General features: G+C 40.7%; 3 protein-coding genes across 6 annotated transcripts in view; 1 reads left to right on the forward strand and 2 right to left on the reverse strand.

Annotated features, from left to right (window-relative positions):
- Positions 1–10,093: 10,093 nt before the first annotated feature.
- shisal1b (shisa like 1b) lies at positions 10,094–40,194 on the forward strand. 2 transcript variants are annotated; one of them, XM_029434655.1, is made up of 5 exons: positions 10,094–10,653; positions 25,482–25,697; positions 28,740–28,956; positions 31,136–31,438; positions 36,975–40,194. In XM_029434655.1, coding segments are annotated over exons 2-5 (588 nt in total). In that variant the 5' UTR covers positions 10,094–10,653; positions 25,482–25,630; the 3' UTR covers positions 36,976–40,194. The 2 variants fall into 2 exon arrangements, with proteins under 2 accessions (XP_029290515.1, XP_029290514.1); XM_029434654.1 differs by lacking the exon at positions 36,975–40,194 and having other exon boundaries at positions 31,136–31,442.
- A 7,373-nt stretch (positions 40,195–47,567) lies between these two features.
- On the reverse strand, positions 47,568–57,917 carry parvg (parvin, gamma). Its single transcript, XM_029432901.1, is given in 14 exon segments — positions 47,568–49,344; positions 51,230–51,302; positions 52,319–52,420; positions 52,562–52,630; positions 53,275–53,336; positions 53,449–53,483; positions 53,559–53,614; positions 53,699–53,814; positions 54,871–54,886; positions 54,888–55,015; positions 55,225–55,327; positions 55,964–56,028; positions 56,804–56,875; positions 57,700–57,917. Coding segments are annotated over 13 exon segments (963 nt in total). The 5' UTR covers positions 56,868–56,875; positions 57,700–57,917; the 3' UTR covers positions 47,568–49,270.
- Positions 57,918–58,535: 618 nt separating this feature from the next.
- Positions 58,536–72,089, reverse strand: part of parvb (parvin, beta) — a 14,746-nt gene continuing 1,192 nt past the window's right edge. The window contains exons 1-13 of one of the 3 annotated variants that reach the window (XM_029434444.1): positions 70,438–70,575; positions 67,147–67,236; positions 66,593–66,663; positions 66,367–66,469; positions 64,672–64,812; positions 64,274–64,389; positions 63,679–63,737; positions 63,570–63,589; positions 62,902–62,963; positions 62,741–62,809; positions 62,541–62,642; positions 62,369–62,441; positions 58,536–60,065 (exon numbers count right to left, since the gene is read on the reverse strand). In XM_029434444.1, coding sequence (XP_029290304.1) covers positions 59,989–60,065; positions 62,369–62,441; positions 62,541–62,642; positions 62,741–62,809; positions 62,902–62,963; positions 63,570–63,589; positions 63,679–63,737; positions 64,274–64,389; positions 64,672–64,812; positions 66,367–66,469; positions 66,593–66,663; positions 67,147–67,236; positions 70,438–70,453 — 999 coding nt within the window. In that variant the 5' untranslated portion in view covers positions 70,454–70,575 and the 3' untranslated portion in view covers positions 58,536–59,988. Of the gene's footprint in view, positions 60,066–62,368; positions 62,442–62,540; positions 62,643–62,740; positions 62,810–62,901; positions 62,964–63,569; positions 63,590–63,678; positions 63,738–64,273; positions 64,390–64,671; positions 64,813–66,366; positions 66,470–66,592; positions 66,664–67,146; positions 67,237–68,791; positions 68,925–70,437; positions 70,576–72,089 lie in introns of those variants that run through there. The other 2 variants (XM_029434443.1, XM_029434442.1) reach the window with 2 other exon arrangements.

The raw sequence follows: 72,089 nt of genomic DNA on the forward strand, positions 1-72,089 counted from the left end.
TTATATGTACCTGTAAAGCATCTTTGAGTTACGGTTGTTACGTGTTACGGTTGCTAGGCTTTGATTGGATAATCACTGTTCAGTGGTGATGCTATTATATTAATGATACATGACCCAACCCTGACAGAGGATAAGGCTTCAAGGACGTTGGTGACAGTGTTGTGTTTCACCACGTTATTGTTATCTATAAATCTGGCCAGGAAATACCGCAATGTGGTGGGAGTGTTTTAGTTACAGATATCTGAGAGACCTGGTCCCTACAGCAACTGTGTGTCATTTGGCTGTGTCCCTGTGCTATTACATACTGACTCATGTTAAGCTCCTCTGGATAAGTATGTCTCTAAAAGCCTCGAATGTAAACATTACATAAATAGTCCTTTGCAGTGCTGACAGTCTTTTGTGCCCTTCCTGGAGAAGGCTTTGTGGAAGACTTCCTTTAAAGCCTTAATGGACATTAATGTGTGTGTCATTGGACTGAATACCATCTAACACCTCACACCAAAAGCCTCAATGTTCACAGAAACAGGAGTGCAGACGATGCTGTATAATTTATTAAGCCCTTCAGTAAATACGACCTGAAGTAAGCAACTTTAGAGTTAGGTGCAGTCTAAGCATCTTTAGTAGTGGTAGTATCTGTATCCTTGTTTCACAAGTTTCTTTGGACAACTATATGATTTTTCTTTTAATAAAAAGAATATGGTAGACCTCCTGTTGTATGAGGAGAGCTTGTCTGTTGTTAACTTCAGGGCTAACCCTCTTCACTTTAATCAGCAGGTGGCTTGCAAGACACAGGAGCTTAGCTTGGGTCTTGAGGAGTTGTAGCGTTTATTCACTGACAAATAAACTGTACACTCGCTGCACTGCTACACACAGGTATAGCTGCTCGCTAATGGCGCAAACACTGCTTGCTAAATGCGTAATATATTGTTTTAATAAAGTTTTGCGCCAATGAAATTGGATCATTGCTCATTGAATCGATGTATTAATCCAGATCGATTGGTCGTTGCACCACTTTGGTCGAGACTGAAATATCCCAACAACTACTAAATTAGAAGTGTGGTACTTTTCATTTAGTATAAGCATCAACGTTTCACTCCGTACAATACTTTGGTTTATAAATATAAAAGTAATTGAACCACATCTTTTTTTTGCATCACATGTTTGTTGAGAATATATACATTAAAGTATTGATTTCTTTCCATGTATACTGAAGTCTATGTGGAACATCTGAAAAGCACTGAGGCTAAGAGCAGATAAACAGAAACTGGAGATGAGACGTTGCAAGGTTGGAAAAGCCTTAATTGGATTTCTTGGAAGTGGACAGAAATGTCCAGGTCAGGAGGTCAGTTCGTGTCTTACACCTCCACACTCCTTTGTAAAGCCCTCTTCAGACAAGGAATACATAACATTTCTGCCTTCATCTATCTGTTAAAGTGATGGCATTCAGACATAAGTGATTTTTACATTGAATTCTGCTTCCTATTTTATAATATCTGAGCCATAACAGGATGTTAAGTTTAATTCCTATTTGTATGTAAAACGTTCTTTTCTGGATATTCATTTATTCATCCATGCAGTTGGCATGAGTGAACAAACACTGGAAATACCTGAAGAGACTGTCGGTCAGATTATTAATGTTTGAGGTTTTTCCTTCGCACCACAAGTGGAAAAAAATAGACTTATCTAATATGTGAAGAACAATCTCCTTAATGCCTTAAAGGTGGCTCTTTTAAAGTGTTTCCTATTTTATTAAACTGATTTTGTGCATAAGAGACAATTAATTACTGTGATCTTAGAAGGTGGAACAAGACGTGCATTTCATCTCTCTCCGCTGCATCCTTTGCGTTGCAGACGAGGTCCGACTTAGTAAGATTGCCGCTGTTACTTTTAATGTAAGTGACCAGAGTGCTTTTTCAGATATGAGATTAACAGATAAACGTAGAGGGGTGTGTGTTAATAAAGTAATATGTTTTCACTCAACAAAAAGCAGACTATCCAGGCAGAGGCCATTTTCATTTTCAAGAATGAATCACCGTCTGAGACGCAAGGAACAAGACTTCCAGGTGCGTTAGATTTAAATTGGGCCGACATAACAAGAGCCTCTCGCCTCAAATATTTGCGTCACATTTTTGCGTTAGCGCCAGAAGGAGTTGTATTTCAACTTACGGTCTTGGATGGTCTCTAACACGCTCTTTATCTGGTTTGAAGCTATTAACAGGGTTGGCATGGTACTGAAGCCTGAGCTATAAAATGCTTCATTAGAGGTGAAGAAAAAAAGTTCTGTAAGTACTACTTGGTGTAAAAAAATGGCAACTAAATGAGTTTGTTTATTTTAGATTTAAAAAAACACAGTCTATTTAATATGTCAGTGAAGCATTGAAGCGTTAATCTTTGCTTCCATGAGTTCATGCTGCTCCTGCTCTTGAGGAGATATCATCACTTCTGAAGAACATCCCTGAACTTAAGAAACATTTTTACGTTTACACAGGGACCTTAAACGCCACTGATTTACAACCATGCTGCTCATCAGCTATTCTACAGTCCCTGCCATTTTCACTGCCTGCTGTCCTGAAGCTCTGTTTTCTTTATTATCAATACTGTAAATAAAACAGATCCTTTGCAGACAATGTGTCTGACAAAAAGTGGAATTGATCTCAGTGCTGATACTTCCTGCATTATTTTCTCACTCAATGAAAAGCTTTGCACAATAAAACCATCTCAGGGGAGGATTGTTCTAATAATGTATAATCTTTATTCACACAACACAAAAGTAAGTCCACTGCTTTATGACGGCAATAACAAGGTCTCGGCTGTGATATTATGTCCCCAAAACCTCATACAACATTTACGTGGATCTACAATTTGTGTCTGTATCAGTTTCTCTCCCCACTGAGGCTTCAGAGTGAAGTATCCGGAGAGGTGAGGGTGCTCCGAGGATGAAAAGAGCAGATATGCTATTGACAGTTCGTAAATATTTTATGAAGCTGTTCTGTGTCGTTTGACATTTCTCTCTGCCTCGTCATCTTTTGAGTATGTTGTACAAAAAACGATTTTAAGAGCTTTTTCCAGAATGATTTATCCATCATTTAAAAAAAAAAAAGAGGACACCTACTGCTGGCACACACAATATGATTAAGGAGCAATCATTTAATAAATTACGAGTACTTGCCTATAAAAGCGGTAGTTTTTAAGGGAAAAGTCATTTGGGTTATGTTAGTTTTGTAGCATTTCGTCTATAAAAAATGATATATATGCCTCTTTTAATTAAATCCCCCCCCATTTAGCGGTTGGCTGCACAATTTGGTTTCCGAGTTTGTGTCACCTATATAACTCTGGAACATTACAGACCAAACTTTCCCCTAATATGTAATGTTCAAGATCCATAAAGTTAATACTTTATACCACATTTGAAAAAACTGTACTTGAAACTTATTTTATTTCACTTAATCGAAGGTGAAGTCTGTAAAAGTCTAAAAATGAGTGTATTTAGTTTTAATATTCTTTGCAATAATTTCATGAATCAAAAAGTATTTAATTTTGTCATTTTAAATTCCATAATTTGTCTATCAAGCCTTTTGTTCAAATAAAAAGTAGTAGTACTATGGCTAACTAACAATTATTTCCATCATGGATTAAATTCTTTCTTTTTTACAATTAATTAATTGAATAATAATTAAAAATATCAGACATTTGCGAAAAAGGCAAAAGTTACATTTTTAAATAGCTTGTTTTGTCCTTAATCCAAAGATATTACATTTAAAATGATATAAAGCAGAGAAAGGAAACATATCTTAACATTTAAGAGGCTGAAACCAGTATTTGGCATTAGATGACTGAAAAATAGTTCTTTTTTTTATGTGTTTTTGACTTAATAATCAGTTAAACTTGTTTCATTCCTATCAAGTATCTTTTCTTCCCCAATGATCAACATGTCAATTGTTGAGAAAACAATGCACACATGGCGCAGATGGAAGAAGAACAGTAGTGTGTTTTTGCTGTGTTGTGTGTTGACAGTAGAAATGTTAGTGATTATATGATGATGGTGAAATGCTGTCAGAACAGAATCAGCAACCCGACAGCTGACCTCAGTCTTTTGGCAATATGATGACGGACACAAAAGTTCCAAGGTTGGACAGAGTGACTCTTGAGAGAGCCAAGTTTATTTCTGTGTGAGGCCAGGACGCATGTGTCACGTCACATGTGGTAGGAGATGACATCGATTAGACCTACGACTGATTCACAGAAAACATTACACAGCGGAGGGAGACTTCTTCTGCAGCGCAAAGTCGATAAAGCTCAACGTAGGAAAAGTTGGAGGTTAAACTCTAATAAAATCCATCCACCAAACAATAATTTGATCAAAAAATGCCATTTAAAGTTATATTCTGCAACAATAAAAGCTCATTTCTCCGTGTGTAAGTATGCATATAATCACACTTTGTAATTCCCTCCAGACGTTGATTTTGGGGAGAAATGCAGCTGCTCAATTCAAATAGGGTCATAAAAACTATCGCCTGTTAAGCAGCACATTAATGTGTTCACTGGGTTTGTTTGTTTTTTTGGAGGAGGAGGAGGAAAGAAAAAATATTATCCTAGTGTTTTTCAGACGGCTGAGCAGTTTATGATTTAAGTCTTGTAATTGCTGATGTTAAGTGACACCCCGTTGCCTTCAACATGGGGGTTAAGGCTTTGCAACACGCAACACTACCTCCGAGGCAATTAGGAGGACACACTTCCCTGAGTGAGGGGAAGCACGCGGAGAGCCGCTCGTCAGGGGACTTTCTAACAGAGAGCTGATGTTGTGTCTGATTATTTATTTTTCTTAAGGCTGTGTCAGCACCAGCATGTCACCATCACATATAAGGGGGGGGGGGGGGCTGTCTTTTCAAGCCTCCCCCTAGTGGAGGCCCACTTTTCAAACTTATACTTGAAGAACAACAATCAAACCTGTAACTCATAAGCAAGAGTAAGAGCTCATATGGGTAATTAAATGACCACATTCACTTTTCTTCTTCCCTTCTGACCTTTTGAATTCAACAAAAGCAAAAGCAAAAACTGCACCCTCATGTCCAAAAGGGACATCTGATGATTGGTCGAGTCATTAGAAAAGCAGCAAATGCAAGTTTCTATTAGCAGCATCCATCTAAAGAGCGGAGGACATGGAATTACTTGCAGGGATTTGCCCAATTCCCTATGCTTCCTCTGACCTCCATCTAGTGCGCTTAAGCAGAGCCCCTGAGAAAAGCTGGACAGCCACATTCACTCACTTTATTACCATGGGACAACACAGCATCAGCTGCAGGACACTAATTCATAGCTGGGCTACATTTTGAATATGCATCCTACAATAAGAGGTAGCAGCTCCATAAGGCCTGTGCTGCAGAAGGGAGAGGGATCTTAAGAGGTAGCAGCTCCATAAGGCCTGTGTTGTAGAAGGGAGAGGGATCTTAAGAGGTAGCAGCTCCATAAGGCCTGTGTTGTAGAAGGAAGAGGGATCTTAAGAGGTAGCAGCTCCATAAGGCCGGTGCTGTAGAAGGGAGAGGGATCTTAAGATGGTAGCAGCTCCATAAGGCCGGTGCTACAGAAGGGAGAGGGATCTTAAGAGGTAACAGCTCCATAAGGCCGGTGCTGGCAGAAGGGAGAGGGATCTTAAGAGGTAGCAGCTCCATAAGGCCTGAGCTACAGAAGGGAGAGGGATCTTAAGAGGTAGCAGCTCCATAAGGCCTGAGCTACAGAAGGGAGAGGGATCTTAAGAGGTAGCAGCTCCATAAGGCCTGAGCTACAGAAGGGAGAGGGGTCTTAAGAGGTAGCAGCTCCATAAGGCCTGAGCTACAGAAGGGAGAGGGATCTTAAGAGGTAGCAGCTCCATAAGGCCTGAGCTACAGAAGGGAGAGGGATCTTAAGAAGTAGCAGCTCCATAAGGCCGGTGCTGCAGAAGGGAGAGGGATCTTAAGAGGTAGCAGCTCCATAAGGCCTGAGCTACAGAAGGGAGAGGGATCTTAAGAAGTAGCAGCTCCATAAGGCCTGAGCTACAGAAGGGAGAGGGATCTTAAGAGGTAGCAGCTCCATAAGGCCGGTGCTACAGAAGGGAGAGGGATCTTAAGAGGTAGCAGCTCCATAAGGCCTGTGCTGCAGAAGGGAGAGGGATCTTAAGAGGTAGCAGCTCCATAAGGCCTGTGCTGCAGAAGGGAGAGGGATCTTAAGAGGTAGCAGCTCCATAAGGCCTGAGCTACAGAAGGGAGAGGGATCTTAAGAGGTAGCAGCTCCATAAGGCCTGAGCTACAGAAGGAAGAGGGATCTTAAGAGGAAAGAGTGGGAGAAAGAAAACCGGACAAGTCATTTCCTTGCACTTGGACCATATAATACAAAGCTAAGCTGAAATCTCTTTTTTCTTTTGTAGATTGAAAGTCACATCTGTATGAAATACCCTGCAGGTTTAATGGTGGACTGTGTAAGCTGATCCTCTACATTTATGGAGCCTCCTAAAAAGATTCAAAGAAATCTCCCGGAGCTTGGCATAAAGGAAGAAAAGGCCACGCGAGACAGAATAACTTCTATCATCTGAATCTATGAGAGGCGGGACAGACATTGAACAGAAACAGAACTGGAGAAGATCATTTTCATGTGTAAGGAGGTAAAGGTATGATACACAGCCTCTTGTATTATTAATGAGCCTAGCTGCGTGGAAGACAATTCAACTCGAGTCATGAATACAAACCCTGCAGCACAGACACAGAAAGGGTCACACACCTGCAGCTGAAACTCTAACCTTTCTCCAGCCACTGCACAAGAAGTGACTCATCTATTTACAGTGAGTGTACTTTGTGTCTGATGTACATTCATCAGAGGCGTTTTCATGTGACTAAGTGCCGCCAGCCAGCAATCCACACAGCTTCCCTTCTTTGCATTCATTTAACATGACCTCGTTTTCCGAGAACATTTCAAGCCACTCAATATTTCATAAGAGTTGTTAAGAGAAATGTGTAATATTTACTATCTGGCGCTGTAGGGGAACGTTCCATATAAAAACAGCAATCCTGGCAAGAGTTTCATCATAGCTCTTCTCTGTGACAAGTGCAATCATCTTTTACGGTTTTATGATGCATTCATGTTTATTTTCACATTTGTAATTTTTGGTTCACATGCAATATGATTTCATGAAAACGGATTTCAGCCAGCTTTTCACTTGCTCAGTGTTTGTTTTTGCACTGAATGTTGCTCACAAAGAGAGAACGGCACAAAAGAAGCCTGTGACTGATTGTGCTGACCAGCTATGAGTTGTTAGTTATTTCCTCCAAACACTTACTATGTCCACATCGCTGCTGTGCATACTTCCTCCTGGCTAATCATCATACAGCCCGATCCCCACACAACCTGCCTCAGGCCTCCCTCTTGCCTCACGCTCCCTTTGACAGAAACAGGCCCTAATCAGAGCTCCTGCTGCATGTGGCCATGTGTGCCAGAGCAACGCTCCCCAGCCGAGACAGCACAAAATACCCACAGAGATAATCCACGGGAGCACCTATTGTGTGTCCGGTCAGCAGCCGAACGTGCAGCGGCAAGATGATATGGCCATATGCTCATACGCTTCACTTCCCCGCTCTGTGGTGTGAACTGTCCGTTTGCCCGAGGTGTGTGCGTGTCTGTCCGCATACTTCAGGACATTTTGACACTTTATCAACATAATTGAGGAAGTTGTCAGGTTAGCCTCTGAATCACCTCTCAGTGATGTGTGTGACCCGATTGATCCAACACTTCATGTGCATATTGACTCAAGTATGCACTGTACTCAGGGGAGACACTTAAGCTTTCTGGCTGCCATGTAACATCAGGAATCGGCAGAGCAGAGAGGAAAGGCAGAGTATCACAGTTACAGCCCGTCCTATACACACAAGCTGTGCTGAGCAAGGGCAAGTCACCAATACTGTTACAATGTTACAAAAGCAACAGTTACCACTAGTTTACTGTTCAGTGACATAAAGACAGGCTTTTAGAAAACGTCACTGTAGTTTTAACAATCATTTCGACAGTTTTAATATAATTCTGATCTACGATAAATACTGAAAGTGTTGATGAACACAGCTGGGTGGTGGCCATAAAGTGCCACAAATCCACATAGTGACCTGCAGCAAGCCGATCTGCTCTTTGTTGGCACACTTAACCAGCACCTGTCCTGTGCACACATTTTCTAAGGGCAAATGCAAAGGAGCATCACATTATGATGATTTTTGTTTATCAATTAATCTACCCCCCCCCCCCCAATTAATTCATATAAATGGTCAGAAAATACTTAAAAATGCAGATCACAGCTTTCCGTAGACCAAAGTGATGTCTGAACAGAGATAGAGTTAAACAGAAAAGCAGCTAATTGTCCCATTTGAAGCTGGATGCAGCATGTTTACATGATAAATGACTTGAATTAATCACATTTCTGGAATAGATTAACTGATTGTGTAGATTAGGTTTTTAAATTAAAATTAAAACTAAAACTTCCTCTCTGTCATTGCGTTGATGGTACTGTTCCTACTCATAGTATTCTGTTTATTTTCTGTTTCATTTTGCTTCTTTTGACCAAATAAAAGGCAGTAACAGATGATGCATGTGTCTGTCGTATACGAAGCCACGCAGTTTTCTCTTCAGTGTATCAGTTCAGTTATGCGCTTGACACGATGGTGATTCTGTTTGTCTGTTTGTACAGTGTGTTTCCTAAATGAAGTTGCATCACATTCGTTGTCGGTGGAACAACCTCTGGACAGCCGGTGTTTTGAAAAAGGAGATTACATTAACTGTCACAAGGATGCTAATAATAAAGAGACAGGAACAAGGAGTGAGGTTGTGTTTGCAAGAGAGAGGGGGGGGGGAGGGGAGGGGGGAGAGCGAGAGAACGAAGTAAAGAGACAGAGAGAGAGGTAGAGAGAAAGAAGTAGAGAGAGAGAGAGGTAGAGAGAGGAGAAGAGAGAGATACGAGGTAGAGAGAGGAGAGAGAGAGCTACATATATAGAGAGAGACATGAGGATGAGAGAGAGAGAGGAGTTAGAGAGAGAGGAGAGAGAGAGAGAGATAATATATATTATATATATAGAGAGAGAGAGAGCAGAGAGAGAGAGATAGGTAGAGAGAGAGGACATAGGAGAGAGGAAGAGAGAGAGCCGCGATCCCGCGAGATGCGCGGCTCGCGCTATCCTCTCTCCCGCGCGCGAGCTCGCCTCGCGCGCGAGAGCGCGCGAGCGGCGAAGTAGCGGAGAGGAGCCCGAGAGCGGAGATAGCGAGAGCGAGAAGAGAGAGCGAGAGCGATAGAGAGACGAGAGAATAGAGAGAGAGAGAGAAGAGAGACAGAGACAAGACAGAGACAGAGAGCGGTAGAGAGAAAGCAAGTAGATCTATCGAGAGAGAGAGCTAGATAGCGAGAGATAGATATAGAGATACTATATTAGAGCTATAGGGAGCTAGCGAGAGAGAGAGTTAGAAGAGAGCGATTTCGGAGCAGAGGATTCGATAGTTCGCTATCTAGTTTAGAGTCGATCGAGAGATCTTATCTCGCTATCTCTATGAGATCTCCACCTATATATATCTAGAGATAGATAGAGAGAGATATAATCGGTAGAGAGAGAGACATAGTTAGAGAGCGGAGAGACAATAATGGAGAGAGAGAGAGATATTTAGCTATAGAGAGAGAGAGAGCGATAGAGAGTGAGAGAGAGACAGAGAGAGAGGAGAGAGAGAGATAGACATATATATATATATATATATATATATATATATATGTCTATCTCTCTCTCTCCTCTCTCTCTCTCTCTCTCTATATATATATATAGAGAGAGAGAGAGACAGAGACAGAGAGAGACAGAGAGAGAGGAGAGAGAGAGATAGACATATATATATATATATAGAGAGAGAGAGAGAGAGAGGTAGAGAGAGAGAGAGAGAGAGAGGTAGAGAGAGAGAGAGAGAGAGGAGAGAGAGAGAGAGAGAGAGAGAGAGAGAGAGATTGAGAGACAGAGACACAGAGAGAGAGAGAGAGAGAGAGAGAGAGAGAGAGAGAGAGACAGAGAGATTGAGAGACAGAGGTTTTTAAAAGGCATTAAAATGAGATTTCACTTATGAGGGAAGTTGAGCTGAGAACTAACAGGAAGTCTTTTCCCTCAAGAGGAAATCAAGTCTTGTTACTGTAAAAGCAACTGACCTTGTGGCTTGTCTGGGAGGAATGCATGCAGAGGAGACAGACAGGGAGATAAACAGGAGCTCATGTACAGAGGATCTCCCTCCACTGCATACACACAAGCTCGCTCTCCCTCCCTCTCTCACTAACTCTCTCACTCGCCCACTTACTCAGTATCGTTTCATCTGTCTCTCTCTGCCTCTCTCTCTCTCTCTCTCTCACACTCTCAGTCGCTGTTCTCTGACGGATGGGGATACACTGCCAAGGAGGACTTAGGGGCGAGAGGAGAAGTGTTTCTTTTCTTCTCTGGTGTGTTTTCTTTCTCTTCCGCCTGGCTTCCCTCATGAGCCGTTAATTCCAGCCCCGGTACCGAGGATGAGGAGGATCTATTTGTGAGGAAGGCGCAACAAAGGAAGAGGAAGCAACAGGGTGGGAAATTCTGCCAGCGGGAGTGAGCGAGAAGACCTTTTCCTTTTCTACAGGCTCGAGCAAAGGTTAGTGAGGAAAACGTGCTTATCGTTAGAACAAACACTGCCTGCTGTTATTGTTTTATTCTCTGTATTTATCTCTAACAGGACATTTCCTATTCAAAGCTTTTCATATTCATGTGCTTTCCATCCCTTAGTAGTCTATTAAGGATTCAATTAAATGTCCTCACAGAGCAGTTTTCTTAAGTGCGAACAGTTCTGAAAATGAAAAGTCCCTTTAGTTACATTTCTTTTTCCTGCAGTCCCCACGTCGGTTACTGAAGTTTCTCTCTAGGTCAACACGACTGTATAATTCCCCAAAGGTATCCTGTACAGTTCTCAGGTAGCAGCGAGCGAGCTGCAGGAAAACGCGAGGACAGCTCGATCTCCTCAGCCTTCACTTTACACTGGAGGCAATTAAGCGGGACTGGCAGCCGACGCTGCCGGTGACTTGGAAACAGGCGTGTTGGAGACGCATAGTGACACATGATAGGATTCAGGAGGAGAGAGGAGCAAGGAGATTCCCATTGTTCATTCACACAAAAGCCTGCTCCTCTGTGAAAAATCCTGCTTTCGCCTGCGTGTCCGTGTGAAAACTGGCCCAGGGGCCGCAGTTGTGAGCTTTTATGATTTTGCATGACAGTGAACATTATTCTGAGTGTGTGTACTGCAAGCACATGTGCACAGAAAGTGTGTGAGTGTGTGTGTGTGCGCTCACGCATGCACATGGATAAAATGTCTCTTGGGTGTGCATTGGAGTGGAGTGATGTCTCTTAGGTGAGCCCTCACGTTTAATTAACACAAGTGGAAGAAATGTTTTAAACTAGCCAGACAAAGAGAGAATAGGAGAACATTTTTATTAAAAAAGAAAACATTATGGCTCATATTGTGATTCTATATTGTGATTCCTGGATGAACCATTGTGTACTATCTGTAATGAATGGATGAACAGTTGTGTATGCGATGAATGAGCTCCCTGAGGACTCTGCCTTTGTTCAGGCGGTATTTATTTACAATATGCGATTGAAACAATTCTCCTTGAAGCCAATGAAGACCCACCCTGCTCACCATTTGTCACAAAGCCTTGTCGCAGGTTTGGGTGGAGGGCAGTTTGATTAAATGTGTATTAAAAGGGGAAAAAAAAGAGTATTGTGCTCTCAGTATAAACACAGGTGGAGACACGTAGGGCTATTATTCTGAACCGTGTGTGTTTTGACACAAAAGGAGAGATATTACAAAAGCCTAAGCCTTGCTGTCAATTAATTTCAGTGGCAGGAAAGTGTTGGTCTACATTCAGCAGGCTGTGTTTATACCAAAACATCTAAAGTGAAGAATTAGCTTTTTTTTTTATCACTAACATTAAGCAGCAGATTCGTGTGGTCACCGTCCCCACTTTTTGTTTAGTCAGTCACCTCCATAGCACTAACCAAACATAAGCGAGGTCAGGACAGCTGGGCCTGGCCATCAGTCATCAGCAGAGGGTTGTTTCCTGTGTCACCTTGTCTCTCACACACACACACACACACACACACACACACACACACACACACACACACACACACACACACACACACACACACACACACACACACACAACACACACACACGGAAAACTGCCACACAGGGCAAGTTATAGTGAGTCCATCAGACTTTCCATATTAGGAGGAGTCTTTGACATTGAGAGGGTGTTAATGTCTGCTTGGTGCACACATTAACTCGCACGTAAAGTATACACACTCACATTTCTCCGCCGGGCATATTTATGCACCAATAACACACACACACACACACACACACTCACACCAGGGGAGGCGGAGCAGGGAGAGGCGTCGTGACCGGTGGCTTGGCAGAAGCCCTCAAGGTGAAAATTTGGAGTGAGGAGCATTTCAAATTTAGAACAGATGATCAAACTGGTGGAACTGCAGAGTAGCTGGCGGCACCAGATGCAGCCAATCTTTTGGCAGAGGAAGAGTTTTCGGTGCCTAAATCTCAGACATAAAAGTCGGAGGCAAGGAGCTGAAATTAATACAACCGCGCTATCGTCATCTCACGGATGGTGGTTCCTATCACCGTTCAGATGAGGCAAAAATGAAAGAAACACCCTCTTGGATTTACAGAGCAGCATTCTCTGTCACTGCGCACACATCACAACCCATCTAACCATCTCTCTAGAAGTATCAGAGTGAAGGCAGAGCAAGCTATTTGGGAGCGAGCACAAACTGAAACTGTATTTTGGAGTCTATTTTTTGGTCATGGTGAGATGGAAGTGTGTCCCCAGTTTATCACATACAAACAGAAGACAATTTCTTGGCTGGAAATTAAACATGTTCTCAGCCAAGTAACTATATATTCCCAAATGTCTCCAATGTTAAAGAGTAATATACTAAAAGATGTGTTACCTACCACCCTACTAAATCTGCATATGAGTCATAAGACACTACTGGAAATGATCTACCAGCTTCTTTTATCGTCTATGTACAGCTACACACTAGTTTCACTTACAATCTATTATTATTAACTCCTAATAAGTCTTATATAAACATTTTCTTTGTGCCTTCCACCCACTTCAATCTCAAATAGATACACATTTTCTGAATTTGCAAAGTAAAATAAAAACAAGAAATCTGCACTCTAAGAAGAGAACAACACAGAGGGGCAGAAAGTTAGTGCGTGTCACCTTTGCTATGCCTCCTAATGGATACAAGGGGCAGACGAATTAATGAATGAACAACGAAGTCTGTTCACACTCGATTAGTTTTACTCAGTTTGGTTGTTTTTCTGCTAACAATACAGTTCAAACTTCACCATATACAAATGTATATCGGTTTACACATCAAGGTTTTCATCACTGGATCCTCTCATCCCCCACTCACCAAAAATCATATTGAACACTTTCCAACCGTGAGTATAACTTATTTATAACACCAAAAGCATCAGTGGCAGCCAAATAATAACATCTCTAACCCAAAATAAACACAGCATGTAGTCACTCAGTGTGCACAGAAGTGTCTTGTTTTCCGATCTGCGGTGCAGAAAACTCTGCATTAATTTGGTTTATCTAGTCTGTCACCGTGACATCTCTCTCCCCAGGGTTCACACCGCGTTTCCCTGCCTTGGGCTTGGCTCTGCATGAGTGTGTGGGTGGTTGTACAGTAAGTGTGTCTTTTTATATCTGTTCTTTAATTTGTGTTGATCTCTGTTTGTGTGCTTGTTAGAAAGAAAGACTTAGAAAGAGAGCAAGAATGTGTGTACAGTATGCATGTGCAGGTGTTTACAGCTGTGTGCGGGTTAGAAGAATATAAGTGTGTGTGTGTGTGTGTGTGTGTGTGTATATGTGTGAGAGAGAGGTTGACAGAAGCAGATGAAACGTTAACGCTGCTTTCGACTCCGGCTTCTCCTCCGTATCAGATTCCACCAGACAGATGATAATCTAGCAGCCACACACACACACACAAACACACACACACACACACACACACACACACACACACACACACACACGCACACGCACACGCACACAGTCCCTACTTGCTCTCTCTCCATGAGGCCCCCGTGTACTCTTCAAGGCTGTAACCATTAGACGCCAGAGGCAGAGAGCCAACTAGCACTTTGTGTCAATATGCTGTCAATGTTAAAATCAGTAGCCCGCTCCACGTGCATGTATACGTCCTGACCTCTTTGGGCGTACTGCAACACTTCTGCAACAGCCACACAACTCGAACATCTCTGCTTGTTTGCAGCTGATAAAACAGCCCTTTAAATGTTTTCACAAAATCTAAACGTCAATATGTCCTCCTTCGTGGCTGTGTTGTTGTTTTTAGAGGGGGGAGGTTATTGTCGTCAGGAAGGCATTGTGTGTGTGTGTGTGTGTGTGTGTGTGTGTGTGTGTGTGTGTGTGTGTGTATGCGTGTGTGTGTGCGTGTGTGTGTGCGTGTGGTCAACACAAGATCGATTCAGAGTCCCTTGAGACGTTTGTAGCAGAAAATGTTCAATCACACATGGATGATTATTCACGAGAGGAACATTTTGTAATTGGGGAAATCAGGTTGGATCTATTATGCAAATGAGTATTTATGTATTTGTATTAGTATTTATACTCGTTCTTGTTCGTTCCCATGCATACATAATAAGCTCCATCTGTACATCATTAAGAACCCTTATTGAGGGAGGAAGGTCAGGAGTCTTTACTCATGAGTGATTGTGAAAGAGAAAACACTGAGAAGAACCCGACTATTGACATATTGACATTTAAATCTTTATGCATGACTCCACTCTGTCAATTTTCATTGTTTGGTGTCTGTGACCAGAGCAGCGATTCAATGTGGCCTCCTCTCCGACTTGTGTTTAACCTCCAGTTGATGAGAGTTACATGTGACTCGTGATAATGAGCGGACAACATCATCTCTTTTTTCTGGTACTGTTACAGTGTAAGTAGTAAAACCACAATGTTAATATACTCACAGACAAAACTTTAGACCATTATCAAGATGTACCAAAAGTGTCAAAACTAAACATACTCTCCTTTCAAGTGTGAACATGTTACATATGATTATTAATTCTGGTGCATTAACATAAGTAAGTAGCTAGTTTAAAAGTGTAGCATCTTGAGGTGGAGCCAACTTAACAACTGGTCTCATGTATTGTAATGTGCAATATCTCACAACCTGATGTTTTGTTTGTAAAATCTGATAGCTACAGTACTGTGTGGGCTGTATGTGCAGCTCCAAACGTCCATATAAAGGCGATTGTCTGGCTGACCTTCTTCACTGAGGTGTTGCAGGGAGAGAGCAGATGCGAGTGACAGCAGAAACTCACGGGGAGGGAGCGAAGGGTTAAACGTCGGTTGGTGTCAGACAATGGCTGTTGATTACAGAGCCAGAGGTGCAGCAGAGCCTCTGTCACTTTGGCTCATCCGTGCAACATAGAGGAAAAGCTTTTATCAGCAGATAAAAGAAGCACGTGTCAAGGTAGGTCTACATCTACAGCGTCAACAAGAAATGGCAAGTGAGAGGAATGAAGGAACAGCTGTGCATGCAACCTCTGGATGAGCAATAAAGATGCTTACTTCATTCTTGTTTTAGATTACATTTGTGCATACAAATGTAATCTAAAACAAGAATAGAATAATATGGGTAGTTTTTCCTGGATAGATCAACGATGAAGTTTATTCTTGATCTTAAAGAAAAGTTTATATATAACAAAATAACCACATCGTCTAGTATTCGCACTTTTGTTTCCTCTCCTGAGGGATATATCTGTCTCTGCTCAGCAGGTATTTTCACTGAAAACGGCCGCCTGCTGAGGTAAGAAAACGATGAAAGTGAACTTAAACAGCTAAACAATGAGCAGAAACTTGTTACGAAGCTCCGTACAGTGATACATCTCTGCAGGTTCATCACTATCACTAAACTCATTGTTATTATATAATGTGGAAGTCAATTTCTGACACCTAAGCCTACTCCATTTGCTGTTGACCCTTGTACTTTTAGGCATATTCGCATTATGTTCTCACTGATTTGACTTTAGATATAAAGGAGAAACAACAAACTTTTACAGCTTTAAAGTGCACATAAAACTTCTGTTCATTCAACATTACTTCTACCAAAAAAACAACACGTCTTCCTTTGAAAGGGTCTAATAAACTACCGTAGTATAAATACAGATTGGGCCTCTGAGTCAGTAGTTGTCGTGAACAAATCTCTGGGGTTTGTCGTCCTCGCTCCAAACAATGCGTTATTTCAGTTTGTTTTCTTTCCACTGCCGGTGGTCCTCGTCATTAAAACAGAAGACACAGCGATGCTGCTGTTGGTACGAGGCAGGAAATGTATTAACGTGGATAAAAGCTTTGTGTGTGTGTGTGTGTGTGTGTGTGTGTGTGTGTGTGTGTGTGTGCGCCGGTGACAGATAGGGCTTTTTTCTCTTCAGTCAGCTAGCACTGAGCCTTCAGCTTCACACACTGTCACACATCAGAAAATCCTCATTACATGGGGTGTAAACTCAACTGTTGTGTATTTGTCTATATTGTAGCGTCGATGTATGTGCTCACCACGCTGTGTTACTCACTATAATCCATGAGTCATTATGGGCTCATATTTTTTTGATTCACTATGTAATATAATGTCTCGCAGTAATCCTTCTCACCAATAATGACTTATAATTTAAATAGACGCAATAATCACATCCACGTATTATCAGTGCAACACCAGCAGGTAACTCTGCTATTGTTAATAAGAAAAAATCCACATTCACAGAAATCAGCTCAATTGAGCCTTTTTAGTGGAGACTTCAGAGCATTTAGCACACGTTTATAATATTAGAGCTTAGAGTTGAACTCACTGGCATTCAGGGAGCATTCGAGGACATTGTAGGAAACGATTATTCACCGGAGATCCGCCAAACTTATGAGTGGAGTTCACTCTCCGTGGGTCAAAATCAGGACAGCCTCATTAATGAGGTGCAATCCCACTACGAGGGCCAGTCAACCAACACTTTCAGTAATGATTGCTGGAAGGGCTCCTTGCATTTTAAGGTTTTTCTAACAGGCCACATAAACACGCTGCCAAAATACCATTAGGGTTTGGATGTGGAGCAGCGTGGAGCGTTATATGCGTTCACAGCTGAGGTATTCTTGGTAGTACAGTGTGACCGCTGACCTCGCTGACCTCTGGGACCTCGAGGTGTTCGAGCGCCCTCCAGATCTCCACAGTGTATCTGTCACGGCTATTTCTAGGCTTTCACTTGCATGGGGTCTAGTCTCGGGTGTTAAACCTCTTAAGACAGACTTTAGTTTAGGAGGGTTATCTGAGGGTGAACTCACACCCTACTCTGTGTGCAGGGAGGTATTGGATCTGAAACACTCGTAAAAGTCACTGTGAATATTATTTGAAGTGATATTTTCATTGACATTGGCGACATGATAGACTTAAAGGAACACGGTCTTCTGATGACACATGTAGTAATAGGTTACATGTTATAGGTGCATAGATATATGATCGTATTGTAGTCTTAAGGTAAATGCCGGTTTCTCTATACAGTTGCAGTGTCAGTCTTTTTGTCCTTTGTTGGAGAGTTTGCCTGCAGCCATTCCTCTGTGTATTGTCTTATACTTTAGTAATCCCTCAAGGGGAAATTCAGTTTTCAGTTTTAACAGAGATATTCCTGCTGTGCCATACCGTTATCCAGGATTGTTCCAAATTAAAAAATCGCAGAAGAGTTTAGCAATCTCTTGCCAATATTAAGAAAAAGTCTAAAAACCCCTTTTGTATACATTTCAATCACAAAGAGTAGAATCTTTTAGGATTCTGTGGGTGCAAAAGTGTGTAAGCTACACCAAACTAAACACAAACTAAACCTATTTCAGGCTTGTTCATTGTTGGTTTATTAGTATTAAATACCGTGAGATAGCTGTTGGATCAGAACATTATATTTTCTGGTGTAGAGTTGCTTCACAAGCATGGTGGTCTGTAGAAACCTTCAATATTAATGCACGCCACAGGGGAGACAACACAGATTCTCAAACTGCTGTGTTTTAGCTGCAGTTTTGTCATGCATTACAGTCCCATGTCATGATTTCTCTCTTTCTTCACTTGTGATTTTCCCCACAAGGCTATTTGTCTGCTATTTCAAACCCAGGGTCAGGCGGATGATGACGGGGAACGTTTTCAAGAGAAACCAACTGAGCCCAGAGTGGGGTGTTAAAGCAAATCCAAACAAACAATGCTGGCTTGTGTCTGGGAGATACTGTCCTGTCTGTCTGCATCACAGACACCAAACAGTCGACGGGATATGTCTCACAAACCCCAGAGCCAAAACACGTCCAGTTATTCTGTATGAGTCACAGTCCCACTACCAAAGAAAACTGAATTTGAGGGCCAAAGCACTGATGCGTTGACAGATGAGGTCTTTGTGTAGCCTGCAGGCAGCTCAAACCTTCATGGACCTGTGAGTGTTGGGAGCTGCTGTGGAACAATTCCTGGAAGGCTTTCTTGGGCCTTGAAAGTGACTTAACTGCGACAGCTAGTGTATCTCTGTGACATTTAGCAGTCAAACTCAACAACGCCCAATCCTAGTAGACTAGTAGAGATGCTGCTCAAAGCTCGGCTTGCAACTAAAGCTTTTTTTTCCACAATCAGTTCATCCAAATGCTACTTTTTTTAATTAATCGATTATCGCCAGCTGCAGTGTATGAGCAAAACAGGCAACCGAGTCCCCGGTTCACACTTCCGGGAGAGTTTGCAACCACATGCAGCCACATTCTAAGTAAGTCTTCGATCGCATCAATTCGTTTAGCTGCGAGGTTGTCAGCTGTGTGTCTGCTGGCATAACGTTGCTCTGTGTGGGTTGTCATGTGTCTGACTGTAAGTATGAAGTTAGCAGTACAATTCTAGCTGTGAACGTAGCAGTGAACAGTTTATTTGTCGTCGAAACAATACTACAACTCATCAAGACCCGAGCAAATTGAACGGGGTCAGCCCCGATGTTAGCAAGAACTCGGGATCAGGCTCACTTAAGGTGGACTGAGATTTAAGGTGGACTGAGATTTAAGGTGGACCAGCTATTCTCACTTTTAGTGACAAGCCGCTCCTCTGAGTAAACGGTTTATTATTAATATCCCTATTTGAAGTAGTATATATTATATTATCATTATTATATATTAGTTATGATTTTCTCTATTCTGTTTTATTTGAACATTTCTGAGGTGGCTAAGGAGGCCAAACTATAAAGTAGGGTACAGTTTGTTAAATCTTTTTTTTTTCTCTGGAACTTCATGTGCTGAGAAAAACCAATGGACATTGTGATGACATTGTTTCGTTGACTAAAGATATTCAATTTACAACAATATTAAACCATGAAAAGCATCAAATCTTGACATTTGAAAAGAGAAATTGTCGACAACTAATTCAACTAATAGTGTCGGTGCTAGTAAAAGACACAGAAACTAAAGTACTCCAGCTTCTTTTCCTGTTGTCTAACAGCCACTAACAACCTTAAATATTTAGTCTCACATGCAGTAATAAGTGAGCTGGATTAATTCATACTGCATCACATGGAAACAAGACCTTTGTAGATCTGCTTTTTATTAAATGGGGCTCCAAAAAGTTTCATTCCCCAGCTGACTTTGAGACCTGGATTGTATAATGAATTCAACTTATTAGACTCCAGTAGATGTCTCATTAGCGGTCTTTCCTTCACTGCATGCATATATTTACTGACAAGCAAAAAATACTGATTTCACCCTGTTCAATTCTGATTCTGCCAAGAATAAACTCTCTGCTATCAGCTGCTGGATGACACTAATCACTGGGGTGTTCTGGCGTCTTATAATTACTCTTTTCAATCTTTCTTTTCCTATCACCATTTCCCATCCAAAGTTTTTATGTTTTATTGCTTATTTAAGCTGAAATGAGGCTGGAGCAGTGAAGCCGGTGGAGGTTTATTTCCAGATGCTGATATTGACCACTGCAGAAATATTCAACTTAAAGGCTTTACTAAGGTACATTGTCCCAAACAATGTGATGCTGTTTTCCCATTACTACCAGGTATTACAGAAGCTGCATATACAAAATTAATCCATCAGAGTTATTATTCTGGTTAAATCTGGGGAGATTCTCACACAAATACCTTTTATTATTTTCCATTCTGCCTTTATGATCCAAATTGATGATGAAGTAAGAATGGTTTCCATCAACATGACAGCTCTCAGCAGGTAGAAACACAGCAAGCCTGCAGCAGATGTAACTTTGATTGCAGCTCTTCTCTTGTCTTGTGTTAAGCTAACAAACCATTACCAAGTCAAAAACAGAAACAGACCACCCATGTGCTGCACAATGGCCGAGCCTATTATGTTGCCAAACTCTCCACAACAGGCTGTATGGCAACCGTGTGTGTTATTCTCCTTTGTACACTTCCCTTTGGGTGTTCATTACTCGACGTAACATCTTCTGTGACGTAAACGTCTCCCAAGCAACATCAAGCAACCAGACCAAAACACGTTGATGCCTCTGGGCTTTATTTAGAATATTTGATCTGGGATATTTATTCAGGTGACTGATTATATAAACCGAAGAAGAACCTCTGTTCATCAGTCAAATTTATGTGTTGCTCTGCAGCTCTGAGCTATCAGCGATACAGCGCAAATGCATAAGCTGTTATTCCCCTGACAGGGCTTCATCAGGTTGTAATGGAAAGATACCTGGGCCGTGCCGGTTTGTAGCAAATAGTAGAACAATTAATAAATACTGGAGACATTTGGCAGTGGTATTATGGGTAGTTGTGTAAACCTGAATGATGAATTGTCATTTAAATATACACCATAAAATCTATTCAAGTTAACGAAGAAAGTAAGACCTACGAATCAACTTTGTCTGTTTTGTTATAAAATCAGAGTAATTGGGAGCTTTTATTAAAGCTCTAAGGGAAATAAAACTAAATGTAATGTTCATGGGATTGCATTTCCTTCTTACAGACTGTCCTAAATTAAATACAACAAATGTAATTTAAATCAACATCATGCAGCTTGAGGTTATTATAGCTGGCACAGAAGGCCAATAACGGCATGTTCTTTACAAGAAGGAATAAACTGTGAACAGTGAACGAATAACAGTAAATAATCTGAACAGGAAAGGTCTTAATAGTTATATATTTTAATTCCAAACAGTTCAGCATTGCTTTTATTTCGCGATGAAAGCCATTGGCGGTGTCCCCTCTGACGACGTGGCCCGTGTTTACAGCCATGCCAAACTGTTTAACGTGACTTGGGCTCTGGCTGCCTCTCTTAACTCTTGACAATTGTTCTGCACACGATTCAGCTGTATGCCAACGATGATCATAAGCTCATAACTCAAAATCTCCCAACACGGGCTCATATCCTAATGGAGCACTATGGGGCTTCTGAGTGAAGCTCTAATTTCATCAAAAGTGAATGAAACCCAATTTATTATGATGACAGTCAAAGGGAGCATCAATTAGGCACAGAGCAGAAAACTGATCGGCACTTGGATGCGAGCCCATCAGCAAACCCAGATATGAGATGCAACCAGTCACTTAGCTAACGCGCACTCACTCCCCGAGTGAAGTGGGAGTCTCATCTCTAAACTGCACTTCAGTCCCGATGCTCACAAACCCGTGTGTTTTAGGGTGATTTATAATGCACATTAACACGGATTAACACGCGGCGTAGCAACACAGAGAGTATTTGTGCGCTCTGAGGAAAACACAAACTTAATAATGAGGCAGAGCGGCTGCATAAATATCCAACTGCTATCATCCTCAGGAGAAAAACAAGGTTCTGGGAATACTCGAAATGACAGGCTTAAATGTTTCACCTTAAAAATAAAGTTAAGCTGTAACGAGAGCGAGAGAGAGAGAGAGAATTGTAACGTTGAGATCGTGCCTTTACAAACTTGAAAGCGCCTCAGATAAAAGACACAGCAGGCCAAAATGAATAAATAATACTTTTTTTTTTAGAAAGCATAATAACGTGTCACCGACTTTAAAGTTAATGTGTGAACAAAGATCAGACTTGGACAAGAATCATGAGATGACGAGGCGCAGCGTATCACTGTGTGTAATCTTCAAATAGCCCAAAATCTTCCACTGCACTCTCCCTCATCAAACCTCTGACAGATTTGGGTCTCAAGCTGCGTGCTGATGGAGAAAATGCCGTTAGATTCACTGTGGTTACTGCAGTAATTGGTCACCTAATATTTCCTTCTTTCTCAGGCAACAAACGTGAGTAATATGTAGACAAATAAACAAGTTCTGTGTGCTTTTGGTTTCCCCGGGAGAGTGTTCATTTTTAAAATATTTCCTCTGACGCAGTAACCGTCTTTACATTTACTCAGAGTGGTTAAAACTGGGTTTTCGTGCTCTTTATGTATATTTTAGTTTGATCTCAGATATAAACAGCAAGCAGCTCCATCTGCGTTGCACGCCTGTTCAGCTGCTCAGTGGGTTTCAGTCCCAGAGAGCTATGCACTGTGTACTATGTTGTGTATTTACATATTCTGCTTCACTACCATCGGGCTCATTACACAAACCATTCACTTCTTCTTTGCAAACACACGGCCAGCACTTTGATGAAGTGAACCTTGCCCTTGCGCAGCCTTGTACAGCACAGAGAGTAATGTCACAATGGTGAAACGTGAAACTCTTGTAAAAGACAACAGCTGGAGAAAGGAATCGGAGTCGGTTTGTAGGGAGACTTGATAGGATGGGAATCCCTCGTCGTACTGCACATTGTCATCTGACAGTAGGCAACACTGAAGCTCTCACCAGAAGTAAAAACATAAAAAAATGCCACTTTAACAAGCCTCCTGGGACCTCAGCTGCCTGGCTTTCTGAAGAAACAACAGCTTGTCTGATCAAAAAGCTTTAAAAGGCTCCAACAGAGGCAGCCTGCAGTGCTCCACATATCTGTCCATAGTATTGCTTTGTATATTGGTTTTGGACATGTGCAACCATCAGCCTGCGCTGTTTGGATTACGTAAGAAAACGTGGCAACAAGTACAGTAGGAGCTGGAACAAGTAGAACAACAGTAACCGACAGGGAACGGGATTCTCCAAGGTGTTTACACAACTCTAGTTCCCCCCCCCCCCACCCCCAATACATTTGTTTATCCACGGAGGCTCAATTAAACAGGCACATCTTCTTTCAGTAACGCTTGATTTCACATTCATGCTGCTACACAACTTATTTATAAGCAGCTCGAGGCTGCATCTCACCCTGAGGAAACACAAGTATATATTGTCTTAGGGGTGTAGTTCAGGCAGTCTGAAAAGGGAACGCAGTTCTTCACGGGTCCTCTGGGATCCTAGAAACCAGGTCCAAATTAGATTCAGTCCAATCGGGTCAGGTAGGATACCATAGTGTTGCTGCAGCTCTCGGCTCTGTGTGTCAAAATGTGTAATACCTAAGTTTGCTTACAGTACTCAGATCAGTCTGTGTGTCCCTTTCAGGCGTGTTTTTAAAGATAAAAGTCTTTATGCACATTGGACTTTAGGTTTCTCACCTTTTTGGATTTCTAATTTGGAAGTCTGCATCACCTTACTTTTGGTGAAACCGACAAGCCGTCAGCCTACCCCCGCTTTCTGCATGGATCAGCCAGGTGTGCAAAGATGTGAAAGCTCTGCTTCTTCTTTCTTCACATTCTTCACAGCCTACGTGAACCTCACCGATCAACTTTGTATCGGCAGCAATAAGCAGAAATAAAAGGTGGTGTACTTTCAATAGGGCTGCAACCAATGATTGTGCTCATTAAGGATAATCACAGTATCCTAGGGCACCAGGTGAAGTCATTAAATAGATTATGTCATCAAAAAAAAACAGTCTCACGTTTAAGAATCTGGAATTTCTTTCAGTTGATCAACTAATCGATGCAGCTCCACATCAAAGATATGAGTGCAGCAGGAATCAATTCTGAGCTACACATTGAGTATGTGCTTTCTGCTGTCAGCTGCTGTCGGCTTCTCAATAATTCAGGACTCGAGTTTTGTTACACAGCTTCTGCAGAGAGGATGTTTAACTTTCTTTGCACAAACTTGCAGCTCAAGCCCTCGGGGGTCTTGAGGTCATTGTCAAAGGCAGATTCTGGTACTTAAATTGCAATTGAATTTATGCCATAAATATGGGACATTTTATGGTTTTGATGAGCAAATACAAGTTTTGTCCAAACCATTTTGACGCTACATGGTATAAAACGTGTGCAGATAGCTTATTGTTTCTGTTCTTGCTGGGTTCCTCCATCACGTGTAGCTGCCACTGATATGAGCTTCAACGTCACATTCAACCACAAGGTGTTCCTCACTTTAACTGTTATAAAACCGCTGCTAAAGGTTCAGTGACAGAGTTTGTAATACATTACCATAAACATCACCCTTAACTAATGCATGGGCAGGGACCGTTTATGTGCAATTTCCTCCCGTACTGTTAAAGGAATAAATTTGCCAAAGAACAGGGATAAGAGTGGCTAAGCACTATGTGCCGCCACCCCATTAATCTCACTTAGCATCCGCGGACGGACGGCTATGACGCATCGGTGAATGGTAACCGCACGGTGATAGATGAAGAAGAGTTTATGAACTCCGACGATGCATCGCAAACTGCTCTTCAGCATTTCTGCAATGAAAACACAGCGCCGAAGGAGCAAGATCTGTGTAGTTCATTAAATATTTGTTAAAACAACACTTTCTTTAAGAACACTGTCACTTTAGTGCACTTGTAACGTTTTTTCTTTCGTGCCAAGCAAAGTTATATAATCAAATATCTGCTGGCTATTATATGTTTTTTTAATCTCAGTTTTCAACAGGATGAACTGATGAATTAATAACATTTCAGTTGAATATTCATAAGAGAAATGTATTTATTATTTATTCTTAGTTCTGTCTTTAATGTTTTGGAGTGCTGGTATAAAGCACCAGTAGGCATTATGTGTGGAAACTGTTGCATAATTAGTGCTGCCACTAACCGTAATGCTTTTATGGTTCAGAACATTTAAAGTAAATACTATTAAATACTGTATTTATTATTGGAAACGTACCTCTCCATATGTTCATATATGTAAGCGTACTTCCCTATAATTAATACCAAATTGTACTCGTAAATTACAGACTAAGTGAAAACATTTCTCCTGTCAAAAGCAGAAAGAAATGTCCCTATAGGGATTTTTGGCCAGATTGCCAATTTCAATTAAAATGAATGCCCAAGCCATCCTATTCTGTAATCCTAAAGACAAATTTCGGAAGGCATCATGGGAGCTCCCTGCCAGACAAGCTGTCCACACAGTAGGGTGGAACTTCCAGAAATCCAAATCAAATCTCTTAATCTTTCCTCTCTCCGCTTGTCTTGTTCCCATCAGGAGTCCCGACTCCCAGCAGCAGCCATGTGAGAGGAGCTGTCAACAAGCAGAGGATGCCCACGCCCAGCTAAAGCAGAGCAGCCCCCCCCCCTCCCTCCATCCCTCCATCCCTCCTGCTCCCTCCCTTCTTCCCACATGAGGACGAGAAGATGACTATCACCAGCCGGCAGTCCTTCAATGTCCTGACGGTCATCTTCCTCCTGCTGTCCACTGCAGGTCTGTGAAGTTTAGCGCGTGCTTATCAGGCAGGTTTGTGTGGCCTTCAAAAGTTCATATTTCTTTCATTATAGAGGCTTACAGACACTCATATCAAAGTTTCAGTTTTCTTATATGCTATACAGTAGGCGTGCTCAAAGCAGTTTCTACACACTTTGCACCAATATGTGGGTCTTAGTCTCTGATCGAAGAAGTAAAGTCAGACACTTCACTTAGACTTAGAAACATGTATTGCCCCAAAAATAAATATGTACTTGGCAGGAAAAGCTCTGAACCTCAAGGTACTCTTCAAAACGAGGCCATGCTGCATGAAAAGTGTAAAGAGAGCACATTGTAACCCCAAAACACACAAAGAGAAGAACCAAGCCATCACATATTTCTGAGATATGGAATATACATTATGCACGAGGGAAAAGATGCCAACTCCAGTTTAAAAATGACAAAATAGGGCAAGAGGAGGATGGAGGGAGAAGCCAGCCCATAAACCCATAATAATAATCATCACGGTGAGAGTGTGGATGATGTCAATGACCTCATTCAAAAGCAACTTAACAATGTTTTCACTTCATCGCATATACTTGAAATGCATTCAATGCCTGACAGAGAGCTGATCCCGATACCTGGACCCTTTCCACAGCGCAGATACGCAAAAAATGATCATTAAAGTGAAATTATTAAGGTTTGTTTGGACTAACAGTGCAAAACTCAAAGCTATTCAATTTATAATAATATAAAGCTGAGGAAAATAGCAAATACTCACACCTGAAAAGCTAGCACCAGCGAATGTTTGGCATTAATGCTGGATAAATGATTGATTGACACAATCGTTGGCAGTGTGTTCCAGAAGAAAAACAACAAACTGTAGGTCTGAGCATGTAGCCATAAATAAATAAATATCATGCGTGTTCAGCGACTGATGTACAGATGTTGCTTGTTTTCGGGGAGTGGGGAGAGGGAGCCACAGGCCAAGCTAAGTTGAGAGCCAAGCTGTTAACTGTATCCTAAATTTCAAGAGGTGATAATGAAATTAATCAGGTGTGTTTACAACTGTATGGTTTCCAGAACCAGCTGTTGTTCATGTGAGAAGCCAGAGACTTCTCCTGAACTCTTCTCTTTCCACGTCCGAGGACTTTATGGTCCACCTCTTTTAATATGACTGTGTCCTTCAGCGCCGCTTCATTTCAGCCCCACTTAGTCTTCAGGTTGTCGAAGGGAAGATGGCCGACTACACCGAGCTCATTATAACCTGAAAGAGCTCTCTACTTTTATATGCTGATCGCTCCCTGCCTGAGATTACTGAAAGACTTCTATCACCCCGCAGCATAAGTGGACCTTGAACTAAATCACACGGACAACATTTTTACTGCCAGATTTTTCTTTTAGGCTGTACCGATGAAAGGAAACACACGCACGATAAAGAAAGATCTGTTAAAGTAAAAGTAATCTGGATGCACTTCACACAAAATTGCGTAATTTAATTTACGCTTAGACTGAAATGGATCAAAGCAAAAAAGAAATCAGAGACGTTTATTGTAGAATCAGCAAATGACGCACTTTAAGTAGAGCCACATTGATCCGCATGGCCGATATCATAGTCACATTTGAGCTTTCGGCACACAAAAGAATCGAATCAGCGTATCGCATCTCTCGCAGTTAAGTCATTTCCAAACAGTGTCACTATTACATTGTGTCATCCGTGTAAAAGAGCAGAATAGACTGTAAAACGTCTACTTAAGTACATGTATTGGTCACAAATATGGCTGCCAATATTTAAGAGTATTTGTAGGATCTTGATGTGTTGGTCTTATGAAGTTACTGTTTTAGATTGGTCTTTATTTTGTATTATTTTAGACGACTCTAGGATCGTTTTGATTTGTGGCATATTTTGCGTGTATGTGTATTGTATGTTATTCCTCTGTCACTCACCGTTATTGTTTGCCATCTTGACCAGGACACTAATGAAAACGAAGGAAGAAATAAAATAAAATAACAAACACATATTTTGGCCAGCTTCTATATCACTACTATGCCGGTTACGCTGGAGCATTCGTTCTTTGGTCTTTGTGCTAAAATACTGATCCTGATTAGTTTTGAAGGCGTTTAGCTTGTGGGTACGTCCTGCTCCATTGTGATTGTGCATTAACTATCACCAGCCGCTAAACTGACACTAATCATGTCTGGTTCATTTCTCTGATGGATTGGTAATTTATTGTTATTATCAGATGGCGTCTCAGCTGCTGCTGAAGTGGATCCTGTGATTTCATTTTAAGCAAAGGTTTATTGGTTGCCAGATTTTTTAAAACAAAAACAATTGTTATTGTCCCGTTGTGGCAGCAAGGATGCACAGATTGATCTTCTTCTAAAGCTGCAGGGACTTGAATGCACTGCTACACATGAATGCAAATGAGCCACAGTTACTCAATAATAAACTCGGCACTCTGTTATCTCGTATCACTCCAGCTGCTGTTCAGAGTAAAGTTTCTTTCATTTGAGTTTCTTTCATGTAGTAAAGAAATAATATACTGACATTCTGCAACCAGTCTGAGGAGAGCGTCTGGTGTTTCCATCCAGAGGCGCTGACACTATGTTTGAATAATGGCCTCGTAGATAAGATGTACTCAATGTTTCTTTGACTTGTCGTGCTCCTTCAAGAATAAAGGTGACGGAGCTTTGGCCATCAGGGCCTGTACGCTTCTGGTTACGCCTCCTATCTGATTGTTTTTGCAACTACACTGTGTTTGTTTTCTGTTGCAAGTCCTGCACCATTATTGTTATCAATCTCCAATCATGTGTTTTCTGAGGCTTCCAAAGAAAAAAAAGCATTCAATAGATTGTTTTGTGGTTTGGCTGCAGAAGTGTGAAAGGTGTTTCCTGTTTTCCATCAATAAGTAGGAAGACAAACACAAACTCTGCCTCAAAGGTCATGAGTCACATTTCACTGAGTGTTTTTGTTTCTGTTTCCTGTTGTACTAAAATACCTCCTGTCTGACCTTTTCTGAGTCAATCCTTACAGCAGAATCTTTCTCATCCACATAACTGCAGCGCTCTCAGCTCATTACCGAGTGTGTGAACCCTACTCCGACCACAAGGGGCGTTACCACTTCGGCTTCCACTGCCCACGCCTCTCCGACAACAACAAGACCTACATGTTCTGCTGCTACCACAACAACACCGCCTTCAAATACTGCTGCAACGAGACCGAGTTCCAGTTGGTCATGCAGATCAACCTCACCACCACCTCAGACGGTTATGCACACAAGTAAGTACAAAAATAGAATTAATACCAATAATCACACTGTCATTTGACACTAGTTGACCTCTTTACACACCTGCATCTGCACCAGTACCATGTCCATGAATAAGACAGGATATCTACTTCTATACCTCTCGGTTCAGGATCAATGAGCCAAAAATATTAAGGGCTTTATTAATGGCCACATTGTGGGCGCTATCCACACCAAAAGCTAAACCGTTCGTCTTTTGTCCATGATGGGACTTCCCACCAAATGACATTGAAATCTGTTTTTGAGTTATCCTGCGAAACACAAACAAAGTCATGTCTTCATGGAGGTAATTAGGGAAAAAATAGGTTGTGCTGAATCTTGAGTAGAGTGTTACGGGAACAGCCTATGGTGGAACAGACAGTTTCAGAGATGACATTTCCTCAGATCAGATGAAAACAGCCTGCTTGCTCACAAACGCTTCGCTCCCTCGACGGTATCGCACTCATTGACACTGTTTATTGACATTGATCCACACCTACAGAGACATTCAAAACCACCACAGAGAAGAGCAGATGCTGAAAGCAGTTGTTGTGTTGTGAGTGGGACGCCTCCACAAGATCGCTCACAACGGCAGGTGTTAAGTGTTAATATTGGTGCTATATAGTGCTGGCTATTATTTCAAGCATCACTACGGTATTCTATCACACTGTAGTACGGACATCTGCATGAATTATTAATAGTACACACTTATTCGTACAGATTCAAGTGTGAAGGACACAGAAAAATTATTCTCTTGTTCTGTGGAAGCTCTCAGTTCTTTGTACTAATGCCTTCCCAGCATGCATCTGTCTCGGGTGGTTCACACTGCCCTGCAGCAGGTCGTGATATTTCATTTGTGTGTCAGATGGCCTGTTGGGACACTCTTTCATCCTGGTTCACTGGGCGATACGACTGCGGGTTTGATATTTACCACCGGCCAAGCGAGTTAAACCGCCCATAATTCTGCTCGCTGCTCACACTGCGTGGAGAATATAATATTATAGCTTTAGATTTACTGTAGATTAAGGTGACACTAAAGGCGTGTGTCCTCTGAGGGTTTCACAAGTCAGAGCCAAGTAGCATATATAGCTCTCCATTTTGTTACAGAGTAAATGAAATGACGCAGGATCGGAAAAGATTCTTCAGAGTGTACGAGTCAGCTGAGAATGAAATTGATGTGAAGCAACAGGAACCGCTAGAAAACCTTTGACAAGTAATCAATTGCATCTGCTTACCTTCTCTGAGGAAACTGTGTTAAATATTGAATAACATTTGTTTTAGTTGTGTGGTCATGATCCATCCATCCAAGGACTGTGCACATATTCTTGTTTGCTTACCTGCACTCAATTATAGCCTGGTGCCTCCACAAATTACCCGAGTAGACATACAGACTAAATTATAGGTAAACGTCTCAGACACAAAAGGTGAAGAAAGGCAAATCCAGTTAAGGATACATTTGCTGTAGAGATAGCCTTAGTGCTCCTTCGAGCAGCGACGATGTTCGTTTTAAAGCCTTGTATTTAGATAAATATCCCAAGGCCACACACCATTTTTTTTTAGAGAGGAGTGGATACACTTGATTAACTGAACTAAAAGCACTTGAACGCCACTTTTCTTGTTTAGGGCTTCATTCAATGCAGTCAAACAAATTGCTGGGTCCTTGCAAATAAATCTCTATTTATAAGTAATATCCTGTGTCATCTCCGTCTCGCAGAGTCAGAATATTAATGTCTCATTCTGTAAAATAGAATTACTTTCAATTTGTGTGCTATTCGCCAAATTAATGTCGTCAGCGTCATAGAAAAGCTGGATCATGTAATACATGACGAAAATTTATGAGCGGTAAAAAGTGCTGTAGGAGCACAGATTACCAGAGCCAATAGGAGATGGATTAAAAAAAAAGTGTCTTGTGCTAATGAGATTCTTTTTCCAATTTAAGACGCAGAATCTGGAACAGATGGAGGACATTTCTTAAAAATGTATTTAACTGGTTTTTATCAGGGGAGGATTTGATGAACGTCTTGGTCCTGCCACACCTGGCAGCTCTGTCGTAGCTCTTGGGATTTAAGAGCCCAGCTTAAGGGTATCTGGATGGTAGCTCTGAGCGTGTGAGTGTTTGTCATCTTCTTTCCCTGATTGCACTTTGCTAATACTCTCAGTCCGTGTCTCCCGCAGTAATTATACAGCCCTGGTTGGTGTGTGGATCTACGGCTTCTTCGTCATGGTGCTGCTGGCGCTGGACTTTCTCTACTACTCAGCCATAAACTACGAGCTGTGCCGGGTCTACCTGGAGAAATGGGGTCTGGGAGGACGCTGGCTGAAGAAGGCTCGCAGTCAGTGGCACAGGTCCATGCCAGAGGAGAGCGAGGCCCAGGCTCAAGCCCAGCCCATGGTCGCCAGCCACTACCAGCCCAGAAACAGCCTCAGAGGGGAGAGCCACACCCCCACACTCCTGCCCTACAACACATCCACCGCATGGTGAGTCACTGTCTGTCGCATGACGACCGCCAACCTGCAGTTTGGCCCGCATGTCTCCTGTAAAGCTGCGAGAATCAGCAAATCGGGAAGAATGATATTTACGTCACTAATCACCTGGGTAACCACAGCTGGTGTCTTCATGGAAATATCTCCATGGGAGCGCTGGCAGTGTGCAAATAATAATGTAAACATAGCAGACAGGTAGCTGGAACAGACTGCTGGGGTTGTAGATCATCAGTTCATTAGACAATCAGACAATGTGGAGAGTCTCGCTGTTGTTTGGAAAATAAATTCAAATGGCCCTTTAAGAAATGTTCTTTTACTGCATTTCTTGTGTCTCATTTTCTTGTCTGTCTGTTTTTCTTTGTACTCGGTGTTTTGTTACGTCGAGAGAGCAACTTGGCAGGGAGACAGTGTGTCTAGCAAGACAAATTAGAGCATTTCAAGCATACTTTTCCCAAGCCAACAGGGAGGAAGCTCAAACATCAGGCTCCACGTTTACTTGAATTCCTTATTAAAGATACACAAAGGACATACACACACATGATTACAGACCACCAAAGATATGTTAACTCTGTTCCTGTCAGAATAATAGCAACTCACTGGGAAAGAATTCAGGCATTTTAATAGTTTCCCTCTGACTAAGGGATTAAAAATATTCTCCTCTTACGCCCGCTAATGGGTAATTTTCTGCAAAGCATCTGATCTGTATTGTCTTTCATCTCAAAATAGCTGCTCTCTGTCTCAACATCAACCTCTTTTTACCAGAGAAATGTGGGTTTAAAGTCTGACCAGCTCATTAAGGAGCTGTCACTATCAATGACTGTAAAAGAAGAGAATTACGTGAAAGCTGCACTGCCCGCCAGAGGCCTCTAACTCTTATTTAACCTGAATGATTCGACTTTGAGTCACATTAGAGACCTTTCACACAGTTTCAGTTTCAAAGCACCACCTGCTGTTCTTTCAGTTTATCTTTGTATTACCGTTGAGAGAGTCTCAATGTGTTTTGGGCTGTTGTTCAAACATACACGATGATTTACGATGCCAGGAGTGAACTGTAACACGTAACAGCCTCAGGGAACCTTTTCTTCTTTTGGCAGACATTGCTCAGACTTTCATATTATAGCTACACAATCATAGAGCACAGTCTGAACCAACCAACACTTTTTTTTGCAGTCAATTTTCATGCAGTTCTCCATCTCCGACACTATCTGTTTGACTGGAGCTCAGAGTCTCTTGCTGGAGGTATATATCTCTCTCGGGTCATGATAATTTAATGTGGGCAGAGGTTTGACAAATGGCTCTGAGAAGCAGTGCGGACTGTGCGAGACATAGATAGGAGAGCTGGGATGCTGCAGAAGGGATCCTGGGATCTGCTTTGCAGGTGGAAACATGGTTACCTAACACTGGACATACCCATGGAGCCTTCTCATTAGATATGTTAAGTCAGTTCAATGTGATAGGACTCATCCATCCTAGATTTATCAGGTGGACTTGTGCTGGTAACTCTCCAGCTTTAACCAGAAGACGCTTATAAAAGGGCGTTTGAAAACACAGCACAATCCTCATTGACAAAGTGGGACTAGAAAATTAGAGCGTGCTTAGTCCGTGGTAACTCATGCTGACAAGGACTGATGGGAAATGCCTCCAAATGAAGACCGGTGTGGGATTTTTAATAAAACAGGACAGCTTTTACAAAGTGCTACGAAAAATATTAGATAATCACTCTCAAAAAACAAGTGACAGATGCTGGGAGCTAAATGAAGTCACAAGCAGTTTCTGGGACAAGAATAGCCTACACTAGCCTATTTGCAGTTTCACACAGTGAAGCACTTCTCACAATCACGATGATGCTTACATGTTTTGTCGAATGTGTTAAGTAACGGCGGCTGAGTCTGCATGTGCACCGCAACTGATGTTGCCCACACAGTGCGTCATCAGATGGCCCCTTGGTTTATTTGCGGGGGTGGAGATCTTTATCCCCAGAGAAGATGCAGGGTAATGGCTCAGAAAACTGGGTCCACTTCTAGTTGAACATCTGTTGGCCAAATGTAAACAAAAGAAAGATGGGGTCAAGTCCCACAACTGGTACATCAGCATCTAAAAACAACCCGGCCGCACAGCAACTGAGGAATCAGCGGAGCGATCGTCACTGCAAGTCAAAGTAGCAAACTAATTTTCCACATGCAGAGATCTATTTATTCATGAAACAATGCAGCTCGGCATTCAGCGTGTGGGAATATTGTTAACCATACGTGCTACGTGAGCGAGCCGGTATATACTGCTGCAGCACTGCCTGGGGTTCAGAGTGGGCAGCCTGCGAAAGCGTTATTACTTTCTCTCCGTGGATACCCTTCAATGAAATCTCCTATTCATTTATTCACACCAGGTTGAACAAATAAAGCAAAGTTAACTGGTGTCATTCCTCACTAAGTGATATGAGATCCAGGTGAGAGAAAAACAACAGGTCTGCCAAGCCACACATTATGGTTTATCGTCATTTGATCGGAGGAATGCATTTTGTTTTTTTTATGAGCAGGGAATTGACAGCAGATGGGAGTTTACTTACAGGGTAACGTGGCACTTAAAGGCAGCAACGGCCCACTCAATGATTGATAAGAGGTTGTTGTACCACAGAAATATTGATTTGGTAAAAAACTAAATAATCATATTTCCCGTAATGTTGAACTATTCCTTTAAATAACATTTAGTTTAAAATGCATTGAAATAAACACATGCCGGGCGGTGTCAATAAAGAGGTACTTGAGCTCATCTGACAGGGCTGTGGGGGTACAACAGATAAAACTACTGGGAACCACTGCACTAAGCTGTGACATAGCCACAAAAAAAACATTTTGGAATCACGAATCCTAGCAGGGCTATCATGTAACCCTTAAAATGGTGATAAACTCAGCTGCTCCTGCTTATCGCCATGAAGTGCTCTGCAGCATTAAAGCCCTGATTGGTTGTCCACTCGTGGCTATTAGGACATTCAACGTTTGGCCAGGATCCCAGTCTGTGTCAACCCTCTTTGCCCAGTAGTCCACCTCTAGCAGTAAGTGGTAATGATGAGCAGCAGCAGCAGCATCTGGATATCGTGTTAGCAGGAGAACATTTTTAAAGCAGCTGGCTGTGAGAATCTCTTATATTATCACTATTTTACATTCCTTGTGTGGTGTTCCCACTCTGACACTCTCCGCTTTCAGAACGTCCTGCTGCCGTCATTTCAGTCTGGCTTCACTGCATATCTGTATATGAATGTAGTTTGTCTTTAGACAGTGCTGATCAAGACTTGCTGTGCAATCAAGATAAAACAAACTGCGGTGTGACCCGCTTCTCGTCCAGTGTCAGCTCGGATGGGTTTCCCAAGTAGCCTCCCTACGACCCTCAAGGATAAGTGGGTTTAGCTAACAGATTGTTCAACCTTGGTTTTATGTATGCAGAGCATCAGCCAGAAGTGGGAGAAATGAGATGTTGGGCAACATTAAGTGGCACCACTGCACATCAACCAGAACAGAGACTCTCGAAGGTTCATAAATAACTTAGCATCAAGTTACAGCATCACCTTGTGGCAGTGACCTCCCACTTATTCATGCATTGGTATCTTACTGGGCCAGCTGAGCTTAGCCATGGTTCATGTGAGGTGGCATCTGTCACCACATTCAGCACACATCTGACTCACCAACAACCGTAACACTGCCTCTTACCGTCAGACCTCCGTGACTCAGCGTTATCAACCAGTCTAGTAAACGGAGTCTCCATCACTTACATCACTTTGGTCGTAGGTAACCATCCCTAACACTAACACTCAAACACCTGCCGGTCTGCATGCCGAGGAAATGACACATTCCACTCGGGAAGCTAAAACAGCATTTCCCATCTTTCTCCCCCCCCGAGTTCTTTCTGTCAGAGTGATCAAAGCCTAGTTGGGTATCCTGCATATTCACATTCAGCTTTGAACTCACTGGTTCTGTGGTAATAATAGAATTGTACATTATGAAATTATTCCTGGCCTGTCTGTCCACAGAGCAGCATGCCAAGACCTTGTCCAATTAAAGCAACACTCTCCATGTGGTGTGAGTTAATTAACATCACAGATGATACAAAGGCAGCCAGGCACAGAGCTCTGCTACAGGCTATAAGGAAAGAGCAGGAGAATAGGTTTAGCTCCTTGAAAGTTGTAAAATGACTTGTGGCATTGCCAAGAGCAAGTCAGGTAGCAACCATTTATATTTATTTATTATTATTAGATCTGTTGGCGTACATTCACTTTGCTTTGTAGTCATATTCCCTCAAATGCATTAGAATGACCTTCAAATGGAAACTTGTATTTTCCCATCATTAAGTTTCATTATTTTGGGGCAGAATTGGGTGAGATGTGGGATGTGATTCATAGAGGTGGGGTGGGCTGAAAGTATTTACAAGATTTACAGACTTGTAAAATATTCCTGTAAATCTGATTGTTTTTTGAGAAGCGAAGCTGACTCGGTTTTATGAGGCTTTGTGTTTTCGGGCTTTGAGCTGATTTTCAAGCCAATATGTTGTTATATAAAAGACCAATGTGGATTATTAAGCACACGCATCCGGATCTGAGACAATTTCATCCGTGCAGCTGAAAGCCGTGTTGTTGAAAAGGATCCAGGAGACTCCTGTGGCAACTTAAGGGAACTTGATGACACAGACGTGCAGTCGGGGCTTTAAATTGTCCGTTTGGAGAGGATAAAGCAATGATACGCCCTCCGTTTCTTTTCTTCCATTTATTAAATAGTTCTCACTCTTTGATCCATTTTTTATGAGATCTTTGAAATGTATATGTATGCATGTAATCCCAAAACACTTTTCTTCTCGATATTCTTGGTCTTCTAGCCAGTTAACCACATTTTACGGTCACAAATGGTAGCATATGGAGGTGGGAGGGGGGGGGGGGGGGGCGGGTGGGTCATAACTCTCGTCTCTGTTCAAAAATGGTCCCCGGGGTCAGATGTGAGTGGTGTCCTTGATCGTTCTCCAGATGTCCACTGACTCTCAATCGATGAACATGGACCTCTTTCCCACTTTCCCACACATTCAGTGTCTTGTCCACTTAACGGATTTAATGACAACGTAAACCAGATCAGAGACAGAACCAGAACCGGTCACAGCATCCAACGCCAAACAACATCCTTTATAATGTTCAACCTCTCAAAAATGGAGATTTTCTGCTTTTCTCTGCTTTATATCATATTAAAATGTATATCTCTGGGTTTTGGACCGACAAACCAAGACATGTAAAGACCTCACCTTGAACTTTAAGAAGCTAGGATGGACATTCTTCACTTTCTATAGACCAAAACGATTAATCGAGAAAATAATAGGCAGATTAATTGATAATAAAGAGACAGAAGTTACACATAATAACATCCCAACCACCTTCATGACAACTCAATGACAAGTGTTGTTACAAGCTGCAGAAAAACTAAGCTGTTGAACCTTGTGATAAGATTTCTTTGTCAATAATGAACTTTAATGCTCAATTTGTGTATTTCTCTCTGAACAGAGTGATGCTGCGAGTGGAGTGGACAAACTGAAGAGTAGCAACACCTTGTTTCGTTACGTGGTACAGAGGAGATGCCCCACAGATGCCCCCTGCCCCCCCTCCCTCTGGACCAGAGACACAAACACCAGTGGAGGGCTAGCCATACTGTAGTAGTAAGAAGTGACTACTGCCCCTTTCTAATGAGCACAAAACACCCTTGGACTGACAGCAACAGACTGATATGGCATTTAGAAACCCAGTTGAACAAAAGGCTGCCAGGAGACACAGAGGATCTGCTGCTGCCATAGCAGAGGAGCGACACATTCAACTGCTCGCAGGTGTTCAGCGATCCCCTGAAAAGTCTGCCAAGGCCTGGAGTGTCTCAAACAGATCCGAGCTGAACTGGATAAACTGTACTCACAAGCTCATAGCGCTTTCTAAATATAACATGTTTATTACACTGCTGTGTCAGTTTGTGTTCAGTAGCAGTTAGACACAGTTGTGGGTTATCTATTTGGTGATTTATTTATGTGAACTAGTCAGAGAAGTATTTGAGTGGTTAACATTCGGGAACATGTAACAGCTTAGGTTGATGCTGAGCATCTCACGTAGAGTAGAGTGTTTTTGTTACTTACTGAAAGCAGACACAAAATGTCTCTGCAGCCATGTTGAAAAACAATATCTTGTATGAAATGTTTTAGTCTCCTTTCTGCAAAACAAGTCATTTCTCTATCTTGTAACGTGTCTGACAAGGACACGACGCCATACAGATGAACTGCTGTAGATCTAAAGGTTTTACATTAGGTCATCAAGATTTCTCTTTTGGTTTAGTGATGCTGAGGAAAAGGGATCTTGACGCTCAATGAGTTATTCACCCAAAGCATTAATAAGGATCAGGGATGCCTTGACAACAGCAAAGAGCTTCATGCTAGGTCGAACATTAATCCTTAGCTATGAGCCGACAAACCCATCTGAGACCATCCCTTATAAGGTTAGTGTGAGACGGTTGCCTCGGTAAACTCATCCATTGACTTGCTTGCCCTTCCTCATTACCGGAGCACAGCTCCATTAGCAATATGATGCAAATGAATATCCATTTGGTTCCTTTATGAAGGAGCGCTCTATATCCCACACTGGTAATAGACAGTAAGCGATTAGCCATAATAGAAAATGTAAAAAAAAACACATTAAAACCCCTTTCACTGGCAGCAATAATGTACAGTAGCTCAATCAGAAGGATGACATGGTGTGTGACAGTCAGAAGCGCCCGTCCAAATGAGCACTGGTTATTCATTGAGGTGTATCGCAGAGATTTCAGGTCAATGAAATGAACAAACAGTATTTCTGGATAATGAACTCGCATCGAAAAAGGTTTCCAATCAATTTTGTGTCGGCTTTGTGAGGAGAAAAGTGAAAGACTTTTAGTTTAGAGCTGCAACTAATGATATCTTTCGTTAGCGATTATCGACAGCACAAGGTCGCTTGCTTTATTTAACCAACGGTCTAAAACCCAAGGATCTTCAGTTATACACTATCATTTATGGTATTGTACAAATAACAATTATTGCATTTGTGAAATCAGTGAAATCTACTATAACCATTAATTCATTATCCAATCATCTAGGGCTGCAACTAAATATGAATTAATAATCAGCTAATTGTTTTTTTTAATGAATCAATAAGTCGTTTGGTCTAAGAAGTGTCAGATAATAGTTAAAAATGCTTTATAAAAATCTTTAAATTACTTGTTTTGTCCAACCAACAGAACAAAAAGTACAAAAATGTTCAATTAGCATTAATTGAGAAGCTGATATTAAGGAATTGTTTGGCATTTTTGCTTGTAAATAACAAATTGATCAACCAAATGGTTCGTTTGTTGGACTAAAAGATACATTGACTGATCGTTTCAGCTCTACAATCATCACATTTTAGGATAAAGTAATTACTTCATGCCCAAATCTGAATTAACTACAGAGATACATTCGCTGTAATCCATAAAATGCTAAAGGACAAAGCAGCTGTCGGTGCCAGAGTGTATATGAGCGGCAGCATGTGAAGCCCATGTGCACAGACAGTAGGTCGAGGGGAGGTGTCGGCCCCAATCTTGCATCTGCAACTGGTACCCTGTCAGCTGCCGAGCCTGTACGTGTACAGAATCTCCGGTCTGTGCAAATATCCTCGCTGAACGCTTACAGGAGATACCGGTAATCGTTCAGAATTGGCTATAAGCCAGCCGTGAGACTTGGGGTCTTGCCATCATATTTCTGTTTCATGAAGTTTAAGTGCACCTCTCTGAACAGAACTCTGGTCATGTGCTGCCGGCTTCATCCTCGGTTATCAGCAATAATATTCACATTTGCTGAGTCGTTAAAGCAAGCTCATTCCCATTTCAATGGCTAAAGTTTAACTGTGTGTGTGCCCCAGCAGACTTGTGCTTTCAGGGGCAAAAAAGAATAGGATGTGTCCAAGTGAAATAATTGGCTAGGGATCAGCAGTTGTTCTAAATTACACTCTCTGTAGCTGCCTCCTTATTCCCAGCGTGCGAACAGCAAAGCCAAACAGGGAGAAGTTTGGAGCAGCGCAAAGAGGATTTAATAAGTCCCTGAAGCTGGATAAGTGGGAAAAATCTGATATGTTAAAGAACATGTCGCTTTTCAGGGTTTTACGCTGTGTTTTCTGACCTGTAACGAGGCAAAGGAGGTCTGTTATTATCACGAATAAAGTAATAGTCACACCCAGGGAAGAAAAAATAAAGTTTTTGCCTCTGACAAGCAGTAGCAGGGTCAAAGAATTGATAATTTCCCCCCATTTCTTAAAATGTTACAACTTGATTGTGCGATGTTTTCTGTTTTTGTTTGAAAACAGTCTTGACTCTGGCCTGATGTGTGATGATGTGGTACTGTAAATCATATCAGCTCAGCCTCTTCCCAAATAAATCATTTAAAAAAACATCTTTAATGAAAAAAAAAAACGGCGGGAAGAAGAGAGCACACAATCGTTTCAGTCTCTCCAGGTTGTCATGGTAACAGTTGCCTTACAGTTGCATACCCACCTGTACACAGAAGCTTTGTAGTGGTCGATCCCTCACTTTGTGGGTGTGGCGGTGATGATAATGTGCACCACGTTCTGTCTATGTATTTAGATAGAATGATCAGTACCGTTTTCAGTTGGATTGTTATTGCACTTGTTGACTTTGTATTGTCACGACAGGGAGAAATAAAGTTTTATCTTTTCCAGTGTGTTTAAATCCCTCTGCGTCAGGTGCTCTTTGGAGACAGAAAACACTCCTTTATTTCAAAATGGAGGCCGAAAAACAGACAACGGTTATGAGAAAAGTCTGAAATATATATCAATAAATCATACTGTCAGTTTTTAATTAAAAGTGGACAAAGCTGGTTAGAAATAGAAATAATTACATTTTGTCCTTTACCTCAAATGTTTGACAAGAAATCATGCTGTCAGTTGTGAAAAAGTTGGCTAGAAACAAATATGACATATTTAGCATTATGAATATGTTAGCGTTCGCGAACGTTTGTTGATATTAGCTTAAAATGTTGACGCTCTGTGTTGCCAGATCTCACAAGAGTGTGTTGCTGAGACAGATAAGTCAGTCTCGAACAAAGTACATTTTCTTCTGATTTTGTCCATCTGAACATTTTTTAGTTTAGTTTAAGGCCCTGTCACACATATCCGTATGACAGAGACGTGTGCCGGCGCATACGAAATATCGGCAATAGGTTGATATAAATTAAGGGTAAGTTGTGATCGTTTGAAGGACGCAGACGATACGCTGAACACGCCATACACACCGCCCTGTCACACAGTTCTGTATGGAAGAAACATGCCGGCGTATATGAAAATTTGCTCAAAATACGTCCAACTTTTCCACAGCGGTGTTGTAGCTGACGTATACATAACGTATACATAACAAATTATTATACGTATGTCAAACATTGATATCATATCACTATCTTATTTAAAACGTATCAGAGCGTCTGGACAATGGAGCTGGAAAAGTGCCATCTGGTTCACGTCATGCTGATGCTGGAGAACGGCTAACATGCTGAACGCTAGCTGTACTGTAGAAACACGTTTAATAAGTTACTCCGTCGTCAGGCATAACGTTAACATAGGGTAGGAATAGGTTATCCACTCGTTATCAATACATTGGCTGTAGGATGCACCGTCAGCCGACGTAGCCGATATCTAACGTACCTCTAACGTAGTCACGTAGGTATTCACGTACTGTATTCACGTATGTCTATCGTCAACAACGCACCCCAGCGTAACACAGTGAGCTCTTAACGATTACTACTTATACCTTACCTTATATCAACGTACACCAGCGTGTTGCCGATATTTTGTATACGCCATATTTTTGTATACGTTATGCATTCGTCTGATACATTTTGTATTAGTAAGTGATGCGCTACACCCTCCCCCTCCGTGACAGAGTGAACTCTGTTTGTAGTCCCCCTCACAGCTGAATGAGGCTCCTTCTTTAAGGTGTAGGATGTAAATACAGCAGCAAGCTTCGGGACAAACTTCCCTCTCTGGCAGGAACAGGAATTGTTGTAGATTTTCGTAACTATTTCCATAATCGATTGATAATTTAAGGAATTGGGCTCCAGTGCGCCGTCCTCTCTAAACCCTCTGTTAGAATTTCTTATTTTGTTTTTCACTTCCAAAGATTTAATAAAGAATAATGAAATAAAGTCACTGAAAGAAATGGTTGCAAAAATAGTGTTTTATTTTGTCCTTTTTTCTCCAATGATTTTCTTTTTTTGGTAATTTGGTAAAACTTTGGTTAGAAAAAAAAGATTATGGGGTATTGGCACACATTTCATCATTTATCTATTTCATATTCTCCTCACGATATTTCCAAAAGAAATTAAAACAGGCCTGGCAGTCCATCGTGCGTATGACTGTGAGTAACGTTATTGACTTAGCAGTAACATTATAGCAGTGTGTGTGTACAGACTTATTGGTCAATAAATACTACAACTCATCAAGACCCAAGCCACGTTCCCGTGTCAACTCCGGCTCAGGCTCACTTAAGGTGGGCTGAGATTTAAGGTGGACTAACTATTCTCATTTTAGTGACAAGCCGCTCCTCTGAGTATTGTCTGTTAAATGGTTATTTATTAACATTAGTACATACAGAGTATTGCTATTAATACCGGCCCATGCACACCACTGCAGCTTGTAGAGTAATTCAATGCTAAATAGGTGGAAATGCCAAATCTATGACAATCCCTTTTCGTGGCAGGAGTTTACTGACGGTCTTGTCTAGTTTTTATTTGGACTTTTAACTGATTAGAGATTGTACTGTAAAATTGTCCTGCCTTTTATGAGTTTGGTGGCTATTTAAGTCTCTGCTTTTTTTATCGACAATCAATACACCATGAGATGATTCATCCAGCCTCAAAGCAGTGACCCTTCCATGCTGACAGAGCCACATCCAAAACTGACCCAACATCATTAAAGCAAAGAGATAACGGTGGAGACACTAAGGCGAAACACAGACAGCGAACGGCCTGTCAGACCTCAACCTCGCTTCAAAGCAGACACCTGCTGCTCGCTTGCGTCAAAGGACCTCCGGCAACCAAGAAGTTTGTTAGCACGTTGTCAAGGTCGATTTGAGTTTTCCTAATAAGCTCTGACTTCTACTTTTACCCAATCCTCATCCACCTCTGTCGATCATCCTGTCCAGGTTCTGCTCATCAAACCGCTTCCTCGCTCTCTATTCACTCCATCTGTGTCCTCCTTCTTCCAGTATGCCAGTAACCAACACTATTCCCATCTGCACATATGAAACCAATTGCTTCCATCCATCACCATTTAAAAACCATTGGCTGGATTTCCACTTCCTGCTGTTATTGAGGAGTTCGAGATACATCCTGCCAACATTTATCTATTAAAATTCCATTAGGCCTTGTCTTTCCGAGGCCTTGTCTGCTCATTCCGGATCTTCTGTGGCACTGACACCGCATTAAGATCTGAAGTAGATATTAATGTTACTGTTTCATGACGTCCATTTAAACTAGCCATTGTAAGTGCTCGAGTAACGCTGCCGTGGTGGACCGCACTTAACTGAGGCTAAGAAACATGACATCAAAACAGGAAAGTGCAAGACTGATGTGTGGTTTGGATTAAGTTCTTGTGTATTAAAGTGATGTTATTGTCCAAAACAGAGAAACTAAGAATGAACTTTCACCAGGCCGTTGGGAAGGCAAACTCTGACCTCTGTAACCTCAACCATTTTCTACCAGGACATCGTCTTCAGCGGATGACATTGTACATTGCATATTTGTAACTTAAGTATATTTAACTTTCTTAAATATTTATATTTTTTTCAATAATTAGTATTTTTCCCACGAGTCTAGGGGAGATTCAGCTCTTACAGCAGCACAAGGGAACAAATAAGTACAGGCACATAGAGAAACAAATACAATTAATAGTTAATCAAATTAAAAATAGAAACTATTCAAGAGAAATGAAACGACAAGGAGTGATACATACAGTACCCAGGACCAGCGTTGTACTTAAAGGGTTAAACAAGTAGTGATATATTAGTTAACATGTTCACAGGCCGTAGTCATTGATGTTTTATTGTACGAAACGGGTTTTGAAGTTGTCATGAAATTAGAGCTGTGTCTGCTATCTCTCACGGAACAGATTTGTTATGTAAATTTACAAATTATCTACAAAGTTAATATTTAATATCTACATTCTCAACACTCCCCACAAGCACACACCAAGCTCAACCCAACTGAGCGATAGACAGTGATAATAATAAACTTAATTCCCCCAAACTGCAGGGAATACACCACAATCATCACAATCCACATGATTTGCAGCCGCAAGTTCAGACATGTCACACATGCAGCAGAAAAATGATTAAGCATATTAAAACCATAAAAATACAATGCTGTTTAAGCCACGAGTGCAACTGAATGCAGGAGTAATGACACAATGAAACAGGAGCTCAGCGGTAAAGATGTAATTGATTTGTTGGTATGAAGAATTGTAAAGCAAGCTGTCACATAAACCCATTGCTTGCCGTTTAGATATTTCTCTAATGCTCACACGAATATAAAATGTGTGGAGAAAATGTGACAAAAGCCATACTGAGCTTACCATGAAGCCAATATTACGGGATTATAATTATGTGAATGGGCTTTGTGCAGTCATGCGTACAGCCCTCAAGCCAATATATAATATTACTTTCTACAACAGAGCATTACAATGAGCAAAACACATGACTCAAAACAACAGCAACAAGACTGCTCTGTAAATGAACAGCATGCAGGCCTAGTGCCACAATAATGTCACGGTTAGCCACTTCAAGAAGTTCAATTATAATTAATACCAATACCAACACTGTCAATACACGTACAGCAGAAAGAAAGTAGAAAACGCAGAGAAGACGTCACAAAAATGTAAATCTCATAGCACAAGCACCAACTTCAACATCATCTTACAACATGCATGTCAGCACAAGCAGCTAATAACTAATAATAATAAAAAAGCTGAAGTGAAGCAGTGATATTTTCAGGATTGGCAGATAACTTTCGGTTGAACCAAGTAAATAAATGCTGTTGTCTTACAGCAGTACGGAGCGCGACATTTGTTTTTGAGTCCACAAAGTCGTCCCTTAAATGACATATTAAGGCTGCTGGTACGCCAGTTAGATTGTAAAATGCTATATTAGCGGTAAATAATAATTACGTTAATAGACCTTTGACTGCTTCTCTGTAATTGTTGATGAATAAAATATAACATATGTGATAAATAAAGAACTATACACTAATACCATACTGTGAAAATACTCCACTACAAGTGAAAGTTCTTCATTCAATACCTTACTTAGGTATAAGGAGCCTATGTATCAGCTGACATTTTATTATGAGTTATAATTGTTTTCATTTCCCAATTTTACTATTTTCTTTCATAATTTCATCACAAAGTCTTTGTCGATCGAGACACAAACGGGAGAGCCAGTCAAGATCAAACATCAAAGTGCTTCACAATACAGTAAAAGACAAAAGCATAATTGGTTGTGGACTATTTCTCTTTATTGACAAAGACTTTGTGTTGAAAAATGTCACAAAGAAATACAATAAAAACAATTAAATTCTATAATTTCTTGGTGACTAATACGACTGTTGTGCAATCACACTTTATATTTATTAATGTTATTACTGGCTGCTCGTTTACTTACTTTTATTATGCTGCTTTTTATTTCTACCAAGGTTGTTTACTTATTTTACCTGTTTGCACAGTGCGATCATAAGATCAATGCTACACCTTGCAGGTGGTTGAGCATCAATCTCTCCCAGAGTGTCTGTTGCCATCACCTTTCTGACTCCAACACAGCAGGTGAGCTCTGAAATGAGGACTAACGTGTAAAGAACGTAATCATTACTCGGCCCTTGTTTTCTGTGTTGATTGTTTTTATGAATCAGAGTGACTCTCTGTCCATCAAGGGACCGAAAGACGGCTGCGTTTGGTATCGGCTGCTAAAGCCCCAGCTCACTATAAATACTGAGAATGGGTTAAATGTAGAGGACAAGTTTCCCGACAGGACGATCAGTAGATTATAGCGTAAAAAAAAAAAAAAGAAGAAGAGGGTAAACAGGACTTAGTTTAAAATGCTCCTGGGTCACAGCACCATAAAAGGGAAGTGTGGAAATTCAGTATAATATATTTTCAGGCAAAAATAACAAGCTCCCTTTTGGGAGAAAATAATGGGTTGTGTTTTCTGACAGAATTCAAATGCCACCATGTACTCGTTTTTTAATGGCAGCAACTAGTGATGTATGAAATGGCATATATTCAATATATTCAGGATCCTAAGTGGAAATTAGGTGTGTTTACTTTTAAAGAAGTAGGCTGAGTTCATATGGCGACCCTTCTGAGTTTGATATATCTCATAAATTGTAATAAAACATAATAAAACATGATCATGAATTACCATTTCTTTGCACGAAGAGCATGACTTTTTTGTAAATACACATAAAACCACAAGAGATCTTTTCATAGATTTATTGAAATGAAACTGAATGATGATTTCCCTCCTGCCGTTTTCATACGAACCTCCTCCCCTTGCCTCCCGCTCTACAATGAGTGCATTTCAAACATAATTATAACCCCCATAATGATTCTTTAGTGTAGCGGCACACACAAAATGCTTCTTATTCTTCCACACTGGTGCAAGACGCAGAGCAGCTGTGAAACAGTTCGGCTCTGAACAGTAACCGGGAGGATCGTCTCTCAAGGTTGACCTTTGACCTTTGGAAACAAACACTGACCCATTCTTTCACCTTAGATGAGTTTGGATGAAATGGTGTACAGGCTGTGTCATTACATATTATCATATATGACAGTTCAGTTCCTTTAACCTTGATTTTACCTCATCCCACATTTTCACCGTGCGGTACGGCAATGCACGACTCCTCTCAACGTTCCAAGAAAGCTACGCCGATACTAGAAGGTGAAGTGAAAACACTGCGGACCACCAGAGAATCGTTACTCGTGCGACTCGGGACATCCTGCACAAACCTTTGATCTTTATCTTTTTTTCTTGTAAATATCTCAGACGAGCTGTTTGGCTTTAATTACAGCAGCAGCGTTAAGTCTCTTTAAATCGAACCGTTGATACCGTCTCCTCTGTGATAACTTATACGTACAAACAGCAGCTGAATAACCACAGCGATGCTGATTTGTTAGCTCTGCTCCACTTTTTATCCACAGAGAGATGCATCTGTTCAGTTTGACAAGTTAGGCAGACATTTCTCATGTTTCCTGTGAACATTTTGGATGGACTCCAGTGGGTTTGCAGAGGGACATCATTTGTTTTTTCCAAAACAAACAGTCAGTTTATGAGACATTCTCTGCTGTGGTCACACCAGATGATAAAATATACTCGCAGTAGCTTCAAAAAACTGTATTAAACTATTTCTAAAATATTCTCAGCCCTTGCTTAACGGACATATATAAGTTACACTACAGGAACACCATAGATTTCCATGTACAAGTCCACATTTTATTCCTAAAAACATGGCAAAATGTGATGTTTTTTAATGGCTGTTGACAGTATTTGCATATTTCTGTGTCTTAATGAAGGAAAAAGATGTTGTTCTTGGAGCAGAACAAGTTTAATCCTTCAAATGTTTGTTCTGATGGATTAGAAACTGATGACAGGCTAAGCTGTGACCTTTTTGCTGATGTGTATACAGTGGCTAAAAGACATTAATCTCGTCTGACTTTCTCCCACATAGTTGTGTGTCCTAAAGATCATCGCAAATGCATGTCAGATGTGTGCACATACTGTACAAACATTGCGATTTATCCAGCTTGTTTATATTCAATATTTTTACATCCTTGCCTCGATGGATTCAGGGTGGCAAGCTTAAACATAAGCAAGTATAATGGCCATTAACAGCACGACATTTATCATATAAGGATAGGCACGCAGATAATTGGTGATGCTGACAAGTATGTCTGAAACAAGGCCGTTAGCAGATACCTAGATACATAGATAAACAAACCTTTTATATAGTTTTATGAACATACAGCTCATTCACTTCCTTTCAGGCAGGACACTTGCACCAAGGTTTTAATCATTTATTTCAATAATAAGACACATTTTATGCTTTGAAACGTGTAAAAGAAAGCTTGATACTGTCCCTGAGCTCCTGAAGTACACAACATTCACATACAACTTAATGTGAAGAGGCAGATAAGGTGAAGGGTGTTACATAACAGTAAGTAGTGTGCGGACCATCTAATGTGAGAGATGGCAAGCACACATGTATGATTGGATGGAATATGGATCACTTGACTATGAAATGAACATACAATCTATAGTTAAGAGTTAAGTTAAATACAAATAGGGCATTTTATGTGTTCATTCATGGTTTGGTCGAGTACTAAATGGATTTTGCCTCTCAGAAAGTAATGTGCAATTTAATTTTCAACATAAAACTCTCTGGATTAAGAGTTCAAAGCCATTTTGATTTCATAATACTTTAACTGCCCCACTGAAATGGCCGATTTACACAACGAACAAACGGCAACACACACACCTCAACGTCTCTTTGTGTCTCTCTCTCTCTCTATACAGTAGCTGTGTTTCCATCTGACTGCCAAGATAATCTTATGCAAACCCTTTTGAGATGTCGAGGGAAATAAAATGTGAATTTGGAGTATTTTCCTTCACCTTGGTGGAAACGGATAAATTGGCTTCCTGAATGTCAACAAACACATCTGCATGAAAACTGGGTGAACTAAATAATAAGTGTGAAAGCGGCTGTTGTTACTGTTTAGTGTCCCTTTAACCTCAAGATGATAACATAGAAATTCAGGCTACACAAGCCGAATCCACAAAACTAAACCACAGTGGCGGAGGGATATTAGTATTTAAAAAGTCACTAATGTTTTGCATAAATGTCTCGAAATGACACGTCTTTCAACACAGAGGACAGTTTAGTATATTGTTCCAGTTCTAGTCCCACTTTTTCTTTTAATTCAACACAAAGTTTGCAAAATCTATTGTCTGTCTCTCATTCTGTGAGCCTCCCTCTACCGCTGCCTGCCACACCCTCTCTACATGTGTGTGACATTGAGTTGTGAACAATTCATTGGCAAACAAAAAAAAAAGAGACAGACATGACAATAGCATTCACAGACTAGAAGAAGAGGAGGTCGCAGACTGTCAGCAGGAGCACACGGAGGAAGCAGAGGGATACGTTCGCATTGTTTAGTTGAGAAGCGGCACTCAGGGATGATGGTTCTCTATAGTGCCACGTTCCAGGGGTGTCACACTGAAAAGGAAATACAGTGAAGGAAAGAGAGCAAGAGAGAGCGGAAAAATGGAAATGTTATGCTGACACATTTCAATGGGCCAGTATACTGCATCAGAACTCATTTTGGGTGGTTAAACAGCCTCCCCTCGAAACGTTTTGACGTTGGATTATGGCGAGCTGTGTCGATTTCTGCGATGTGCAACCCGACATTCACACAGTGATTGGTCAGCTGTGTGGAGGTGAGAAAGTACTGTAAACTTATCTTTCTTTCCATTTCTTTACACAACAATATCTGCCACTTTTCACAGAGTGCAACACTTTGAATGTCTTCCATCATCCCCATATTAAATTAAATGGTGCCCCACCCTCTCCAAACAATCAACTTCATCATCATCAACATAATGTACAGCATTTGCAACAGTTAGCAAAACCACAAGCTTTGCCAAACACTTCCGCTCTGTTTGTATTCCTGGCCGCTGAGTTCCTCTTCCTCTTCCTCTTCCTCTCTCATTTCCCTTTGTGCTTGTTGAAGAGGGCGTACAGGATCTTCAAGGTGGCGGTGACGTCCTGAGACACAATATCTGTCACACAATCCACAGGAGACATTTAGAGTGTGTTTATAATGCTCCGTCAGCATCTTCCAAGCCGCTGAGGCAGTGAGAACGCGAGGATGCTTTTACCAACATTAGCAAATAACTATGTTCACGATCCATCCCAACAGGTCGTAGATCAGGAAGGCATGACAAACAACCTTAGATGGATATTTCATCAATACGTCCTTGTGGAGGGACGAGATCCCAACAAAATTGCACCCGGTGAGAGGCACTAACTGGATGAATGTGACACTAAGATCGACTTCACCATTGGCTCAACCTCATTAATGCATGCCTCGCGCTCCGGTCGGTGCAGGGATTCCTCATTCCATCACAGCAATTATGGCGGTAATTAAAAGGCACAAAAAATTAATGAAGTTAGCCCCTCGCTCCCGGCTTAGATTAATTGTGCTTGTCTTTACATTAACAGTTATTATGTTGGGGATTTACTTCACAATCACAGGCTGGCAGGCTGTATTGTGGAGAAGTTGTAGGGATTCAAAGCTCAGAGAGAATACCAAGCATTGCGTCAATAATGGATCTGCAGGGAAGTAAAGTAGATCCATTAGCTATTGATTGATTCGCAGTTGGTATCTCACTGAGTCAGTCACTCTTCTTCCTTTTTTATTGATTTACTCCACAGGGTCAAAAATTGACACCCACACATTACACTCATATGTGATTGTTGATTTCAATCTCTTTCCAAAACCATGGGCCTTAATATGTTGCAATGACAGACTTCTACAAGGATTAATTTTTACAACCTGGGAGGAGGGATTTTGCTTCTATTGAGCCAAAAGAGCATTAGTAAGGTCGGTGTTACAGTTACATCCTAAAGCTGTCGGATGGGGTCGTTTGACGTCAGGCTGGTCAAGATCTCCCACAAGAAACTGGAAGACAACATTTATTCTTGGACCTGTCTTTGTGCATTGTCATGTTGAAAAGATGTGAGATATTACAAGATCAGATTTATGACCTTTGACCAGTTATGAACTCTTTTGATGTTTTTCTTTTCTTTTTTTAAACAGCATCTCTAATAGTGAAGACTTATTCAGAGGCAGATTTAAGATTTATTTAAATCTTTATATGAAAGAGAGCATTGTTTCAACACAGAAACGAAAGACAGTATACATGCTCACCTTATTTAAACAAGGAGAAAGAAGTATTTCCCAAGAATGTACGTAATGTAATGCTTTCAGAATATTTCTGGGATCTGTCTGATAACGGGGCGGTGTATAGTAGCAGTGCTCCAAGATACAGATAACATATCTCACACAGACACACACACACTCACACACACACTCACACACACACACACACACACACACTCACACACACACACACACACACACACACACACACACAGGTTATATCCCTGTGTCTATCATCGGGCACCAAAGTAACATCGTCCCCTTGACACCGTCTCCCTCGCCGCTCCTCTCTAAATGAATGATGATGACCTCGGACTGAGCCAATCATCCGCAGTGATACTCATCGAGACACAAGTCGCACTCATTCATATTCCTCAAGCAATTCCATCTTTCCCTCCAAAACACTGTCAAACCCACACTCCACCGAGCACTGGAGATGATCTCAAACTACCCCTCGCCCCCCCGCTCCCCTTCTTTGCCTCATACACAAACAGATTCTGGCGTTTCCCCGTCACGCAGATAAATGCTCTTGATATTTGATATGATCTGAATTAGTTGCTGTCTTGGAGCTCTGCTGTGTTTCTCTTGCAATCATCTTGATTGCAGGCCCTTCTGTTTTTTTTGTGTGTGTTTTTTTCATCCTCTGTGCCTGGCATTTTAATTTGAGTAAAATCTGTTGTCAACAAGGCAGAGTGTGTATATTGTGCGGGGTATTTCCTCACCTTGTGGGTTAACACTAGACACTTGAAGGCCTGTGTCATGAAGGAGGTCCAAGGCCAAGGTCACATTGTGAATCTAGAGGTCAAAGACAAAAGATATTAGAAGAAGATATTTTATATTTGAATAAACTTTTGGTAAAACTTGTATTAATATCTCCATATGTGCGGTGATATATTATAAATCCTCTAGTTACAGAATTTGTAGGCATTTGCTTTTACTTTAAAATTATCAATACTACAGTGTAGAAATACTTAAATGTTGTGAAAGTGCAAAAGTATTTAGTAAATTATCAAAAGTACTTATTAAGCAGAGTGGCTCGTCTCAGAACATTGTGTATATTATTGGATTAGAATCATTGATAGATCAATGTACCCATCACTTAAATTAAATGTTGCATATTTAGTCATGTATGATAGTCAAAATGTATAAATATTGGCTATAAAATGGGGAGAAAAGGTAACAACTTAATATTATATATTATAAGCAAAGCGAATTATGGATCAGGATACTATAAATTGTGTTTATAACCAGACACTTTTTAGTTTTTAAGTATAAAGAATGAAGTGTCACAGTGTCTTCTATATACTGTAGTAAGTTATTCATAAACTCTTCATATCTGTGATAAAAGAGTCATAACTTTTTCATAGATTCGTCCTATTGCTTCATATAAAGTGAGATCAAAGATATCATTATAAGTCACACAGAAGTAATTATGCATCTACTTTTATTATGGGAATTGTAAAATATTAATTTGATCATATCTTATATAGTAATAGGCCCGATTTTAGATCAGGTTTCAGTACAATAGCTCATTATCTACTCTGCTCTTGTTGGAAATTAAATTAGCTCAAATTGAGAGTATGCTGATCTCACTGTAGTACTTTTGAATTAGAATAACGCAGTCTGTGTATATCTCCATTTTGATCAGTCAAAAATTCAATTAATTCTGATTGCAATTAAATAAATAAATGTGTTGCAAATGAAACACACAACATCAGAGAGCATCCGGAGGCAGAATTATGATTAGCACATCTTTGAGGATTCACTTCGCTGACAAAGTGTCAGGAATCCATAGTGAACCCATACTGTACCATCTCAGAGTGATTGACAGGGGTCAGGTTGAAGTCATAGAGCGGGATGAAGAAGCCTTCGAGCTGTCCGATCAGCAGCAGCAGAATCACGCCGTCAGCAAACTAGACAGCAAACACACCGGACGTTGGAGCCCGTCCAAGGAAGGAGATTTAATCTCAAGGAGAGTGGTCAATTAATTAGCCTTTTCTTTCTTTTACAAGTGCTCCAAAACAGTTCCGCTGTTTCTTTTGTTCTTGTTGTACCTGTTTGTCCATATCAGCCACCTGCAGACCCATGGTCGTCATATTCTGGTTGACAAAGTGTAAAATGGCCTGGCAAAAACAGAGAGAGAGAAGAAGTAGGTTGGACAGTTTGAGACCAACCAATCGTGTTCTTCATCCAACCCTGACAAACGCTTTAGTAAAAGTCATCAATCATCTATATTTTTATAATAACAAAGTATCAAAATGTTTGAAATTGAATTTTTCACTATTTCCTGACATTTTATAGATAAAATAATGAATCAAATATTCAAATAATAACGAAAATAAATATATAAAGAGCCTTATTTAAAATTTGAGCTGAAATATTTGATTGATTAATTGATTAATGATTGACAGGAAATTATTGGCAACTATTTTGATAGTCAATTAATCATTGAAGTCACTAAAAAGTTGGTCCGACAAAAGGAATGGCATCCCTACTCATAATACCCGTCATATTTTGCATTGTAAATTGATGCAGAAGGTTTGCACGGGGTTAACGTTGGTAACTATTCCCCATTCCATGACATTTTATAGACCAAATGATTAATCAATTAATCAAAAATCAATTAGCAGATTAATCAAAAATGAATTTGCTAATTGGTAAGAATACTTTGATCCATTGGCAAATACTACAATACTACAGGCATCATTGTGTTTGTATGTTTCAAGTTAAGCACTTCCTCAGCACTTCCCTTCTCCTTGTTATATACCTTCTTCACCGTGTTGACCTTGTGAGCCTCAAGCTTCAGCAGTTGCTCGATGGGATCTTCCCCTGGGCGACCAGAGAGCCAAGAAGAGTGTGTTTAAAAAAGAAAATCATCGTAGACTGTAATGCTGCTTCAATGACATTCAAAATGTCAAATCATCTCAACCTCTTTACTCACTTTCAGTCTCGCTGAGGGAGTCTGAGTCTGCGTCACTGTCGAGAAACACAACAGAATATGAAATGTTTTTCTGACATCTACAGAATCACACGGGACAGAAATCTGCTCACCTCTCCTCCGTCAGCACCTCCGTCAGTACATTTGATTTGATTCCATTTCTGCTCACCTGCATGAAAATTAACCAGAATTGAGAAGCGATTCCACAAGGTGTGTGTTAAGACTAAGATTTGGAGCAGAGAGTGAAACTCACTTCCATAACTATAACTTCAACTTTCACATTCGGGGGCAAATCCAGTTCGGGCTGGAAAGATCTCACCATGGCAACCAGCAGATGAATAGTGGCCAGAAGGTCTTTGTTGTGGATGACTGACAGGCACGAACAATACACACACAAAAAAAAACAACTTGACAGAACTCATCACCTCCCAGTGTAGCAGCAAAGAAAGGCCAACAGGATTTGAATCTTAGAAATAAATGAACATCTAACTGAAATTAAATTTAAACTGCTGAAGGATCTCTTAAGATTTTCATGGAATCAAATCCTGTTTATGAGACTATTTATTGTTCGCATGTTTTCAGCAAAAGCCATTCTATGTGTGTGTGTGTGTGTGTGTGTGTGTGTGTGTGTGTGTGTGTGTGTGTGTGTGTGTGTGTGTGTATGTTTTATACTTTCCATTAGAGTCTGAAGGGGTCAAACCTCCTGCAACATTTACACACACATTGTGAGACCAACACGTTTCAGCTGTCATACAAAGTGCCAAACTGCTCTTCAGGGTCCAGTCTAATGAGTTGAGGAGCCGGAGTGTGAACCACCGATTTTTTAATTAGTAGACGACCCGATCTACCTTCTGAGCCACAGCCATATCGTATCCCATCCATCAACCTCCTGGCATTTGTCGCTCCTTATACTACGTCACCTGACTTCCTCTTTTCCTCCTGTCATAATTACTACGGTCGCCAAAGGTCGATGTTGTCTACTTGTATTGCTTCTTTCGGTGTGAGTAGATGATAAAACCTACTAGTTGGTGTAGCAGGCCTGCTCTGCCCCGCATCTATGAGGCTGATAACGCCCATTTAATCAGCTGATAACATTCACCTGGGTAGTTTAATCAGGTTACGTCCGTTCAGTCACATTCAGTGACTCCTTTCTCAGTTAAGTGTTCAGCTGTTTATAAAGTTGAAATGATTATTTTTGGCCTTTCTTTGCTTCCCTAACCCAGCACATAGACACACATAATCCACTGACAGGTGATTGAAACAGAACCCCATCATGTTTATCTCCTCCAAAATCCCTCACAGTTGGTGTAAGCAAACATGGCACCCGTTGAGCTAGCACCAAATCCTGTTGCAATTCGAAGATCGTTGCCAGAACAGAACATTTGTTGTCTTCGTCGTTGAAGCCCCGTCAACAGCATGACTCACGTTTGACGTTCCACTTTGATCCGGCTGTCGTCCTGCAGGCCCAGTCTCTTGTCCAACTCCTCCAGGATCACTCCCAGCTTGTGGATCTGAGCGGGGATGGTCAGTGCCATGTCCTCCACAGACACATCCACACCGGCCAACCTGGCTGTGCAAATCAGGAAAATTCTAATTATTTGTTATACTTTTACTGACAAGGGCTGTGTTTTGGGTATTATAAATGACAAGCCTTTAGGTGAACTACACGGGGGGGGGGGGAACATTTGTCAGTTTTCCATCTTCTAATTTAGATTTGATTAAATGGAAGTCAGGCAATGATAAATGACAGCACACTCATTCAAATGTGCATTAACTCACACAGCATGTGATGAAGCACCAGACCATCGTACAGATCCTCCTCCAGACTCTGAACCACTATGTGCTCTGGTTTCAAAGTGCTATTGATCCAATAAACCAGTGCCTACCAAAACACAATTAATCACACAGTCAGACACACAGAACACTTTCATCTTCTTGCATATATTTCCAATCTACAGCATTGAACCTCGGTGGTGTTTTGTTTTTTTATCTCTTCATCGATTTTAAGAGTTATTACGATTTTGATGGAAATGATGAAAAATATAAAATACCCCTCCAAAATAGCTGATCTCTTATTTGTTTGTCCTCCCAACTCTATATATGAGACATGTCAGGTTTATTTAGATATTTATTCATTCACTGCCGCTTGCATGAAGCATTTGTGCTGCCATCTTTTCCAATCAAAACCTAGTTTTAAAGTCAGATCCGGCCGACTCTGACGACGACTCCTCGCCGCGACTCTCTCATCTGTCTCCCATCACCTCTGATAATTACGTTCATTAAAATTTCACTGATCCTTCCACCGCTCTCCCTGCGTCAGATATTATTCATGCCCTTCACTGCACACATATACATGCAGGCGCTGTAATGTATTTCCTGTGCAGCATTCATCTCCAACCCACTCAGGACACACTCCCTGTGCGGTCCAGGATGAGCTCAGATGTTACAGTAAATGTTTAATAAAGGATAGAGATTCAGACAAAGCTCTGAATGTAGAAAACAAGAATTATCCTCTTACCTCTTTTAGCTTTTGAAGTTTGGGGTCTTTTAAAGACGCTGGCTGAATGAGCTTCTGCTTCTCTCCTGTGTGAATATATAAACAAACTGCTTTGGTCAGAGAGTCGTTTTCTTATTTTACAGCCTTTTAAATGCTATAATTTAGTAATTAACAGCTCTCTTATCAATTATTGTCCTTTGAATATTGTATTTATTAAAAGGCTGTGTTTGCTCCTTCATTACAATACACACACATCAACTTTACATTTTAAAATGCATCCCCTACATGCATTTGTTATTTAATTTCCATACGGTATAAAAAGCAATTAGCTAAAGTTGCATGAGCTGCATTACTGTTTGTCAATCTTACATTATTGTTGTGTGCTTAAGCAGTTTAAGGCTCAGTACAAAGGATGTTGGTGTCTTATTGTTTTGGGTTTATGGCTTTTTAATAGCTTTAGTATGTTCATCCACTCTCAATGCTCTCCACAGAGTTGTTTCCAGATGCAGTCAGACTAATGCAGGTGAACATAGTGGAGATATTTCCCCTCAGGAGATGGTTGAAACTAAACCATAGCTCAAAAAGAGAGTGAATATTGGACCGACATTCTTTACGCGGTGACGTCTTCACCCCAATAACTCACGACGATAATATCTGAGAAAACTTTGGCAAACATGAGAGATGCAGACTTGATGTTCATTATGAGGGATTACACAACTAAAGTGTGCTGATAGATTCTCATATCAAAGGGAAATGAATGTAAACAGATGGTGGCTCAGAATTGATGCAGGTCTGCAAAGCCTACACATAGGTGTAAGTAACATTGACTGATAATTAGCAGCTCACTGAATTCACACAAACCCTGAAAAGACTTGATGTCCACAGGGTCTTCCTCTTTGTGATACTCAAAGACAGCAGCCTCCATCGCGTCTCCTGAAGGTGAGATATTCAACACCTGTCAGCAAAATCTGCAGAGAAGACGAGCTTGAATATAAACCACAGTGGAATAAAGTCTCTCTCTCTCTCTCTCTCTCTCTCTCTCTCTCTCTCTCTCTCTCTCTCTCTCTCTCTCTCTCTCTCTCTCTCTCTCTCTCTCTCTCTCTCTCTCTCTCTCTCTCTCTCTCTCTCTCTCTCTCTCTCTCTCTCAGCAGGGGCTCAGTAAGTGTCGTCAAATTTCCAACTGCTGCAGGGGAGTTACTCTCTGACCGGTAGTGGAAGATGCTGATTGCAGCTCGCTGTTGCGTGAACATCCTGAACCTCCAAATATCTGCTCTTCAGGTTCAAAGTCTTGTACTCAATGGATTTCTACAATTGGGTTTTGAGAAGTTTTTTCTTTTCATGTCTTCGGGGGTTAAGAAGTTTCTAAAAACACAACTGAACCAGTGCAAAACTTGTCAAATAGAAAAAAGGAAGATGTTTAGTTTCCTCACTTCCTTCTCTCTTGCTCAGTGGCACGCTCAACAGATCATGTACTGTAGATCCCCCACAGGTTTGCAGGGCTTTAACGCTCCCATTTTTTAATCATACAGTCTGAGACAAAGCACAGTGAACACATAAAATAACACTCTGACAAAACTGACGTGATCTGGAGTGTGTCAAACTGTTGTTTCCTGGATGTGGAGAAGAGAGAAGCTACCGGTGGTGAGAAACTTTTCTTTTCCTGTGTGTTTTATGTGCTTGTGGCTTCCTTTTCCTGAAGTTGACAGTAAGTTTCAAACAAGGTCATAAACAAAAAAAGTGTTTTTGAATAAGCTTACCTTTAGTACTCTTGAGAGCGACTCGACAGAATTGGGTGACTTCAGCTGAGGTAAGTTCCTTAACTGATGTCAAATGCACACACTGTCAAAACAGCGATAAAAGAAGTGGAGAGGGCTGTAATCTATCTGAATACCGCCTCCTGTGAAGTCTATCTGCGCAAAAAGGTCTGACGGTACTCAATTTCAAACCGTTGCTTTAAAAGAAAATAACATGTCACAGGGTCGAAGGGGAAGATCAGCACGGAGAGGATGTGGCAGAGACGAAGGTAGCACTTCCTCTTTTTGATACTGGCTTTGCACGTTTTTTTTCAGATTTATATTCTGCCTCACATGCTGCGTTTGAGACTTTAATAGTAAGTAGGCTATGTGTAGAGAGGGAAACAGGGAAGACTCTTGGGTTGCAAAATGTATTGTTTGGACAACCGCACTTCAGGAGGGGCCGAGAGAAGCGTGACACTCCGAGGCCTGAAACACTCGACTCACACGTCTCCATCTGTGACCGGATCAATTTGCTGTCGTCTGGTCTCCAGCCTTCACAAAAACAAAAACAAAAAGAAGCAGAGAGATAGAGACAACACAACAAAAAGCTCTGCATGTTCAGCTTTGTTGAAGGACCACCCATCAGCCAGACGGAGGGGCAATTTGGGGGGGATGTGGAAGGTTACCATAGCAACAAAGGAATGAGACAAGAAAATAAAAGGTCTAAAATAAACCTGTAATTCCTTTAGCTGAACCCAAATTGCAGCAATTGGCTATTCCAAAGCAAATTTTGCTCAAAAGCCAAAGCAAATCTAACCTATCACACAAGTAGGACACACAATGAAATTCTCATTCTGTTTGATTTCAGGCATTTATTTCTTGATAGGCAAGATAATAAAAAAATAAAGAAAACGCACAGGGGTGAGACATTCAACGCAAGCGTGGTTTAGATTGATTCATCCACTTTCTTAATAATTCATCCCCAGCTCTAAAATGCATGAGTAGTCGTGCATGGTTAATCTGAGCATGTCTCCATGCTCTGCTTCAGGAGAGCAGTGTGAAGGTCCAGGTCTCCTCGGAGACTCGTCTGAAAGGCAGGTCAATACGGAGATACTCTCGGCTCTCTCGGGATGGAGCGAGAGCGCGGTTGCACTTAAGGCAAAAGCATCAGCTTTAGAATATGGCTTGAGAAGTGGTGTGCATAGTTCAGAGTAAAGAGGACCGTTCACAGTTCATTCAGCTGTCAAGTAAAAGCGATTATAATATATATATATATTTATATATAGCTGTAGTAAGAATATACAAACAAAGCATTTTCAGATATCATATAATACATAATACATAGCATTTTCAAGATTCCTAAAGGAATAGTTTGGGGGAAAATGCTTCTTTTTCTAGAGTTACATGAGAAGACAGTGAGTCCAAAGCTACAGTCACCTGCCGGTTAGCTTAGCTTAGCTTAGCTTAGCTTAGCTTAACGATAGAAGCAGTGGGAAACAGCTCTGCCCTACAAAAGGCAAAATGCAGCAACTATGATGTATTTGTTCATGAGTTACAACCAGAATCAGATTTTTTGACATCTGTATTTCTTTATACTAAAATAGTATGCCATAACATTTTTAAAACAGCTTTTTAAATGTGTAGTAACTGCCAAATGGAGCTAAAAACGGTACTGTCATGAGACAGCAAAAAAAGATAGCTATATCATTAGCCACGGTGAGCCTTAGCTAAAGCTATTAAACTGTTTTTCCCTATTTGTCAGTCAGCACCAGCAGTTTCCCCATGTCTTTATGCTAAGCTAAGCTAAGCTAAGCTAACTAGTTGCTAACCTTAGCTTAATATATAGGGATAAAAATCTTATCATGTAACTCTTGGCAAGAAAAAGAATATGTTTATTTCCAAAAACTATACTTTAAATATTTACACAAATTAATTTGAGATACTAACTAATATAAAACAGCATTTTCAACTTTCTTAAATATTCTGGAGAGTAAACACTTTAACACACAAATGTTTTAGCATTCTGCCCTCATTCATTTCTGCTGTGACAGCTGTGTATTCAAAAGGATAAAGGTTTCCTTGGTTGCATTTAACATTGGAGGAATAAATAAATACTAACATTTGAAGAAGATTAAATACTAACATTCAGAGCCTTTCAGGCGACTCCCCCCGGGGTCTTTTTAAATCACATATAATGGTGACTTTCAGTCCTAGTTGATCTCCTCCATTGTACAGACTGCAATGTGTAATATGAGCACAGGCACAGGGCAGCGTTCAAAAGTAATAACGGGGGGGGGACACTGGAAAAGTTCAGTCAGAGTTTTTGTAGTTGGTGAAAAGGTTGTAGAGGACTCTGAGGGTGGACTTGAGGTTCAGGTTGACAACATCTGGAAAACAAATTGGAGACATTTGTTAAACTTATTTCGAGGAAATTCAGGAAGAGAAATTATAGCTTTGACATGCACAAAAAACTAATCTTATAAGAGAAGAATTGGATCCTTGGAAGACTGAAGCACCAAATAAATGAGCTGTGCTACCATAAAATCATATTTACAATGCAAAGGAGCTTCTTCTATGATTGCTGTTGGACTACTTTTCCTTTAAAGGTTATTTGTAATTGTGAAAAGGAAATGGAGCTTAAAATAGCTCATCATAGATCATAAGATGTATTACTCTTTACCAGGAGAGATTTAAAGGCACAACAACACTTCCTGTCCTCTTCATTAGGAACACAGTGTGCTCCACAAGTGCTTTTTTTTTTGTCATTCCTCATCACAACTAGGTCTTTGTTAAGTTATTCAAGCCAGACACCATTTTTTTCTACAGCGGTGCCATATTGCATCACCATTTAAACTTGGATGCCTTAAGCTGCTTATCGTCTGCATTTCGCCGTTAGCTCGGGTGACACTGTTGATATCATTAACAGCTACTTTTGTTTATAATGAACCTGCAGATGTGCAAAATCTTCAGCAAAGCGCACGCTAATGAGAACACATAAACTGTTGTAGGAGTGCAGTTGGACGATGATAGCAGAATGAAGATAGTAGCTATAATGTCCAATTACTGCAGAAATTGTGAGTTTTTTTGGTGTGAAGAAATATTTCCTTCTGGCGTAGTCAAGAGAATGTTTGTAGAAGGAAAGAGCATTTGCATTAATACAGTGTGAAAGTCGATTCCAGATTCAAATATTTATTAATAACATCCACAGTATAGTACTTAGTCTCCATCTCCAAGGATGCAATTATAATAAAATAGAGATATACAAAGACCATTTAAGGAGCAATTTAGGCCGAATAAAACAATAAAAACAAAGAGCAAAAGCAAAAGTGTGTACTGTGCATTCAGTAGTAGAGTATAAGTGATTCAAAACTGGAACGTGGGATATGAAATATGGAGAAATATGGGACAAGAATGTGGAGCGAAACGTGAATATTTTAGATACTGTAGCTCTCAGAGCCATACATATTTTCTTAACTGTAAAGTATACTTCTCTCTTACATAATTCTAACATTATTTATACCATGGTCTGAGTGAATGCTCGATTCTGATTGGCTGCATGCACCTACTAACTAATTAGTAGCAATTATTTTGCGCTGGCTGTTTCTAAAATTAGTAACCTTAGCCTTCTGGGAGGGCAGTAGCTCAGTCCGTAGGGACTCGGCTTGGAGTACAGATTGTGGACTGGTAGCTGGAGAGATGCCAGTTCACCTCCTCGGCACTGCCGGGATGCCCTTGAGCAAGGCACCGAACCCCATCTGCCCAGGACGCCTAACCAGGGGCAGCCCGCTCGCTCTGACATGTGTATTTCAAGCTTATGTGTGTAATGTGTAAAAAATAACAAGAGTGAAAATTGAATTTCCGCTCGAGGGATTAATAAAGTGTGTCTTCTTCTCATGCTAAAGCGTAATTACAACAACGTTAACATTTCTTTTAATCTATTTGGAGAATATGACAAAAGGGAGAAACGGCACAAGCATGTTCGCAGAGGGAGAATGAAATGACACAGAAGATGAAAAACCTCCCCACCATGGCGACTGTAATACACAAGCTGCAATAAGTACACTGTCCCTCTGGATCATCAGTAGGTTCTACTGCAAAATGCATGAAAATATAAAATAATTGTCCATTTCATTTTATTTTGCAAGTGACCCTTCAAGGTTTCCATTATCAGGAATTAATGGACTCACGGAGGCAAGCGTCCGACGCACAGCACACCCCCCCCCCCCTGTTGTCCATTAATTCCTGATAATGGAAACCTCGGCATTATCCTTTACATAATGCAATGATTGTATTGTGATAACTTACTACTACATACTCGTGAACAACTAACTAATAATCATAATAAAAGCAACAACTATGTGAAGCCAGTAAGTCATACTCTAATTCTTTAAGTATAAGCTGTTCAATTCTCTTAAATAAGAACAAGCGTGATGCTCGGGGCACAATGAACTCAGCACCATCCAACCAGTATTAAGAGTTTAAGGGTGAGGCAAGGTCTCCATCTACTGGACAACTTGTAATATGACTGCTACTGTAGGCCAACCATTAAACACAATTCTTAAATAAATCTTAAAAGGTCCCCTGTCGAGTGCGAGAGACTCATGATCTCAGTCAGCCTACATAAAATCTCCTCTGTGAAATTGTCTTCTGATCTTGTAATAAAGTAATCTGTAGAAGTCTATAAAAATACCTTCAGGTCTGGCTTTGGGTTTCTTCAGGCCTCCATCCTGCATCAGCTCGAAGGAAAACGCCACATTGTGGACCTGTAGGAGGCACAAGCGTAAACACTCAATGTTCTCATGAGTTGCTAAAAATCTTCCTGTTGGAACGACATAAATTTCACTTTTTGAGGATGTGATCACCTTCTGTTCGAAGCTCTCAGGGGTGAGGAAGAAGTTGTACAGAGGGACAAAGTAGTCTTCTAGCAGCCCCATCAGCAATATCAGGTACACGCCATCAGCAAACTGGACACACACACACACATATATGGATTATATGCATATGAAAAATACAATTGTGCATGCAAATAGAGGGACCGAAACAAAGAGCAAACATCTCTCACCTGAGATTCCAGCTCAGTGACCTCCAGGTTCAGCTTGTTCAGGTGTTTGTTTACGAAGGTGATGAGAGACTGGAAACAGGATCAACAAACAATAATCATTCCTACAGCATAATCATATTATTATACTATACGTTATCGTGCACAGAAAGTGTCTTTAATACCGTTTTCACCACGTTGAGCTTGTCAGGTGCGTGATCCAACAAAGTGTCAAACGCGTCCCTCTCTGTCGTAAGAAGAGAAATAATTCAAAGGTTATGAATACTTAAAAGGAACAGTTTGGCTTTTTGGGAAATGTCGAAGGTGTCAAAAACATAAGAAGATCAATACCACTCCACTTTCTGTCCTGTAAATATATGTCTGCAGCCAGAAGGTGGCTAGCTTAGCTTAGCTTAGCATAATGACTGGGAACAGGTGGAAACAACTAGCTTGGCCAATTGTGGTTTTATGGTTGTTATCCAGCTGAGGTCAGGAGGCAGCAGAAGAGGAAGGCAATGCTCACGGGCAGGACATAGTCTGGCACATAAGGCCCTGTAAAACCACAGCTTGTTGCTTTTACACTTTAGTTTTATAGAACATGTTAATTATTGAGATTTAGAGATGCTTGAAGTCATATTTTGTAACCTTCAGACGGAGCCAGACGAGCTGTTACATCATATTTATTTTTATATTTTAGAGTGGAATCGATGTTCTCATCTAACTGTCAGCAAGAGACCGAACAGCGCTTTTCCCAGAATGCTTAATTATTCCTTTAGGCAGATATATGAATAAAACAATAAAAGTAAAGGGACATCTGCATAATACTGTAACACGATGTGTGTCTGGGACTCACCAAACCTTCCCATCATCATTCTGAAAACAAAAAAGAGAAACATTATTAATACTTTACATTAAAACATTAATATAAGAAGTGGATTCAATAATTAAGTACAAGCTCTTACTCTGTGGTGCTCGTCAGCTCCTTGGTCACAAGAGCAGTCTGCAGGATGCCTTCTCGCTTCTGCTCAAACACAATGAAAATATTTCACTTACTACAGTGAGTATAGACAAAGACATTTAGCTATAAACTGACGCTTTGACGTGTTAGCCTTATTGTATTGCTGTTTTGTAAGGGTCTTTGTTTTTATTATGGTGTCTTTGGTTGTTTTGAGGTTAAATTAAGGAAATTTCTAAGATGACACGATTGTATAAGACATTTTATATGTGATCTTACAGACTTTTGAGGTATATTTTGCATTACCTGTCTTTGTCTTATGTTGTTTGTCTGTAAATCCCTTAAAAATACATTCTTAATATCAGTGAGGGTTAAATAAAAGTTTAACTAGAGACCATCTTGATAGGATCACACCAGCCATGACACCAAATTGGGCAGACTGACCCAGGAACACATTTAGCCACGATGACACAAACAGACTCACAAAGGTAAAAGGTAATTAAATGAATACAAATAACTACACACGTCTGTATCCATCCCTACATAATTGCACATAATGATAAGGAGCGATAACCCTGTGTGAGCTTGACGAGCCACTTTACCTTGACGACCACCACCTGCACAGAAACATGCTCAGGCAGCCTGATGGGGGCCTGGAAGTGCATCGCGAGAGCCACAAGCAGATAGATGATCGCCACCAGGTTCTTTGAGTGGATGGCTGTAACAGTAAAGCATAGAAGAGCACTGTCAGCTCTTTGCACACTGCTACCTAACATAATGATGCAAGCACTTTTCGGGGCTTTTTTTTCCAGGGACAAAACTAAAAATGAAAAAGCTCCAAATGAGCAGTTAATGAAGCATAAATGAATGCAGCTCTGTGGACTCCAGCGGGAAATCCTTATGTGTGTAGAGCTCCTCAAATCTCTGTGCAGGATTACATACTTTCTATTTGTAATGCAAATTAAGAGATTAAGAATTCGGGGGGGCAGCAGAAACTCACAGTCCACGCTCCACTCAATGGTCCAGCCGTGAGGCCTCAGCAGCTCGTTGACGGACTCCAAAACCGTCTGAAGCTTCTGCTTTTGTCCGATCTCTGACTGAGTCACCTCGGCCACGTTCAACTTCCTGCCTGACAACTTTTCTGTCAACGACATGAGAGATGGGATATCAGCTCGCAGGGAAAGACTTCTGAAGAATCATGAATACTTGTATCATGTGGCAGTATTGTGTTGTACTGAACAGGTAATCTGTAGTGCACGTGGTTATAAAACACATGAGAGGAAACAGATTTAAAAAAGGGAAAGAAGTGTTACAGAAGTGCTCCAAACCAAAAGCAAAACAAAATGTTTCTTTTTTTTCATGCCTTTATCAGTGCGAGAGAGGATTTGGGGAGTTTATCTCAAGTGCGTGGGTTCAAATATATATTTAAAAAAAAAGACTTGCAACACTGAAAAAAGGAAATCTTAAGAAATATGCGATAACAAACTGAACAGAAGAACAGAAGGTGCAAAAGGGCTTTAACAGAAACAAAGAAATCTCACATTAAAATGTTTCCTGCTGTGTGTTTTAGTTGTTGTTCATGTTCTGCAACATATGTAACCAAGTGTCAGTCTTGTTTTGTATGAGGGGGTTTCTGTAAATTAATGTTAGTTCTGAATGTTTTATTCTTGTACTGATTCGATCACACAAAGAATTTAAGAATCTACATACAAGCTTTGCTACCTACAGATACACGTGTGACATATAGCCTCTGAAGAACATCAATGTCTGTAAATATTGTGTTTATTACAGTTATTCATTTGTCTAAAGGAGATCTTGTTGTCCAACCTACGGTAACAAGGGATAAGTGTCGTCAAAAAAAGCTTACAGGGTTTTTGTTTTTTGTTGGCTGGGTGTGGAGGAGTAAACGTTTAGTAAGAGTAAGCATGCAGCGTCTGCAGTATGTGCATTAACAGATAACAACCACAAGGGGGAAACAGACCAAACACACAGAGACACAGGCATCACAGTGGACACTGGACACAACAATCACGTGCTGATGTAAATATATTGAAACGTTATTGAATAACCTGATGGTTTGATATTTTAAAGCTTGTTTAAACAATGTTTTTTCTAAATTTCAATTCAAGAAAAAGGAAGATAGTAGTGGAATAACATGCAGCCAGGGACTCTCCCATGTGGCATGCACCCACTCGGCTATCAGGTTGCCCATGAAAGAAATGTTTTGACTGTGATTGTGATGTTTATCAAAGCAAATTGTAATGCTAATTTGAGATAACACTGCGTACTTTGGTTCATTTTAGGCAAAAGATTCACTGCAGCCACTTCTACTGCTAATATCCCAATTAATAGAGAAATTAATTCATGCAAAATAAAGTATTGAATTATTAGAGTTTATTAAAAATACAATGTTTTGGTTATATACTTTTGTCAAGAATCAAACTCATCAAAACATACTTATACTAGAGCCACAGGCTGCATCAACACATTGATTACACCATCAGTTATTGTTTCTCTAATATAAATACGTTGTTGTTTTATATTAAAGTCTGTCCGAAACTTTGCATTTCCAATAAACTTAGTGCAGGAATTGAATAATTTCTCCTACTACTAATACTGCCGTTATTCATAGTGGTGCATGCCATCGTAAGTTGAAGGCCAACAGAAGCTTTACGGATAAAGATGTTGTTCTCACCAAATAACTTCTGGAGCACTTGTCCATCATAACAGTCCTCCTCCAGGTCTTTGACTATGATCCTGTCTTCCTCCAACTCACTGTTGATCCAGTCGATCAGGACCTGGACACAAATCATGACGCACTAAAGAACCTACAGTCAAACTTCTTTTCTGTGCTGTTTTCTTATTGTGTTTATAGCTCTGATTGTGCGGAAGAGATGTGACGCTTTGTGATCGCATACTACCTTCAGAAGATCTTTAAATTTAAGATTGTCCCGCGACGTCGGGTCCAACATGATCCTCTCTGCGTTTTCCTCTGGTGAGGATAATGTGAGAGAAATTAAGACACTTAGCTTCGTTTATGGTGGCACTCAAATATCCTGTTTCATTTCCTACACATTTATCTCCCTTGGATACACACAGACATGTTGTTTATCTCATAAAAAAAACAAAGCTACTGGCACGAACACACACACACACTCGTACAATGTTTCTATCACTCTCACATCAACAGTGATTCACACGGTAATGGGAAGGCGTCTCCTCCCCACCCACTTTCATTTCCTGCTCCTCAGCTGTCAGAGTCCCCATTTCATTTCTCAGCATGTGTCAACACATTCAAATGATCCTGCGTGACCTCAGTAACCTCTGACAGTGAGAAGTTGATCATATTGGAAATGCACCTGCGGTAACACTGGAGCAACAGTCATACATTAAACACATTCAGGCAATAACAGTGTTTTAAAAATAATGGTTCGATTCTAAATAAGCTTTCCGTTACACGTTTGTGTTTATTTACCCATCAGCGTGTCCTCGGGGTGGATCTCTGTCCCTGCGGGAAGCATGGGAGCGTTGATGGCATTCTTCCCCTCCTCATGGAGATCACTCACTGGTAATACAACAATACACACACAAACAATCAAACACAGGGACATTAAAAGTATAAGGATTATTTGAAACATTACTGTATTTCTTTACAGAGACACAGAGGGAGACAAGCAGGCACAGACTGTGGGAGAGAAAGCTTGTCAGAGTCACTGGTAACAGCATCAGTGCACAATTCCCCTTGTGGGTAAAGTGTGGTGTCGATTTTGAGTCAATTTGGAGTCAATTTGAGGCACTTGGTTCTCCTCTACAGACTCTGCTTCAGTCCCTTCTCCACCACTTTTCTCAATTCAGTGTCAGTAACAGTCAGAGCTGGGGGGAAAAAATACATTTCTAAAACACACAGTGTGTACTTCAGACAGGAACAAATCAAACACAATGAATTACTGCTCTCAATTCCACATTAGAAAGTAAACGTAGGCTATATTGTAAAGTGTATTCCACTCAATCACTCGCCATAATGAACCATATTGTGCTGATAAGATGTTGCAGAAACTTCAGAAACAGTTTGTGAGACTCTTTCCTTTCCACTACAGGTTGCATCATACGGGAGCGGTGTACATTAACGTCATTTAAGCACGAGTCTTGGCACTTTAAAGTATATTTCATTTCGCTGTAAACACTCAAAAATATGGTTAAAATGAGAATTTAGTCTTAAAACTGGAAACATTAAAGCTGATTAAAGGTGACAAGATACGGACAAAAGTAACACACACACACACACACACTTTAAATTAGAATTGAATAAAATCAATTTCCACGGAGATGCTTCCACTTCTGACTGGAGACACACTTAAGGGATTTAAAGGCTTTCTTCCCCTAATGGCCACATTGCTTTTATCATCCTGCATTTCAATTTGTACAAACTACGACAGGCTGCAGCACAATCAATGGCCTCACATCTGTCATTTCATTGACTTTGCTATTTATAAAGCCTGCGAGGATGTACTGTAAAAACATGTAAAAATACATTTTTCTAATTGAGAATAAAATGAAGGAAAATCTAGAATCTGGACAAAATCTTAACTTCAAAGCACGGACGAAGAGGAAATACAGAATTACCCCGGGGAGGAGGAGTCCCCACAGATATCCTATCTGATTCAGCCCTCTCACAAGAGCTGGATATCAACTATCTCACTACAGATCAGCAGTTAGCTTTGTAATTACAGAGCCAGATTGCTGCATTTCATCATAATTGCATTGCTTTATTTCCCCCTCTGAGTCCATCTGACTCCATCACCTTCACACAGCCGAGTAAAATGTGGGTGAAAATGGTCAAATTATTCAATCTAATTAAATTACTACGGCACATTTCTGAAGAATGATTTATGGAAATAAAAGCTCTGCCACTCGTCGGTCCAGAAATATACCAGCAACCCCTCACTAAGAGACACACGGTGGATTCTGTAGCAGCGACTACTCACATCTCGATGACCTCTTACAACAACCGACACGACACATTGCTGGATATCAACCTGCGTTTGCACTAAGGTAACAGGTCCTGCTTCCCCATTTCCACTTCCAAGTTCCTGAAAGCCGTAAATCAAAACTAAATGTACCTTGTTTCTTCCTCTTGGTCCCACACAACAGCCCCGCCATGTCCCCTCTGTAACCCTCTTGATTCCCTACGATGGCAGCGAGCGAAGGTAGAAAATGTAAGAGTGTATGTATATGTGTGTGTGAATCGCAGTCGGTGGGACTGGGCAGGGGCAGGGGCGTCATCACGTGTTTATTTCTGTCACAACCCTCCACCCCACGTCTGCGGTCCAGTTACAGGACACGCTGAGGGGTGTGTGTGTGTGTGTGTGTGTGTATGTTTGGGACAGGAAGGACCACACTGGACATAAACGCACAAACAGTGGACACAAGACAGACAGACTGAGCTATGAGGAGGTATAGTGTCAACTTATCCTTTCATTTTAATCTAACACCCATGTATGCAGCAAGGTGTAAAAGTATTATATATAAAACACAATATTTCTGTGAGTAACTGAGCATAGAAAGGTGCATTTAATACGCTTTGTTGCAGCGGATAATCAATCAGGCCGCGCGGCTGTATTCCTGTTAACAGAATTACACTAATTCAATACAAATCAAAGTCTGCAGTCAAGAACATTTATCTTCGTTGCACAGTCTCATGTAGAAAAGCTCCTCAGTGGTCTCTGCAAACCGATATGGAAAAGGACACAGCAGCAACAACGTACGGTCACATTCGTCTTTGCTTTAGTGATAAAAACAAATGTTCAAAGTGTAATCAGTCTGCATCATACACAACAGCGTAAAGCAGATTGAAATCGACCTCGTCTTGTTTGGTTCCACTGCTCCCGGGAGGGGGGGGGGGGGGGGGGGCAGTCCACTGTGGCACAGGGGGAAGATATAAATAATGCAGCAGTATGGGGAGGACAGGACTTAAATATAGCAGCTCTGGGTATTTACACCAACACAGGCACCAGTGAGTCACTGGGTCAGTTCCCCAGCGGCCCTCGACTCTTTAGCTTATTACACCTATTTTTACGTAACATTATATTTGATGTACTTTATGTTGTAATTCTGTTTCTGTTCCTTAAAAATAAAGGGTCAAAGGATAGAGGGAGTCGAATGTTGTATTCGATGCAGATGTTGCGTTTGAGAGTTTAGGAAAAAATACACTTGCACCAAAATCCTTCTTCTTCTTCTTCTTTTACATAAAACACAAACATTACGTTTTTTAAATGGTGTTAAATTTAGGTTTTAAGAATTATAACCGAGATATGTACTAAGTGGGACATTTCACAGGGCTCTGATGAAGAAATTGTATAAAATTAAAGTATCTTTATATTATGTTTCTGTCCTGCTTTCTGTCATTTCTTGTTACATCCTGCAGCAGCCCATACTGATAAACTGAATCTGTCACTATACAAACTCTACTGTAATAAATGTTTAAACTATCAGTGAAACTCCTGGATAATGGCTACCAATATAATAATAATAATAATAATAATAATAATAATAATAATAATAATAATATAAATTACAAACAATTTGTGCAACAGTACACAAATAAATATTGTATCTATTAATGTTGGTTTAATTTGTACCATTTTGGTTGTATGCATTATACATAAATGAATGCATAATGTACTTAATTCTTCATGTCCTTTTGGTAAAAGTAGCCAAAATAAAGTATTTAAAAATGTTAAATAGCAACAATAAAGAGAGGACTTACTATTATCAGCATCCATCCTCAATATATCTTAGTTATATTTTGTATTTTCAGAGGATGTGCCCTTACGTTCATCCTCTCAGCCCTTATAAAGAAAAACAAAACGTGTTTTCACTGAACTATCTTTGCTACAGCACAGCCTGTCGCTGACAAAGGGAGTTGAGGCTTGTCAGAGAAATGCAGACTTCCTTTCAGTTGATCAGGATATACAGAAAGAGCCATGACCAAGCAGTATCTTAGACTTAGCAACACTTTCCATCCCATCTGATAAAACAAGAGGGTTTAATGCTGAACTGAAATGTGAATGTGTGGTTGTCCCATTCTTAAAAGGCACAATCCAATTACGCTATTAATGATTATTCAACAGACGTGAAGCAACTTTTCCAGTGGCAACGTGCGTCTCTTGGGTGTTCCTCTTAAGGAATATAAAGTACCACACCCAAAAGTAACAGAAACCGCAGCAGCAGCAGCAGCAGCATGTGAGGCCACAAGCTCTGCTCCATTACCAAACACTAAACCTCACATGCTTTTCTCCTGTTATACTGATTTCTAATTATAACATGACTTCTACCTTTAAAATAACTTTATTTATAAACTGAGCTTTAATCCACTTTGACCACAGAGGGGCACTGCACTCAGACACTGGCAGCGAGGCTATGAGGGATTACACTTTACACATTGCAGAACTTATACAGTTATAAACATAGTGTCGGCCACTGAGGGGTTTTGTATGTAAGTTGGAGGTTGACACATGAAGGAAGAGTTACATTTGTATGTTGTATTATTCATTACATATTAGCACAAACGCTTCAGATCACAAGTTCCCCTTTCCCCACTCTTACCTCAACTACAACTACACTAAAGTCTGCGGCGGAGTTACTATGAGACATTTCCTGATTTATACAACCACGTGGACAAACCTGCAACTCCTTCACTGGATAATAAATGATTTATGATAATAAGATGAGACGACCTGCGTTGGCATATTCAGCCTTGAAATGCAGACTTCTAAAAAGGAAGGATATAAAGAAGAATCTGAGCCAGATGAGAAGACGGGATAGTTTAATATCTGTGTGTCTAATATGGAGACAGGTCCAGGACAGGGTTAGCCTAGCTTAGCTCAAAGACTGGAAGCATGGGGGAGACTGCCAGCCTAGCTCTAATAAATACATGTTAATATATCAAGACTGACATATTAATGTTGAATTTAGGGAGACAAAAAAGGATTTAGGAAACCAGAAAGATACACTGTAAAAACAAAAAATGCCCATAAGAGTTTCCTAGACCTCTAGGTGGCGTCCTTGAATTGCTTGTTTTTATTAACAGCAATTATATATCACTTCACTTTTCACACAGCTTGAAGCACAAGCTTCAGCAGGAAGACAATTATGCTCATTTTCTCATTAAACCTGGAATCCACCTCCCGTTTATCATCTAATGAACTCACTGAGCTGTCTGCTGCTTTCTCTGTTCAACCTCTGAAGCAGCTTTAAGGTTAGAAAGATCACCGTACAGTATTACCATTATTTTCATAATCAACTCATTTTCCTGTTTATCCAATCAGAGACGAAGGTGACACATTGATTTTTTTTTGTGCAACCAACAGCCTAAAACGCAAATATATTAAATGTACAATGACGTGAAACTTAGTAAAG

Source organism: Cottoperca gobio, chromosome 6 (assembly GCF_900634415.1).
Source record: "Cottoperca gobio chromosome 6, fCotGob3.1, whole genome shotgun sequence".
NCBI classification, from domain to species: domain Eukaryota; kingdom Metazoa; phylum Chordata; class Actinopteri; order Perciformes; family Bovichtidae; genus Cottoperca; species Cottoperca gobio.

Bases quoted from the DNA above. Each gene is read 5' to 3' on its own strand.
- shisal1b (XM_029434654.1), top strand. From the start codon at position 25,631: ATGACTATCACCAGCCGGCAGTCCTTCAATGTCCTGACGGTCATCTTC. The intron at 25,698-28,739 runs GTCTGTGAAGTT...ACATAACTGCAG, and splicing joins CCTCCTGCTGTCCACTGCAG to CGCTCTCAGCTCATTACCGA. The intron at 28,957-31,135 runs GTAAGTACAAAA...TGTCTCCCGCAG, and splicing joins TCAGACGGTTATGCACACAA to TAATTATACAGCCCTGGTTG.